The sequence below is a fragment of the Oncorhynchus kisutch genome, linkage group LG25 (assembly GCF_002021735.2).
Source record: "Oncorhynchus kisutch isolate 150728-3 linkage group LG25, Okis_V2, whole genome shotgun sequence".
Classification (NCBI taxonomy): domain Eukaryota; kingdom Metazoa; phylum Chordata; class Actinopteri; order Salmoniformes; family Salmonidae; genus Oncorhynchus; species Oncorhynchus kisutch.
Window position 1 is genome coordinate 9,709,975 of NC_034198.2, and position 72,089 is coordinate 9,782,063.

Below are 72,089 nucleotides of genomic sequence, written 5' to 3' on the forward strand. Positions count from 1 at the left end.
CAGACTAGCCCTACCTCCGTCTTATTTATGGGACCAGAAAGCTACACATGGAACAGTGAATGTCATTACACAGGAAGGGTAGAAAAAAAACCCATCTGACATTGAAATGAACTACATGTAACAGTTATGCTGGAAATGGGGAGTGATAGCTGTTTGTAATATGGACATTCCAGAGCTTGAGGTAATGCCGACCACCAGACCCTATTTCATTTTTCAGTCTGGTCTTTGGATCATGTTGTTCGTCCGTGGATACTGATACAAAGCCTTGTAAGTGTTGTATAGTTGTCCAACTTCTCTGTATCTCTGGCTGGGTACCCAGGCAGTAATGACGACCTGTAATCATTAGGATGGGGTGAAAGTTGGTTTGCTCCTGGGTGGGTCTTTGGAGTTTCTAACTATGACATGAGCGACTGGAATCACGCACTGTATGGTTCAGGATGGTTTGGCTCAGCAGGGTGTGTCGATGGGCTCAAATTATTGTGGGATCATGCACAACAAGTGTTTTACCACTCTTGGCATTGATACAGTACAGCAGGAGTTTATTGAACCTTTTGTTACAAGGTTTTTATGTAGGCTGGAGAAAATGGCAAAACATTTTATGGAAGAATGGAAATGTAAAAAGTCACATTGCCCTTGCTGCTTTCGTCTGTATTCAATCACGTTATCAGAGTTCCACCTTAGAGTAATTCATTTGTGTGTATTGGACGCTAAACTGTTGACAAAACAAAATCAGGTTAGATTGGAAGAATATATTTCTAAAACTACTCTGCTTTGACCAAACTGTAAAATATGATCAAGTGTATAATAAAATAATGTACTGCAGGCAATATAGACATTTGTCTTGAAAGACCTGTCCCTCAAAGGATGTTATTTATTTGGCAAAGAAAATGTCCTTGCAGTTTACAAAGGCTATTATTCACATTAGTTTAAAAGAGATTTTAGCCAGTGAGGTTGTTCCGAGTGATACGGACATCAGTGTATTGCTAACAGTACATCTTCCTTCACTGTCTCTGTCCCATACCTGTCTCGATCCCCTGCTCGCAGACACACGACTGCCCTCTGTGACAACATACCAACAGTTTGAGCTATCAAAAAATATCTAATTCGATAGCTCCATCGGAGACATTTCAAGCTAGCTGTGGAGTGAGCTTATGGTACCCTTCTAAACTCGCTAGACAGTGAGCGACGCTGGCAGCTGAGCCCAACATGGCACCAGAGAAACGGATGTCAACCAGCTAGCACATAACATTCTGAGAACCATATGTTTCTTAAAGCTTGGTGAGAATGTGGTTGTCCTATAGTCATTTTGCATACAACCTTCCCACAACTTCCTGGGAATGGTGCAGGATAGATGCTTGGCTTTGGAACATTCTCAGCACATTTAAGGATCTTAAGTGGAACAAAAAAAGGAACAAACATTTTTATTATTTTTATGTCATTAGTTTAAAATAACATTTACGAAAAGTTCAAACATGGTTACATTTAATTAAATTTTTGGTAATGTTCTAGGAATGTTTTCTAACTGGTTTGACATTGGTAACTGTTCTCAAATAGTTCAGAGAACATTAAGAACAAAGTTCTTCTGTGGGAATTTCAGTACTTCAGCATGGATATATTTGGCTGTTTTCACTGCATAACAATTAGAAGTTGTTCCTTTTCAGGTTTAGAAGAAGTGACTGCTAAATGCTAACTCCCATTTGTATAAGCTGGTAGCATAGCTAGCATACAGAAATTGGTGGTGATAGTCAAAATTATGTTTAACTGCAATACCTGTTAAGACTGGGTAAGGGAGGCGAAGTCAGGTGCAGGAGAGCAGAGTAGAGTAAACAGGCACACTTTTATTCCGTTCAACAATAGGCACAAAAATGACATAAGTGCCCAAAAACACGGAACATAAACTATAAAAGTATTGCGCATGAACATACACCATTTAACAATGAACAATTACACACAAAGACATGATGGGGAACAGAGGACTAAATACATGTATATTGATTGGGGAATGAAAATCAGGTGTGTATGGAACAAGACAAAACAAATGGACATATGAAAAATGGAGCAGCGATGGCTAGAAAGCCGGTGATATTGATTGGGGAATGAAAATCAGGTGTGTATGGAACAAGACAAAACAAATGGACATATGAAAAATGGAGCAGCGATGGCTAGAAAGCCGGTGACGTCGAACAAGGAGAGGAGCCAACTTCGGCGGAAGTCGTGACAATACCATTGATTGATGACATGAACATGTATTGGGGTTGACATCCATACAGGCATTATACTCTGATTTTTACCTCAACATAATGTGAAATACACATAGCCTAAATATAGTCTAATTCCGCTTGCGGGCAAAGAGGAGAATTTTGGGATCATTCCCCCAAGGCAGCTTTCCCCCACACGTTTCCATGGTATTTCCATTGTTTTGGTAGAGCTGCATAGACCTCTTTACCGCATCTATAAGGTTTTCTGCAGGTTTCTTCACGATTCAATTTAAAGTAATGTTCTCAGAATGTTGAGAGAACGGTAAGAAACAATGTTCTTCTGTGGGAATTTCAGTACTTCAGCATAACTTTTTCTGCAGGTTACCTCATGGTTCAATGTATAGTTGTAAGGGATTTCCTCCTCTTCTTCCGAAGAGGAGAGGCGAAAAGGATCGGAGGACCAATATGCGGTGTGGTAAGTGTCCATGGTTCTTTTAATAAGAAATAGTACACATGAACAACTGAATACAAAAACAATAAACCTGGAATGAACGAAACCCAAAACAGTACCGTGTGGTGAAAAACACAGACACGGAAACAAACACCCACAAACACACAGTGAAACCCAGGCTACCTAAGTATGATTCTCAATCAGAGACAACTAATGACACCTGCCTCTGATTGAGAACCATACTAGGCCGAAACATAGAAATCCCCAAATCATAGAAAAACAAACATATACTGCCCACCCCAACTCACGCCCTGACCATACTAAATAATGACAAAACAAAGGAAATAGAGGTCAGAACGTGACAATATTCATGTTCTCAAAACAGTAAGAAAACTTTCCATAATAACATGAAATTTGTAACGTTCAAAGAACATTCTAAGAATGTTATTTAAAAACATATGCAGTACATTCTGTTCTCAGCGTCGAACAACTCTCTATATTCTCTATCTTGTTACTTGTGTTCAGGTGTGTTGGCCTCGCTCTCTAATTGGCCACACCTGATCTTAATGCTTTTTAAAAATGTTTTATTTTTATTTTGGCACCATGCCACAATAATTAAAAAAAATGTGTTTGCATTTTAATTCCCATGTGTCCTATCTGTTCAAAACAGCTAACTTAAGCTAGCGGTGTTATTAAAAATGTTACTGAAACATTCAGTGAATGATTTAAGGAAGTTATCAAAAAACCTCCTGATAACCATAGCATTTAATTGAAAATATTCACAACAGTTAGAGAATGTTCACAGAACGTTATTTGATTAACTTCGAATAACCTATAATTTCCATTCTCAGAACTTTACCCAGGAAAACTTTCAGGGAACCCTAATAAAACATTCTCTGAACATCCCAACAACCTAAAAATGAACATTCCCAGAACAGGCAACATTTTCACCTCCGCTTTTACCAGTCAGGAAACCTATTGCTTTTTTTCCCAGCACGAATGTGAAACCAAAAACGGGCGTTCCCACAACTTCTAAGGAACCAAATGTGGTTGCTGGGAAGTGTGCTGCTATCAGCACATTGTATTTTCCTCCACTGTCCTTGTACCCATACCAGGCTTGAACCAGTGATCCTCTGCTCGCAGACACATGTGACCGCACTCCTTGATAACATACCAAAGCTATCAAAAAATATCTCATTAGATTGCTCCATCTGAGACCATTCAAGCTAGCTGTGTCATGAGCTTATGTTATTTCCTGCACAAGTCAATGACAGGCTAGCATTTCTATATGAGAAACCTATTGACCTTCTAGACTAGAACTAAGACTACGCACAGTAGCCTTGTGTGGGTTGCTAACACAGTTAATTAGCCATGCTCTCGGCCAGGGACGGATCCACAGACATCTGTTTGCAGGATCAGCTCTCTCTCTCTCTCTCTCTCTCTCCTTGGTGGAGGTATGAAATGGTCAGTTTGCCCCCTGTTCCTTCCTCTGGGTCAGATATGCATACTAGGGGAGTAATCGCAACATGCCACGGCAACAACACCAGATGATCTGAGGCCTCCCTTACACCTCCCTTACGCCTGTGAAAGAATGGAGTGTGGAGCGGGCTTAGGGAAAAAGGGAAGGATGGGAGGACGGGGGTGGGGAGAGATGGAGAGATGCAGAGGATTTCACAATAAAGATGGTGAAGAGTTAGGCTGCTCATTGACAGAATGGAAAAATCCTCTCCTCAGTTAAATGGTAGACTGTGAGTCATGACACGGAGCCCTCTCGCTCACAGAGCCATTTTATGAACAATTAGCCGTAGCTGTCAAAACACTACTGTAGTAATCCACCGCACCCAGGCCCAGCTTCCCTCAACTTGCCTGGCGCTGCTCTCATCCCCACCATGAATGCCTATGTGAGAAAAGAGGAAAGGGGAGACCTTGGCAACGTGTACCCATACATCCATCATACCATCGTCTGTCGAGCAGAATGTTGCCCAAAGAAACGAGCTGAATACACATCACTGAGCTTTTCAGAAGAACATGGAAACACTTAGCTTTGAAAAGCAAATATTCGTTTCATGGCACCGTAAGGCCTGACGGGCCCAATCAGAATGATGCATTTCACTCAACAAAACAGGGAGGAGTTTATGAATTTCACCTAGATGAGATTTTGGAAAAACCGTGTGGTACAACTCCTTAACTGCCCAAACCCATTCCATCGTTGACATTACAGCAGGGCTTGGAACAAGACTTAAGTGAATTACTTATACAATTCCAGAGGCTGTCTGTCATCTGATAAGGAGCTGGAGAGCTGAATTGATCCTGATCTTAAACTCTCCTAAGTCCAGCAGATCCTGAAGATATCTGGAGCCCAGTCTCTCCTGGGCCACACGGCTAGGAAGCAATTTCCACTGCAGTTTTACTGATTGCCTCGTGTTCCTCGAAGTGGGGTCAAGAACGAGTCTAATCAGAATAACTAACAGCATTAAAACAGCTTCCACATGGTACACAATCAGAGAAGTGTTTAGTGTGTGATTGAAATAAAATAATACTATGTTGAGAGAAAGAGAGGACTGGTGAATATATTGACCCCCCCCCCCCATTGAAGGAAGTAAACAAAGGCACCGGCTTGTCTATGTTACTGGACATAAAAGTGGACAACATAGTTTTTTATGGCATTATTGTTATGGTGGAATAAATGCTTAAAAAAAGATCACGGTTGACCTCGTTGAACTGGAGTCACAAGATTGTTGTGCAATGTCAGTGGACTGAACTGGTGTTTAGTTGTGTTTGTGGTTTCTGGAGATACCACTCTTGAGGTTAGCTAACCTTGGACCCCAACCAATAGACTGGCACAAAGTCAGCCTTGGAGTAAATAGACTGGCACCTTTCTGAGACGCTGGGGAACAAGGGAACTGGGGAACCAGGCTAAACCTACAGTATGTGTTGAGAGCTGAGGTAATGCTACAGAGACTTATTAAAGTCATGGACACAACATGTGTCGTCATATGCTCGCTCCAATCCAACAGATTTCTGTCAGGTTCAAAATCAGCTGACATGCCCATAAAAGTGATGAGAAGTGGGAGGGAGCGCCATGGATGTTGCCAGGCCATAAATCCATCGCCAACACAGTGGGGCTCAGAGAGGACTTCGAGGGAAATCATTTGATTCATACTGTTAACTGCTTCTCTGAGAAGTAGAACTATGAGGGAATTTGTTTGTTGGAAAATGTCTGCCTACTGAGGGCAGTAAATGTTTTTCCTCATGGGAGATATAATCCCTAACATACCATGACTACCACACACTCAAATACTTTGCTCCTGTTTCAAAACGTCCCACTAAAATGAATCGTTCTGTGTGCTTTAAATGAAGCAAGCATTAACAATCACTCCTCCTGTTTGATTATTTACTACTTATGCTAATTCTAACTGGCTTACTGAAAACCTGCATGAGACTCAAATGTGCTCGATGACCACTGTGTGTGTGTGTTCTCGCTTACGCATGTGGGTACTTGTACATGTGTGTCTTATAGTGTGTGTCACACGTGTGGTCATCGATGTCAAAATTGCAATGATAGTATCTCTGTCCATGACTCAATAAGTAAAAACAGTCAGGTTCATTCAAGCACCATCTGGACATGACACAGCGGTTGATAGGAACCTCTGAATGTCATTGAGTGAGAGACAGACATATTTCGGAGATTATGAAAGCAGGCAATTATTTCTAAGCCATCCCTTCCCTCTGGCCTGGGAGGGGTGGGGTTGGTCTTATGTCGTGCTTAACCCTGGTATAAGCTAAAAAAACTTGTCCTCTTTTCTTCCACATGGATGATATTCCATCCTTATATTTACCCAACTAGCACATTTGTTTCCTTGGAAGTTGTGGGAATGTAGGTTTTTGATTTCCCATTGGTTCTGGGAACAAAGTCATAAGTTTCCTGACCGGTAAAACTGTTATTTAAAAGTTATTTAAATGTTCTGAGAATGGAAGTCAATATTTCGCCTGTTCTGGGAAAGTACATTTTTAGGTTGCAGGGAGGTTTCTGAGAGGTTCCCTGAGAGTTTTCTTGTGAGGTTTTATTTACTTTTTGAGGATGGGAAATGATAGGTTATTCGAAGGTAATTAAATAACATTCGACAACATGTTTCAATAAAACTTTTAATAACACTGCTAGCTTAGTTTGGGTTACATGTTTTGGACACCAATCACAGACAGGACACATGGAAATTAATTTTCTTAGGCATTAATCATGTAAACATTAACATTAACATTATGCAAATGCTTTCCGTTTGAGTTATATTAGGTTTTATTTTCAATCTCTGCCTCTACCGCAACTGCTGTCTTGACCTCTGAATGCTCGGCTATGAAAAGCTAATTGACATTTACTCCTGAGGTGCAATATACCTGTTGCACCCTCTCTACAACCACTGTGATTATTATTTGACCCTGCTGGTCATCTATTAACATTTCAACATCTTGAAGAACAATCTAGCCTAAATGGCCATGTACTCTTATAATCACCACCGGAACAGGACTGGCCACCCCTCAGAGCCTGGTTCCTCTCTAGGTTTCTTCCTAGGTTCCTGCCATTTCAAGTGAGTTTTTCCTAGCCAACGTCTGCATTGCTTGCTTTTTGGGGGTTTTATGCTGGATTTCTGTATAAATACTGTGTGACATCGCACATTTATTTTTTATTGTGGCACAGCATCAGTGAGATTTCAACCTATGATCGTCTGTCCTCCATGGAATCAGTCCACTGTGCCACCCGGATGGAGCTAGCATGCCATGTTTTTTTGTTTGTTGCTCATACAAGGTCTCATACAATTTTTTTTCAAACATACCCCATTTCAAAGGAAACAAGCACTCAATAAGATCAGGTGTGGCCAATTAGCGGGCGCAGCCAACACACCTGAAAACAGAAGATAGAGGATAGAGAGAGTTTTTTTGACAGTGAAAATGGAATGAACGTTAATGTTTTCTTGTTTTTATGGAACATTTTCTTAATGTTCTGTGAACAGGACTTTAAATTGAACCTGTGGAAAACATGTTGAAGTACTGAAAATCCCACAGCAGAACATTGTTTCTTAATGTTCTCAGAACATTTTGAGAACATTACTTTTAATAGAACCATGAGAAAACCTGTAGGGAATATTATGCTGAAATACTGAAATTCCCACCCAATATGGTTCTGAGAGCGTTATGAGCTAGCTGGGTATCCTACACCATTTCCATAAGGTTCTGGTGGTCTTCTCTGCGGGACTGGCCGTCGGCATAGACTTCTCGTTTCCCGGCCAGCTCCAGGCCAGGTGTCCCTCTTGGCCACAAATGTAACACCTTCTCTGGTCCACGCTAACTACGGTCGCCGCCTCGAGGGTGACCTGGGTTCAGTAATAGGAGGCTGTCTTGAAGCCGGGTTCAAATAGCCATCTCACTTTGTACCACGCGTTGGTTCTGCCTTGACTTCAGCACTACTGGGCTCTAACCTGGTGATTTTCTAATAAAGCGACCAGGCACTTTGCGTCGGTAAGGAAGCTCCGGATACATATGTCCATTACCAGTTGATCTATTGCTGATGGCTTGTCCCCAGTGGTAAGCCAACCTCTAGTTAATCTAACCAGCTCGGCTATTTGAGGTCTTACAGGGGCGTAGCCATCATAGGCCCAGGAGTGGAACCGTTGGGCCCGGGTTGGTAGGTTGTGCCCATAATGGGCCAAGAAGGCCGTTTTCAGAGCAGCGTAGTCGTCGAAGCCCGCCACTGCCAAGTCCCTCTAGGCTTCTCCAGTCAGAAAGGGGGCCACTTTGCCAGCCTAGTCCTCCTTGGGCCATCAATCTCTCTCGCTCTCTGCGATGCGCTCAAAAACCTCTAGATACGCTTCCAAGTTAGCTTGGTGAGGACCTTTGCCTGGTTCCGTCTTTCGGTCCGGCCGAACCGTGGCTTGGCTAAGTTGTGTGACGGCCTCCTGAAGGGGCTCACCTCTCTAGCCCTCTGGAGCTGTCCAAGATCTGCTCTTACCATTGTAGCTCCCTGCAGGCCCCTGGGGTTGCCACAGGGGCAAAATGTGTTGAGCACATACAAACAACCACTTCCAACTGTTTATATTCTTAATAACCCCACCACTCAAATACACACACACACACACACGCACGCACGCACGCACGCACGCACGCACGCACGCACGCACGCACGCACACACACACACACACACACACACACACACACACACACACACACACACACACACACACACACAATAGCACTGCCCTCGATCGCATGGCGCTACAGAGGGTGGTGTGGACAGCCCAGTACATCGCTGAGACTGAGCTCTATGCCATCCAGGACCTCTCTATCAGGCGGTGTGAAAGGAAGGTCCAGAAAATCGCTAAAGACTCCAACCACCCAAGCCATAGACTGTTCTCTCCGCTTCCAAACGGCAAGCGATACCGGTGCAATAAGTCTGACACCAACCGGCTCCTGAACAGCGTCTATCCACATGCCATAAGACTGCTAAATAGCTAACTATATGGCTAACAAAATGGATATACGGATTATCTGAGTTGACCTTTGTATTTTATTCAGATTTTTGCTCTGTCTCTATGCAAACTCACAGGGCACTATTTACTACACACACTGATACTCCAACACACATACAAACACTCACTCCATCATTTGCTCACACCCACATAATATGCACATACTTGGCTTGGCACCAAAAACGTATACAGAAGCACAATTGAGAGCATTCTATCGAGCTGTATCACCGTCTGGTACGGCAACTGCACCACCCGCAACCCCAGGGATCTCCAGAGGGTGGTGCGGTCTGTCCAACGATCTGCCCTCCAGGACACCTACAGCACCCGATATCACAGGAAGGACAAAAAGATAATCAAGGACAACAACCACCCGAGCCACTGCCTGTTCACTCCGCTATCATCCAGAAGGCGAGGTCAGTACAGGTGCATTCAATCTGGGACAGAGTGACTGAAAAACAGCTTCTATCTCAAGGCCATCAGACTGTTAAATATCCATCACTAGCACATTAGAGACTGCTGCACTATATACATAGACTTGAAATCACTGGCCACTTTAATAATGAAACACTAGTCACTTTGCTAATGTTTACATATTTTGCATTACTCATCTCATATGTATATACTGTATTCTATTCTATACTATTGTATCTTAGGCTATGCTCTGACATTGCTTGTCTAAATGTTTATACATTCTTAATTCCATTCCTTTCCTATAGATTTGTGTGTATTGTTGTCGAAATTGTTAGATATTACTGCACTGTTGGTGCTGGAAACACAAGCATTTCGCTACACCCTGCAATAACATCAGCTAAAGACCTGTTTGTGACCAATAAAATGTGATTTGATTTTTACATTTATACTGACTCTACACACACCCACTCATACACAATCATTATATACTCTGCTACTACTGTGTTTATCATATATCCTGATGCCTAGTCACATTACCCCTATACATATCTACCTCGATCGATCCAGTATCCCTGCACATGGTAAATATTGTACTGGAACTAGTATGCTCACATACTTTATCGTGTTTTTATTGTTTTTATATTTCATTTGTTTTAGTTCTACCTTGTTATTTTTAGTATCACATTCTTATTGATTGGTGCATTGTTGGGGTTAGAGCATGCAAGAACTGTACTTGTGGATGTGACATAAAAACTTGAAATTTGAAACACACACACACACACGTACCTCCTTGAAATCCTAGGATGACATCACACATTGCGATAACTCAAAGGTTGTGACATCACATCTCACACATGTTTCGGTGGCCCTTACCTGCCCCCCCACCACATATTTATATATGAGACTCAACACATGCGCTCCACTTCTCTGGCATGTGTTTGTTGGTATAGAACAGAGATTGAGTGTGAGGGGTGCCTTTTTGACTTGGACACGTTGTAATCTTTAACAAAAACAAAGCGCGCCAGGGGCCAGCACCCAACACCCAGCTCAGAACGCCTGCCCAAACAAAATCATATTTTCATTTGGCTTTCTCGGCTTCGATTCCGAGTCCAATTAGCCACAGTCAAGCAGACTGCTCTCCCAAGAGCGTTCTCCCAGTGCCTTTGTTGCTGTGGTTGTTTGGAAATGTTTATTGGCCGCTCTGTTTCCTTCCCTTCTCTACCTCCTATTATCCTCTCCTCACATATGGTCGGCCCCGGCCTCACTCCTTATTCTTGCCTGCTGGCCGAGGCTTACATGGCTAATTGCGGGCCTGTGACCCATATTGTGCTACCGTCCATCTCAGAAGATGTGTGTCAATCTTCCCCATTCTCCTCTCCTCAGCCCTGGTGGAGGGAAGGCATGTGTAGCCCTACCCTCATCCTGGCTCCTACCAGTCCCATGCCCGGGTAGAAACGCTTACATACAATTGAAGTCGGAAGTGTACATACACCTTAGCCAAATACATTGAAACTCCGTTTTTCATCATTCCAGACATTTAATCCTTGTAAAATCCCATTTTATATGGGATTGAGGTCCGGGCTTTGTGATGGCCACTCCATAACCTTGACTTTGTTGTTCTTAAGGCAGTTTGCCACAACTTTGGAAGTATGCTTGGGGTCATTGTCCATTTGGAAGAGCCATTTGCGACTAAGCTTTAACTTCCTGACTGATGTCTTGAGATGTTGCTTCAATATATCCACATAATTGTCCCTCCTGCAGCAAAGCACCCCCACAACATGATGCTGCCACCCCCGTGCTTAGCGGTTGGGATGGTGTTCTTCGGCTTGCAAGCCTCCCCCTTTTTCCTCCAAACATAATGATGGTCATTATGGCCAAACAGTTATATTTTTGTTTCATCAGACCAGAGGATATTTCTCCAAATAGTACGATCTTTGTCCCCATGTGCAGTTGCAAACCGTAGACTGGAATTTTTATGGCGGTTTTGGAGCAATGGCTTCTTTCTTGCTGAACGTCCTTTCAGGTTATGTCGATGTAGGACTCGTTATACTGTGGATATACATATCTCTAGGAGACACAGCGCGTCTCCTTCCTGAGCGGTATGACGGCTGCGTGGTCCCATGGTGTTTATACTTGCGTACTATTGTTTGTACAGATGAACGTGGTACATTCAGGCATTTGGAAATTGCTCCCAAGGACGAACCAGACTTGTGGAGGTCTACAATTTTTTTTCTGAGGTCTTGGCTGATTTCTTTTGATTTCCCCATGATGTCAAGCAAAGAGGCACTGAGTTTGAAGGTAGGCCTTGAATTACATCCACAATTACACCTCCAATTGACTCAAATTATGTCAATTAGCCATTCAGAAGCTTCTAAAGCCATGACATCATTTTCTGGAATTTTCCAAGCTGTTTAAAGGCACAGTCAACTTAGTGTATGTAAACTTCTGACCCACTGGAATTGTGATACAGTGAATTATAAGAGAAATAATCTGTCGGTAAACAATTGTTGGAAAAATGACTTGTGTCATGAACAAAGTAGATGTCCAACCGACTTGCCAAAACTATAGTTTGTTAACAAGAAATTTGTGGAGTGGTTGAAAAATGAGTTTTAATGACGCCAACCTAAGTGAATGTAAACTACCGACTTCAACTGTATGTTAGCATGTTGACGCTAATGTGGGAGGACATCTCCCGGCTCGCCTCTGCTCTCCTCTCCCCTGACCCTGGCTTCCCCTTCCCCGCTGAACATTAGTCTCTCAGCCCTCTTCTGAAACCCTATCCTCCTTCTCCAGCAACTAGCTAAGGAGGATACAAAAAATGCGTCAGACTGGTTGCTTTCCACGTTCCAGATCTGTGCCAAGCTGGTCCTCTGGTTTCGATTTCTTTTAAGCTATTAGCACTCATGACCTGAGAAGGGTGTGGTCAGTTGAACACAAACATCCCTCTCTAAATACATCTGTCATATTCCATATGTGTCTGACTTGGGGAATAATATCTGCTCCTGGAGCACTTTGACTTGGGGAATAATATCTGCTCCTGGAGCACTTTGACTTGGGGAATAATATCTGCTCCTCGAGCACTTTGACTTGGGGAATAATATCTGCTCCTGGAGCACTTTGACTTGGGACACAGAGGTGAAATTACGGGGGCATAATAGTATCATACGTTTATATAATCCTTGAAAACGGTCAGAATATCATGTATTGCATTAGCAATGTTCTCTGCTCAGTAAATATATCCCTTTTTGGGAAATTACTTGGAAGGCCGCGAGGTTGTTAGGCTATTGCAAAGGAAGCCGACCAGGGGAATTGTAATATGCCAAAGATTGTTTTTGAGGATTGCTTGCCCTTAGCTTGATTTGAATAAGCCAACATTGTTCACATGCTAGGTTCACATGCTAGGTCTCCTCAACTTAATTTCCGTTCATGTATTACTAGTTCAGCAGAAGAGAGTCGTTTACTCTTGTAATACAGACAACACTGGCAGACATGCGTATTAGTCAAACATCTTTATATGGTGAAATACAATCTACTTAATTTGCTCTCTGGCAAGACATCAGTTTAGTCTGTGTTGGCAGTTGCTAAGCCATTCAAGTGGTTACCAATCTTTAAAAAACATTCTGGCACAAGCTAAACAATAATGCTGTGCACACTGTTGAAATGGGATATTTTACCATTCCATTATGCACTTAACAAAAATATAAACACAACATGTAAAGTGTTTCATGAGCTGAAATAAAATATCCCAGAAATGTTCCATACGCACAAAAAGCTTATTTCTCTCAAGTGTTCTGCAGAAATTTGTTTACATCGATGTTTGTGAGCATTTCTACTTTGCCAAGATAATCCAACCAATTGAAAGGTGTGGCATATCAAGAAGCTGATTAAACAGGATGATCATTACACAGGTGTACCTTGTGCTAGGGACAATAAAAGGCCACTCTAAATTGTGCAGTTTTGTCACACAACACAATGCCAAAGATGTCTCACAACGTGTATCCACGCCAGCCCAGGACCTCCACATCCGGCTTCTTCAGCTGTGGGATTGTCTGAGACCAGCCATCCGGACAGTTGATGAAACTATGTCAGAAACAGTCTCAGTAAAATTCATCTGTGTGCTCGTTGTCCTTACCAGGGTCTAGATCTGACTCCAGTTTGGCATCATAATTGACTTCATTGGGCAAATGAGTGCCCATGGTGGCGGTGGGGTAATGGTATGGGCAGCCATAAGCTACAGACAAAGAAGACATGGATCGACATGTACGACAGCGTGTTCCAGGTCCCGCCAATATCCAGCAACTTTGCACAGCCATTGACGAGGAGTGGGACAACATTCCACAGGCCACAACCACAGCTTGATCAACTCTATGTGAAGGAGAGGTGTCACACTGCATGAGGCAAATGGTAGTCACACCAGATACTGACTGGTTTTCTGATCCACGCCCCTACCTTTTTTTTAAGGCATCTGTGACCAAAATATGCTCAGCTGTATTCCCAGTCATGTGAAATACATAGATTACTTCAATTGACTGATTTCCTTATATGAACTGTAATTCAGTAAAATCTTTGAAATGGTTGCGTTTGTATTTTATATTTTAGCTGATGAGCGTAGTAGTGTGTTTAGAGCACAAGTCCAGAAAGCACTTTTGTTAGGCAACATAGCCTAACAAAAAGTGATTAGCCTGAGAAATTGGCAGCTGAAAGAAGGGCTTAATGCAACATCTCGTCAGAGGAATCGTTAAAAGTTCATTTGAATTATACAACATTTCTACGTTTCTATGTATATATCAGTTATTTCGCTAAGTTTGGGAGGTGGGAATCAATGGTTATAAAAACCTGTCAGTTCTATAAATATTCACCATACCAGTACATGCCATGAAACGATCAGGAACCGTCTGTGAATCCAATAAAGTTGATTTGTGGGGACCAAATCTGAGGCTTTTGCACTCTCTCTTTTAATAGCCAAGGCCCCCATAGACTTTCTGCACCTGGTGCTGAGAACCTCAACGGTGGCCCTCGTATTGGGCGTAGTTAAGTTGCTTTAGAGTAGACATATGACGTGCCCAAGGGAAACTGATCGTGTCTGACCTGCCGTACACCCTCGTGTTCCCTAGGCTACCGAGGTCGACGCTAGGTAATTGTGGAGTAATGGCCTGTATAAACGCAGTAACACGGGCAGATGCTTTTGTCAGCATCAATCTATTAAGGTACCACTCATGTACTGCACTTAAGTACCTGTTCTTGAATTACTGGGAAACTTAGTCGGGTGCCAGTAGTTTGAGCTAAAAAGCATGGCATATCTGCTCTCTTGGATAGGGCTTGATTATGGCCGAATATCAATTGTTAGTCATTGGCAAGGGTAATGACAAGCACCCACTTACAAATAGCTTCCACTCGGTTCTCTGTTTTGTATTTACTACAGTTTAACATTATTTGGTCTTCTAAAGTGCTGTAGTATAATAGGTGCCAGTTTTATCATTCAGAATTACGTTGGTCCATAAAACTCATCATAAACACCTAATTTGGTGCATTGGAGTGCCTGGATCCAGTAGGTGTTGGTAGTTGTCTGAGAGTCCAAGTTTTCAGTGAATAAATTAGGACCTTGAGGGAGGCGAGAAAACAGGCTGAATGACGGGTTCTATGGCTCGTATCCACCTCTATGAACAAAGCAATGTTGCTGTTGTGACTGAGCCTCTAACGTCTCATGTGTGAATTCCTTTGTGCAAATTCTTCTTCCTCTCCTTTTGTGAGCCGGGCCAGACATTCCAAAGAGCTACAAAACCTCAACTTCCTAATTACCGATATGTGTTTTCATTGAGAGGTACGCTTATAGCGTGCAGGTACAGAGAAAGGAGAGAACAACCTTGACAAAGCAAGCCCATTCAGAGAAGAATGATAACAAACACAGTTCTTTCAAATATATCTGCCTTTACTTGATTCGTGTACTGTACAGCATTTCATTATTATCTGACAGTCACTATTATTCTAAATGACAATAATGGCTATCATTTACTACAAAAAGTTGCATAAATAATTTACATGTGGAAATTAAAAATAAATATGCAGTTCATTTCTTTGAGTCTGCAAGGTTTTTTTTCCTCCCCAACTGCTTTTAGCCAAAAGACCAGACAGGAACAATATGTACAATCAAGCTATACATGACAACTCAAACTTATATGACAAAATCCTTTCCAGTTGCTATTTCAAACACACAATTGAACAAGAAGGAAACACTGTCAGTACAGTTTAGAAAACTGAAAATCAGGAAGCGATATGAGAGAATGGAACAATGGAATGTGGACAATAAGTGGAAACGTTATGAGTATTCTTCATGAAATACAGGCCGTAGTACTGAAAGGGTTGAAAAAAGGGAATGGGTTGTCAGCATGGGCAGACTGGGCATCCACAACCTTTTCCTGTCTGTCTTTCTGTCTATTTCTGTCCGTCAGCATCCTGCAGGATATCAACAGCCAATATCAAACAATTCAGATTGAGATTCAGTTTTTTATCTATCTTTCCTCTCAGTGCTATTCAGAGAATGAGTCACTCTAGGTTCACAATGAATAGAATAGGGACATGACTAGTTGGTCGCCAATGTTATTTGCTGCTAACAAAATAGTTCCAGTCAGTGTGGGTTTAGTGGAGAATGTTGTGCCAGAGGGTAACAACAGGCACAATTACTGGAGCCGCCTCCACACGTGGACCTTTTGTGTGTGTGTGATTCCTGCAAACAGGAACCAGCCATGTCTAGCGGAAATTCTAAACACAGGAATGGGCTCATTTAGTCATTAAGATGAGTCACAGGAATGCCTAGTTGCCTGTTTGACCGAAGGGACCCTGGTCTTGGACTGCTGACACAGCCATTTCCCCTCTCTCACTCTCCCTCTGCCTCTCTCACAGGGGCTCTAGGGCCACTGGGCCAGGGGCCCTAACTGACAGCTCCTGTAAGGCTGCTACGGAGCGAGAGCCCTGGGAGACTCCTGGTGAGTGAGGTGCTGCCCGGGCTGTCATGTGACTGCGTGGTCTGGGGTCAAGGCCAGGGCCTCTCAGGCCTGTCAGCAGCCCACTTCCAGAGCCTGAAGCCCCAGGGCTACCAGGTGCTGCTACGGTACAGTACACACAGCCATGGAAAATATGGATTAGAACCAGTTACAGCATAGAGACACCTTTCAACCCTATAGGCCTATCAAGCAGTGTAGCCTGCCCGCTGGATGTTTTCACAGGTGGATTTTGAGTTTAGGTGCACCTCTTGCTGTGGCTAAGGTAGATTCTACTTGTGCCTGAGTCAGAGGCCGTTATCTATGAACTGGAGTGTGTAATGATAATCTACACTCCAATCCGAGCAGTGTTCCAACTTTCCTGACCAGGCATAGTCTGTTGACTCATTTGGTCATGCAAATCAAAGGTTCTGAAATATGTTTGAAAATAGGCTGCAAAATCTATAGTGCCTGTCTGGTGAGAAAAACACATGTCAAGCCAGTCCAACAAACAGCTTAACAAATCCCTTTTTGTTGAAATGTCTCTTCCTCTCCCTCTTCCAATGAAGGAGCCATGTTGGGTTGTGTGTAACATGTGCGTGTGTATGAGTGAGCGTGCTACTTTGGTCTCTGCATTTGTACGGAAGAAGGAAAGGAATCCTCAGTAGGAGTTGCTGACCAGCGTCGGGGTGTTGCTCTTGCTCTGACTCCCAGGAGGCCGGGTGCGTTTCTTGTTGCGTCGGGGCTCGGGCAAAGAGGAGGCCTCTTTGGCCTCTGACTGGTTGTGGTGGCGGCTATAGCGCTTGCACTTGCAGGAGGTGACCACGCGGATTTTGTAAGTCCGGCTGTTGCCGTTGGGGCACTGCAGCTGCACCCGCTGGGTTCGGGAGTGGGCCGGGATGCAGCGGTAGTCGGAAGCGCTGCTCCGCCACCATTTGCCGCGCACGATGGAGTTGGGTAGGAGGTGGGCGGGCATGCACTGACCCGAGCACACCAGCTCCTTGACGGGCTTGGCACTGCGGCAGGAGCCATCAGTGATGTAACGGGTGGAGCGCAGCTCTCTGCAGCTCAGCTCCGAGGCACCTGGGGTGAAGAGGAGGATATCAAGGTTACACAATCTGTGGCATCCCTCCAAAAAAACCAAACACTTTGAAGTTGGACCGACTCAAGGGAAACAATCTTCCATTTAACTGTTCAAGAGCAGAGAGCTTGAGAGTTGTGTCTCTGTGAGACGTGCTGAATATGTCAATGACAAAAGTATGTGTGTGTCAGTGTCAAAAGTACAATTCCCACTGTGCGTATAATGTTATTTGTTTATTCTAAGAACTTGGTTTAATTGCATGCGTGGAGCTGGGCTGGGAAATGGAATATGAGTCTCAATTTAATTAATCGGAAATGTTCATAAACTCTTCCTTCCGTTTCACCATTCAGAAAAACATAACATTTAGAATTTCTTAACGCAGAGAGTACTTTTTATAAAAAAAATGTAATGGTAATTAAATAAATGCAATGTTGATATACAAATCCAATTCAAAACCAATGTTGTACCCATGTTTGGTTAAGGGCTCAGTATAAGGGGGGAAAATAAGTTGCAACTGAACACTAACGTTGATGCATGATCTGATAATGACTGTTGCCTGACAATGAGGTTGGATGTGGAATTCCAGCTGGCAGCAATCAGCTGATAGTAAATCCAGACCAGAATGCTATTAAACAGCTCAATCAAACATAATGGAGATTTAAATCGGAAACAAAAGCTGGCATACACAAAACAGGCCCTCCGGAAAAAGGATGTGAAGATTGGAAACTTTCTCTAAATGCTTGTTGTCATTCCTAAATACAACATTTGACAATTGGAAATGAGACGAATGAACCAAACGATTTGAGAAAGCATATTCAGTGCATAATTGGTCATTCAATATGTTGGCCATGGCCTTTTTAACAGCCCTATGCAAGAGTTATTGTCCTCTTTTTTCTTTTTTACATGTGGCGTGTAGAATGGCAGAGGACATGTCGGTTTAAGAAATTATACACTCTGAGATGCATCTGTTTTCTTCTGTGGCTTTTCTATTGCAAAAAGGCAATAAAAAAGGATTCATGGAAGGATGACTTTTTTCTCCCCTCAGAGAACCTGATCTGGTGTTATTTTGTGGCTCGGCTGGTCGGGAGGCCACAGCATAAGGGCTCTCCCCTGTTCTCAGGTCTCTCCCAGTGTGCTGACTGCTGGGCCTAGGGACCAGGGATGGACTGTCATGTAGGGGAGCCAGACAGAGGTCACCCTCTCTGCCTCAATGACCCCACTGGGACCATAGGAAGAATCATGGGAAGATATGGTACTCCCAGAGGAAGGCAGATAGGCCTATGAGAAAGACCCCTAATCGCATATGATATGACCCAATAGATGATTATTTCTCTCTCTCGGTTGATGGATGTTGATCAGTATAAGAGGAGATTTAAAAAGATGCGTGTTCTTCCAACCCCCACCGCAAAGCTACAGGTGTAGGATCTTAATCTGATTGCCCTGGTGCAAAGAAATGTTATATGTACAGTGTATTTGAGGTTTAAAAAGCATTCTGAAGTTTATCATTTCCACTTTGACATTTCTGACTTGATTTCCCCTTACGAAGAATATATCAAGACCTACAAAAATGTTCATGAATTATAATCTACATAATGAATGGCATTTCCTGTTGGTGCAGGTTCATTTCCCTTCTGTAGCAAACGGTCTCAAATTAATATCCTGCAGATGTATCTGTTGTTTATCGATTTCAAGTATTATGTTAAATGTATCTCATCCATCATTACAGTATTTTATATCCTAATCACAACATTTGTCATTTGTACTCTATGTACGACTCTTTTAGATTTGAAATGACATGATTAGATTCGGGGAAAACTTGGAAAGAACGACATTGCCTTGTCTCATGGATTTAAGATGCACAATCAGAGATATTTCCTCTGTAAAAAAATCTGCATGACTACAGCATAACCTGTACTGGCCACAGGTGGGACTCAATTATCTATCACAGTGTTGCAATATCCAAATACCTTGAAGAAATCCCCTAAGAGCAGAAACTCTATTTTCTATTTGGACACATGATTTTGCAATTAAATAGTTATGGCATAGGCAGAACAGAACTAATTTGTTGTATAAAAGAGAGGGGAATAGCACCAAGGATAGAGTGAAAAACCCTGATCTCTCATAAGTGCAGCTCTTCAGATCGTGTGAGGATGAAACCACGGGCATATTATGTGTCTGTGACATATTGCCCTATCAGCCTTGGCATAGCATTCATCTAACCGCAATCCGGCTTGCTCCATTGAACAGTACAGCTGTTCCAGTCTAATGCATCAGCAGGGAAAGCTGCAATTTAAAACAGCCACTGAAGGTTGAGGCATTACTCATGATATTGCTATTAACTATTCTACATACAGAAAGTAGCACTTCTCGGCACGTTCATAAATGAAACATTATTGGATATTCTGGGTGGTCTTATGTAATGATTTACATAAACCACACAGGTGAGGTTTCATTATTCTCCAGAGACTATAGGCTACATTGATATTTTATGATTAAAAGGACGTGTGTGGTCTTGCACATTGACAGAAACAAATTAACCCGTGCCTAAAGGATGAGACGCTATGCTGGGAAATATGTGTGTGGGGAAATGAGCAGTTCGCTCCCTTTGAACAGTGCTGACGGTCCAAAAGCTCAGTGCTTGAGAAATAATGCCTTATCTATCTCACATGCGTAACATTACAGATTCTTAGATATTGTTGAAACGTTTACCACAAATTGAAAACTCAATTTTTTTCACTAAATGACTGCGCACATTATGCACGAGAGCATATTGTGCATTCATGTCCATGAGATATTAGCACTATTCCACGAAGTTTATTTTAAACTCCTCGATTTGATACAAGTATCCTACGAATAAATCTAACTATGTGTTAGAGTAAAATTCGAAGGAAATATTTTCTTAGATTGATTAAGCAATATCCCAACGTATTCAATTAAATTGATGAAAGATGATCCATACAGATAAATCGTTTCTCTATACCAATCTCACATTGTAGGCTACGAGTGTTTCACAAATAAAGCAAGTCATTGTTACAAGTATTCATAATGCGCCTTGAATATGGACATCCTATATTCCTTCTAGCTATGTCGGCTACCAGATAACGTAAAAATAAATACTCACTATAGGAGGCTGTGTTTGCTGATGATCTCCTTCCCCCGTGTTTTGGTCGATTCATTGTATTATTGTTATTATTAGAAGCCAGTGGTATTGGTTCCTCGGGAGGCTGTATGCTTTCAGTATATTCTGGTACGATCTCTGTAGCATCGTTTTTTAGCACCCTCCATCCTTGCACGAAGGTACAACATCCCTGTAGCAGCAGCAGCACGGTGCTGGAGACAAGGAGCGCGAGAGACACCTGCATGCTTATCGATCTGCGGAGCTGGAATAAACTATGGGTAACATGCGCTCTGTGGCAAGTTGACCAATTCCACCCATACAAGAAACTTTGACGCTATTTAAGTACCCCAGCGTTCGTCAAAACTGACAATTAAGTGCTTACACGAAGTGGGAGGGGTCCTGCCCCAGGCAAATTCATTGAAACTGGAGAGGTGCGTGTGTGCGCGCCAAGAGAGGTGCGTGCGGGTTGGGGTTCGTTGGTTTGAGGGAGACAGCGCATCTAGTTCCAGTATTGCCGCATGTTTCCTTCGTGATTCATGCAATATGTACGTGTCTCTAAAATATTCCATTTGTTTTGATGTGGTTTTGTTTGGAGTGATACAGGGCGCAGTCTCGATGACCATTGAGTGATGTTTCATGGCAAGGCTGGTTCCTTCTCCATCATAGACAATGTGTTTGATAGCTGGCGCAATTTTGTGTTGTAAAAAAAATATGCAAAATTGTGAAATTCGTACACGTTGACAGATCGCAGCAGTCTATTTGCAATATTACTTGTTTGTTTTAGAGTATTTATTTTATTGTTGTTTATTGTATGCTCGTGTATCTGCTTTTGAGTTCGACTATTGACTAACTTCAAACATTTATTACAGTCATAGACTACTAAAAAAGTATCTATAGAAATGTAACACCATTCATCATCAAACAATCTCATTCATTCATTTTCATTTTTTTTTTTATTAACTGAGAATGACACATGGAGTCCCATCCTGGTTTCAATAAGATAATTATAATGGAAAAAATGGACCCAGAAAATTCTTGTCATCCTTGAAAATCACAGCCTTTGGATTTGCAGAGGTGTCATGCCCATATGGGGCACAAGGGCACCTGCTGCATGATATTTTGTTTGTTTATGTAATTAAAAATAATATTAATAATAATTAATAATATATTTATTCATTTTTATTTTTTTAATACATTTTTCAGATGTTAAATTATTTACTTAACTTCATTTTTAAGACCACATTTTATCATAATGATTTATATATATATATAATAAAATATCTGTCAGTGGTGTTTTGCAGACTACCTGGACCAGGCAAAGAGTAACCCCCTATTCTCCCTAGTAAATGGTTCTTTCCAAGATGCACCATGGATCAAAGATATGTTAAGGAGGACACTCTAATGCTTGCAGACAGTATCATCAGTGGAAGAGGAGAGAGTGACACACACACACACAATTTGATTTGATGTTAGCTGCGGGTGATAGAGTGGGGGTATGCTTGTAAATTAATTTGATCAAGCTACATTACATGACCAAAAGTATATGGACACCTGCTCGTCGAACATCTCATTCCAACATCTTGGGTATTAATATGGAGTTGCTCCCCCTTTTGCTGCTATAACAGCATCCACCAAACTTTACAGTTGGCACTATGCATTGGGAAAGGTAGCGTTCTCCTGGCATCTGCCAAACCCAGATTTGTCCGTCAGACTGCCAGATGGTAAAGCGTGATTCATCACTCTAGAGAATGCGTTTTCACTGGCAGCAAGCTTTACTCCAGCCGACGCTAGGTATTGCGTATGGTGATCTTAGGCTTGTGTGCGGCTGCTCGGCCTTAGAAACCCATTTCAAGAAGCTCCAGACGAACAGTTCTTGTGCTGATGTTGCTTCCAGAGGCAGTTTGGAACTCGGTAGTGAGTGTTGCAACCGAGGACGGACAATTTTTCCACATTACGCACTTCAGCACTCACCAGTACCGTTCTGCGAGCTTGTGTGGGCTACCACTTTGCGACTGAGCCATTGTTGTCCTAGACGTTTCCACTTCACAATAACAGCACATACAGTTGACCGGGACAGCTCTAGCAGGGCAGAAATTTGACGAACAGACTTTTTGGAATGTGGTATCTTATGACAGTACCAAGTTAAAAGTCATCAGTAAGACCATTCTACTGCCAATGTTTGTCTATGGAGATTGCATGGCTTTGTGCTCGATTTTATACACCTGTCAGCAATGGGTAATTTGAAGGGCTGTCCACATGCTTTGTGTATACTGTATAGTGTATGTAGCCTATTAATTCCTTCTTTAAGAATAAATACAGCAAAAATGTTGTTGTTTTTCTGTAATACTCAACCTGGTCTCAGAGCATTATGTATTATTTCATATGTAAATTCGAGACACGTTTGGCATGGTATCTATCAATTTGTGGATGTCCATCACCCATTTCGTATGATATGTTACGAATTACAATCGCATTATATGTTACACATTCTTTAAATGTACAAAATGTTTAAAATTTGAAAAGTGTACAATATATTACAAATTTGCAAAAACATATATGTTACGAATTCTAGCTGGGTGGCTAGGTGGCTAACGTTAGCTAGGCTAGGGGTTATGGTTAAAGTAGGTGTACATTTATGAGTCAGGTTAAAGGGTTAAGGTTAGGGGATGGGTTAGCTAAAAGGGTTGAGGTTAGGGTTAGGTGAAGGGTTAGCTAACATGCTAAGTAGTTGTAATGTAGCTCAAATGTAGTAGTAGTTGAAAAGTTGCTAATGAGTTAAAATGCTAAAGTTGTCTATGATGAGATTCAAACTCGTAACCTTTGGGTTGCTAGACTATTGCGTTATATGCCCACCCATCCAACCTGACCAAGTAACCATCTGTCTTATGTAACCATACCAAACATAATATATCATACTAAATGGAGTGTCTCGGATGTACAGTATGTATAGAATAATATAAAATGCTTAGAGACCAGGTTATAATACTAGCCACCTGGCAATTTTTGTTAAGTTTTCTTTAGCTAGCCAGCTAGATCGGTTCCCAATCTCCCAACCTCATAACTCGCTACCAAGCCATTTCAGGCTATCAATCAAGCTAGTGTAGTTTGTCTTACTATCTTAGCTGGCATGCCTGCTTTCGAAAGTACTAAAATTGCTTTAATTCTTGAGTTATACTATGTGGCAGTTGTACTAAACTCCTAAGGCAGAATAATGGGTGCATGACGACCCTGATTGGAGTCGGAGGCTCAATTGTACAAATACTGCCCTCTTGAGGGACAATAAACAAATAAACTGTTCAGAGGAAGCAGATAGGATTATTACTGCCCTCTGATCAAACTGAAATGTTCTCCTATTGGAGTCATTTTAAGAACACAGCAGACATGCACAGACAGGCCAACCAGGGTGTGTTGCATGAAAAATTATACTTTTACACATATTCATAAAATAGTACTGTTCATGACACATTGTCTCCTCTCTTACTCATTTTGGGAACTGAGCAATGGTCATAATGAGATGTTTGATGGTTTCCTTCTAGCTTCAGGCCTATTGAAACCCTAAATCAGGGTTGGAATAAAGGGAGCCATCCAACCGGCTTCAAAACCATGCCAATAACGATCAAGGATGAAGATGATTCATTATTGTTGAAATGCTCCTTTCAGGGGCCACAACAAACAAACAGCCTAAAACCTGTCAAAAAGAGAGATTATCGTTGTTGATGAACTTCTAACTTTGGCACAGTGATTTAGTGGACTGGACACCACTCTCCAGAAGACTCTGTCCATGTGTTTCCATGTCTTCCCTTCTGTCGTCACGCTGGTGAAGAACGGTCCCGTGTTCACCCCAGAGCCAACTCTGATTACTACCTTGCCTCAGTCCCTGCCGCTCACAGTCCTCATTTAGATCTCTCTGGCTTTCTGAATAGAACACCCGGGCTCCAGTGCTTTTTTACTGGTTTATCGATAGCAGCCGAGGACCTGAATAACAATCAGATGCTCTCCAGATTGTGGGCTGCCAGCAGCGAGAAAGGATGGGTGGATATTTTATAGGAGACGAACAAACCATGTTGGAGCCACATAAACAAAACATTTAGCTGCTCAGGACTCAACCTGGTCTCATAGACTAGACATAACATAGTAAATGTAAATCCAGGACACTCAAATTAGTATGCTATGTTTGGTATGGTTACATAAGACAGAAGGTTACTTAAGGCAAAAAAACGAAAGTAGGGTGGTTGGTCGGGGTGGACGTATAAGGTTGCGAGTTTGAATCTCATCACAGACAACTTTAGCATTTTAGCTAATTAGCAACTTTTCAACTATTTACTACTTTTCAGCTACTTTTCAACTACTTAGCATGTTACTCAACCCTTCCTCTAACCCTAACCTTAACCCTTTTAGCTAACCCTAACTTTAACCCTCTAACTTAAATTAAAGGGTTAAGTTTAGGAGTTAACTCCTAATCTTAACCAACCGTAACCCCTAACTAACGTTAGCCACCTAGCTAACGTTAGCCACCTAGCTGAAATTCGTAACATATAGTACATTTGCAAATTCGCAACATATAATATGAATTGTCATTCGTAACATACCATACGAAATGGGTGATGGACATCCACAAATTAATGCATACCATATGAAACGTATCACATCATACTAAGTGTCTCGGATTTGGATACAGATTAATACGAAATGCTATGAAACCAGGTTGCAGCAGCCAGGACTGGAGGACTGGGTGTTAGGAAACAGTGATTCAAGATGCTAACTACTTGACCACACATGTTTGAAAAATATGTTTATTTCAGATGCAGTATAATGGGTGAAAATAGTTGTAAATGGTGCGTGAAATCGTAAATGTCTGTTTTGCAATTCATTTTGCCCAAATTCTTAATTGTTTACATTTTTCGTCATTGTTTAAGTCAGTCAACAACGTGTCGTCTGTAGTTCTGCAGAGTATCAACAAAGCTCTCATATCTGGCATCTTCCCCTAAATACACCCTGCTGGCGTGATATCTATCTTAATAGTTTCCATTGGAGAAGGTCATATAGAGTGCAAAATGGAAAGGACATCAAATGCAGGCAAACATGTTGATGGAACAATATACTGTATACTGTATCACCATGCATTCATGTCCCTCTGTTCACATAATATGGCAACTGCATAGGACTGTACTTGAGGACGGGAGTGTCCAAGCAACTCAAAAGACAAGAAGAGTGCACTAAATCTACTCAATTTAATGAAGGGACCCTGATAACCACAAATTGAAAGAGATATTGTAGGAATCTGTCTATAGTTGGGGACTCCCTAGTGGTGCAGCAGTCTAAGGCACTGCATCTCAGTGCTAGAGGCATCACTACAGACACCCTGGTTCGAATCCAGGCTGTATCACAACCAGCTGTGATTAGGAGTCCCATAGGGTGGCGTGCTATTGGCTCAGCGTCGTCCGGGTTTGGCCTGTATAGGCCATCATTGAAAATGAGAATTTGTTCTTAACTGACTTGCCTAGTGAAATATATTTGTCATTTTTTTTCAGTTGCTTTGGAGAGGAGATATTGGATACATGGAAACATTTAACAATGTGTATTAGCTAAGCTACTTGGGGAAAGGTTATCAATCCCTGCATGTTTAAAAGCAATGCATTATTGGCAGGTGTTCTGCACTGTATCACAGTGTATATTTTACAGGGCAGGAATGCTTTGCTTTGCTTTCAAACAGTCCAGGCACTTGATTTATTATCCATTCATATAAACACAATTCATTCTAAACTGCTTCTGCACATTGTCACACAATGAAAAAGATTGATCAACATACATTATAATGTTGCACTCTCCACAAAACAGAACACAGGACATTTTCTATCTAGGAAATGCTTTATGATTAACATTTTCACCCTGCCTCTATAGCTGAAGCTAAACTAATTGTGTGAAAATCCTCTGCTATTTCAACGGCGAAGCTAGAATATCAACCATTTGTCATGACAGGAATTGTTGAGCTTTACGCCACCCATCCCATTTACTCGCGACGCATGACGCATGTGACAAGGACTACAGACTATCAAGGACTACAAGGCAAATCCAGCTGTGTGGTGCCCACCGAAGCCTCCCTCCCAGACGAGTTTAACACATTCTATGCTCACCTCGAGGCAGACAATACCAAGCCATCCAGGAAGACTCTCGCTGCTCTGGGCGACTAGGTGCTTTCGCTCTCCTAGGCTGACGTGAGGAAAACTCTCAAAAGCCGCTGGCCCAGATGGCATCCCTGGCTGCGTCCTCAGAGTGTATGCTGACCAGCTGTCGGGCGTCTTCAGACATCTTCATCCTGTCCCAGGCTGTAGTCCCCACTTGCTTCAAGGAGACCACCATCATCCCATTGCCCAAGAAAACCAAGGTGCCCAAATGACTATCGCCCCATCAAACTCACCTTGGTCATCATAAAGTGCTTCGAGAGGCTGGTTGTGGTCTACATCAAGGCCAACATGCCAGGCACACTGGACCCACTCCAATTTGCCTACCACTGTGGACCAACAGATCCACAGAAGATCCAATTTTCATCGCTATTCACACGGACGTAACACATCTAGACAAGAGGAACACCTGTGAGAATCCTGTTCATTGACTACAGCAGCATTCAACACTATTGTTCCCTCCAAGCTCTTCATCAAGCTCAGAGGCTTGTGTCTGGACACCACCCTCTGCAACTGGATCCTGGACTTCCTGACTGGCAGACCACAGGCTATGAGGATTGGCAACAACACCCCCTCCACAGTGACTCTTAACACAGGGGTGTGTCCTCAGGCCTCTTCTGTACTCCCTGTTCACCAATGACTGCGTGGCTTTGCACGACACCAGCTCCACCATAAAGTTTGCAGACAAAACCACGGTTGTAGGCCTGATAACCAACAACGATGAGCCAGCCTATAGGGAGGAGGTAAGTGAACTGGCATTGTGGTGCCAGTTCACTTACCTCTCCCTCAACATCAGCAAAACAAAAGAGTTGGTTGTTGACTTCAGGAAGCAGAGGAGGGAACATGGCCCAATCCACATCAACGGGACTGGAGTAGAGAGTCAGCAGTTTTATGTTCCTTGGCGTCCATATCACAGAGGACTTGACATGGTCGAACATCCACACCACTCTTATCAAGAGGGTGCATCACCGACTCTACTTCCTAAGGTGGCTGAAGTAATCTGGCATGCCACCCCGGGTCCTTTCCAAATAATACCGCAGCACCATCGAGAGCGTCCTTACCGGTTGCATCACGGCCTGGTATGGGAATTGCTTCGTCGATGACTGCAAGGCCCTCCAGTGGGTGGTGAAGATGGACCAGTACATCACTGGGACCGTGCTCCCATCCATCCAGGACATTTATTCAAAATGTTGCCTGAGGAAGGCCTGCAGCATCATCAAGGTGCCCACACACCCTAGCCACGAAGTGTTCACTCCCTTACTGTCGGGCAGTTTGTATCGGAGCATGAGGTCTGATAACAACAGGCTCAAAGATAGTTTCTATTTACAAGCATTAGACTGTTCAACACTTTAACTGGACAGACCACCTGCTCTGATTCTCCACACCTTAGCAAACACACACACGTGTGTTGTGTATCTCTCAGCTCTATCCTCTACTAGGCCTAAAACCTAATGCTGCATATTCTCGTAGGTAGACGGTAGTCTCATTCTATGCCCTGGCAAACAAGGCTAAGTGGACACCAGCAGGAGCACATAACATTCTTTATCTCTTGTCCCAATGCTTTCCAAACTGAGCCTTCATCTAAATCTGCTCCGTACACCAAAGCAGGCATGAGCCATGTGGTGGGAACTGTGGGAACCTCGACTGCGGCTTGACTGGGGAGCCTGAACCATGTGCTAACCAGTTGCGCTACCCAGCATGCCGCTCACCATGCCGCCTGCCGCAGGTGCTATTCTTAGCTGCCAAAGTAATTACCCTACAAATCAAATTATTCACTGCCAACGTGAAGGCTTTCTCTGGAGCGTTTTACAAGAAGCTCTAACATAGCGGTAGATTACGAGGCAAGGGAACAAAATTCTAGCTTCTTTCTCCTCTCCTTGACTGACCTCTCACCAAATACACATGGCTGACGCCAGGAGAAGAAATCTCTGATGGGATATTTTGGAGGAGAGCAGGGGGTTTTGCACACAACATTAGTGGTTATGAAAACCAAACGTTATGGTCCTTTTCCCAAAAAACATCCAATATCAACTGTCTGTCCACCCTCCCTTTCTTTTCTCCGCAGGCCGGCATGTTTCTGCTGATTGTCTTTGGTCGCTGCTCCACTTTGTTATAATCCAGATTGCTACTTTTGAAATGCTTTTATCAAATGGGGGCCAGGATTGCCAACAGAGATTCAACAGAGCATTGTTTCCCATACCTTAAAATTACCTCTTAATTGGTTTGGCATTGTCAGTCTTCTCTGTGACCTAGGTTTGCCATTTGATGTTCAATGTCGATGCTATTCATTAGATTGGAAACCTTGTAGGTTTACAAGACTGTATTATACATTGGCCATAAATTATGTGCACAGCATTTATTTAACCTCTTAGAATGGGGAAGCTCCAACAGGGCTGCCTGCATGTGAAGCCCGATTGGGCCAGGAGGAGAGGTCTGCTTGTGGGATTGTGGCCATATGGTTTGTTAATGGAGCCCTCTCTCGCTGTCTCTGTGTGTGTGTCCATATAGTGGTATGGCTGTGGAGGTCACACTCACACCACATACATGAACAGAGATCCTGAATTTCTACACTAACACGATTCAGGGCATTTTGATATGGAACCTGGTCCAATGTATGATGTAGTGGTATATCCTGGGTATTTCTTATCCTACCAAATATTCCCTGACTGTGTTTTTTTAAAGCTTTTGATATTCCTTGCCCGCGTCAACCTGTCAGGAAACATGGTATACGCCCAAACCCAACTTGAGAAAACATAAGTACGAGCAGCATGGCCCACCCAAATCTAAACTATAGGAAGCTTGATACATATTGATGAATGAGAACCCAGAGAAAGGCAACACATTCCAATGGAGTGTGATAATCTCCCAGAATACCGAGTGAGGTGTTCTAATTAGCCATGAAAGTATAAACAACCTTCAGCTGCTGAACAGACAAGAATTGACATCCACACACTGGGTGTAAAAACATTCTTAGAGCCGTTCAGGACTAACAAAACGAGGTACGAAACGTGAAAATAATCTCCAGCTCTGGCATCTAATGCAATAAAGACCAATTATAAGCAGAAATAAAGGGGTCATGCCACAGATTGTCCCATAAAGGTAGCTGTTGAGCGTCGCAGATAAATAGCCATTCCCTTTGGCCACCCAGCCTGCTAGCTTCCAGGAAACACTACCCATCTCCCAAAACTCGAACACTGCCTATCCATTGCTGACAGTAGTGTGAAAACAAACCTGTTGTGGAGAGAAACAGATGAACCCTAAATTCCTAAGTTAGATGGTATATCCCTGTGTTTACCTCCACACTTGGGGGTTTTCATTCAGCAATGTGGGCATTCATGGGTTGGCTATGTGATAATAGAGATTGATAAGGTAGATATGGTCATGGTAAAATAGTACATGAATAAATAAATAAAAATGTCTCCTTGTTCATGCTATGAATATTGATACTGTATTTCTTGCAAGAATTTTGCCTGTTGCCACGTAGTTCTGGGTGGTCTTTTTCCACAGCCAGTGGCAATAATAGGGTGCAAATACAGGCCGTATTTATTTTATATACCCTGAAGTATATTTGGTCATTTTCTTTCAGATGTACAGTGTATGGTGCTAACAAAATGTTCCTGTCAAGCTACAGTACCTTTGAATCCAGGTTATGTTATGTGGGTGGTACACAGTCACACAAAGCCATCCAGAGTAAATGAAAAAAAGTACCACTCAATTTCACGTTGCACAATTGATATCCAAAACACATGCTATTTAAGGCTAACCTTGGCAGGAGGACATATAAGCCCTATGTGGAGCGTCACCAATATCACCCCAGTTTCCTGTTATGACTTGTTATTACTATACCTTAGCAAGCGTTTCATGCGGATGTTAGGCCTGTGGATAATTTGACCACATTATGTTTCACATTCCGCAATATTAATAATAATTGAGATGATTCTTTTTTACATTCAAAATCACTCAGGCAAGGGAAATATAGTTCTCTTTCTAATAAAGATAAACATATGTTTCAGGATGTTGTGTATCCCTGGAAATAATCAGAATTCAAGTCAACTTTACAGTTTTGAAAAGTCCAGAAAAAGTGTCCAGAAAAAGTGGCACAACTTACCGCTGGTATGGGGCAACTGGAGCCGCTGGACAGGGTAAGTTAAGCCACCGACAAATATCTGTACTGAATGAAATATTACCACTACCTTCTTTTAAAAATCATGTTATTTTCTCCCGAACACAATTCAACACTATCACTTGTTTGTCTTTTAATAATTGTATGCATCTTTTAACACCTTGTATGCATCTTTTAACACCTCACAAACACTTTGTACTTTATTAAACAATTTTAACAAAGTCCAAGCCCTGCTGTTACCTCATATCCCAGCGATAATACCTTGCATTACACCTACAGTACAAGAATGCACTTTCCTGCTAGGTTTAGGACATCATATTGAAGTTTACAGAGACCCCCCCCGACAGTCTCCAGTATCTATTCTAGGGAGGCTAGGGTCAGTCTGTCTTATCTGGTGTCCTTGTGTGAATCTAAGTATGCTCCCTCTAATTCTCCCTCCCCGAGCCCTAGAATCATGCCTTAGGACTACATGGCCTGAATCCTGCCTGTCCCCAGTCCATCTGGTCGTGCTGCTGCTACAGTTTCAAATGTTCAACTGACTGCAGCTAGGGAACCTGACCTGTTCACCAGACGCGCTACCTTGGCTCGACTTACCCATTTGGAACAACTTACCACACCCTCCCCTACAGGTAACAAGGTGATTCACATCACAAAATAATACAATTAAAGTATAAACAAATAAACAAAGACAGGAGGATGGAGAAAGAAAAAAAGATAGCTAATTATACATTGAAATCATACATTAATAGTATATTTTTTCAAAGTGTGTTCAGCGGGGATTTAAAAAGAGGCACTGAACCTGCAAGTCTGATCTCATCTGGCAGATCATTTCAAAGTCTAGGGGCCCTAATGGCAAATGCCCGGTCTCCTTTTGTTTTCAACCTACACTTTGGATTGGCAAACAGTGTCCAGGCAGAGGATCTCAGGCTGTCCTATAGTGAGGGAGATAAAGGGAGATAAAATATCTGCGATACAGGATGAGGATAAAACCAACAATGAACTGGTCCCTTATTAAATAAATCCATCATTATTACTGTCTGACACTATTATTACTATTACTCTGCATGTTTCCCAACTCAAATCAAATGAAAACCTTCGGAAAGAATAACAGACATTCCGCAGCAGGCAAGCTGGAGTTATACACTCCCCATCGCTTTCCCTCAAAGGTCAGAAAAATGAAAATGTTTTTTTTTTTGTGCGTGGTGGGGGGGGGCATAAAATATGTTATGCTCTCACCGCCAACTCTTAAAGGGATGGGTAGTTCTAAAGAGCTTGGCGGCCATCTTGTGTCAAGCATGACATGACAGTTTCTTCTTTCTCCTTAATAAACATCAGAAAGGCGTGCTTGGCTCGGCTCCACAGCACTGTAAAACAACAGAGCAGGAGGAGATGAAAAAAGCAACACCACCACGGGCACAGGCGCTTGGAAGAGGATCTGAGGGCCATCCATTCCAAACCCCATTCTATCTGATATTTCCCAATAATTAGCGCTGCGCCACAGATGTTCCCCCTCTTCCCTCCCTCTATTCCACCTCACCGCCCTGTTTTTTTTTGTGAAATGAGCGCGGTGGAGTATTAGGACAAGGAGTTAAGGGGCGCATCATGTGCTTTTAATTTGATAAAGTCATTAAAAAGAGGACAAAGATGAAAGCGGAAAGGCCTACATTAAAAAGACATGTAAAAGAATTGCAAAATAACCTACAATATCGCTGCAGAGATGGAATTCAGATCCGAGCCGCTCGATGTTGGACGAACCCAAACATATTGATTTCACCCAGAACGCAGAGTTAATTTTGAACTTAAAAATTTGCCTTCTGGTATTTTGATATCATAAACCCTGAGGGGAAAGGGATAAATTAGTCGACTAGCATTATTAAACCGATAATATCTGCTTTACATATGACTAGTACACTACATCACTGAAGCATCTCCTTCCGAAGCGAATAAATATTCACATAAAATTTGAGTGCTAGTTTCAACACATGCTGGATTATGCACTGTGTTGTCGCTGATGTAATGACAGCTCTGTAAGAGAGAATGGTTCTGTTGACATCACTCAGATTACAGGAAGACAAGTCTCTCTCTTCCAGCATTCTGACACATCCTCAGAGTATCTGACTGTTTCCCTAATATAGCGAAGGAATGAGGCCATTCTCACTTCCAACTGTGCTACATATCCCTTAGCAAGACGTCCACCTTGAATCCTCTGCCATCCCCACAACACAGCATAGACACTTCCTATCGGAGAATACCACTAGCTGCAGATAGCTGAAGTAAATTATACACGTCATCATGCTAAGCCTAGCTCGATTATTGATGAGATTCCGGATACAGCGATCCTGGATTAACACTGAGCCGCAGCGATCTAGGGACCCATAGCCTGCTACATCCAACACATAATCCTTCCACTTTACCTCTGCTCCCCCGCCCGCTTCTCCGGCAGAGGCCCTGGATATGACAAAGCAGGGAGGAGACCCCTGGATCTCGGGTGCCCCTGGGGAGCTGGGCTACAGCTGGGCTACAGTAATTGCAAAGTGCAAGGGGCCGTGGTGAGAGCGGGGAGTTAATGCAGAATCAGTATCGGGCCTTTCCAATAGTCCTCGTGGACACATGCTGTTTGAGAGGGTCCATCCCCGAGCCAGGTGTGTGCCACTTCAAAGTTGTAAAACCTAAAAGAGCATTTAGATCAAATCAGGGAGACGTGGCTGCTGGTTCGATGTGTGAAAAGGAGAGAGAGTGTGAGAGAGAGAGAGAGAGAGAGCAAGAGATAGATTTCAACAGGGCTCTCCAGAGGAGTGTGTCTCCATCTAATGGTCAGGTGATACAATGCCATTCAGGAGATAGAATACAGAGAGGATGTGACATTGGATTAGTGTCACCCATAGACTTAGTTAGACGACTAATCTTTGTATTTGTCCCATTATGGCGTCTTTGAGAGCACGGGCAGTGTCATTGAGGCCATCTCCATCCTTCCTTAACCCATCCGAAGTCCCACCCAGTTGAATGGTGGAAAGTCTCAATTGCACTGTCCACGCAAAATGTTTTGTTTTTTCCAAGTAAAGATCTCTATCCATCTCTATGGTGTCACCTCACCCACCAGCCTTATCTGACGCTTGCCTGACGACTCACCATGAATTTAATTCCGCTGCTCTATTGATTGCTACATACATTCAATCTGAAACTTCCATCCTTGAAGTCGTTTGCATGACCTCAAAATAAGGGGCATTGTACAAAACAAATTCATCAGCGGTTGGATTGCCTAATTAACAAAACTAACCAATCAGAATATCAAAGATGGCAACGTCATCATGTAGGCTGGCTCTGGCTCAACCCATCTGTTTCTGGGACCAATCAGAACTGTCAGAATGAGTTCTCATTCTAGAAATCGTCGGGGAGGGAGGAGAATCCAGACTCATCGTGGAAAAGAAACATCAGTTGGCCGGAGCGATGTGGAGGGGGGTAGCCAGGTAAATCTGACGTGACCAATGTGGGGAGCTGTGTTTGTGTCACCTTTGAGGATTTGATTGACAGGGAGATGATCACAAAAGGACTCCCCAATAGAAATCTGTATCGCAGCTGTTGCAACGGTGAAATACAGCCCAATGTTTTCAATGCCAGTCAAAAGTTCATTGTGCTGAAGCGTGGAGTGCAGACTGAGCGAGTACAGTAATGCATTATGGTAGTATTTCTCCTGTCAAATGTGTCAGAGATAGAAGGCTGACAAGTATCACTACATTACTGCAGATAGACAGGTTTAGAGTGAGCCCACTGGGCACAAACTGGCTGAATCAATGGTTTTTTTTCAACATATTTGGTCAATGTATTTTGTCAACATATTGTAGAAGTAGAAAATAGATTTGTTTTGAAAAAAGTAATCAACTGTTGTTTTGAGGGTGAAATTTCATCCACATGATTATGTCATCATGGAAACCAAATTTCAACATTGACAAACCTTTTCAAAAAATATGTTGAATTTGTACCTTTGATACGACGGCACATCTTCAACATCGTCCACTATCCCCAAAAAATGTAAATAGGTTGGGCAGCAACTCCTACTGGAGAAATTGATCTATCTATAGCTTTCATTTAGTCTCCCATCCGAGTTTTTTACCAAGCCCGGCTATGATATTTGCCACTGACTATTACCAATGTGCTATCGTGAGAATGATTGAGAGATCTCCACTTAAATATGAAATAGACCCACTGTTGCTATCAAAGTCATTCCAAATGGTAGGTTTAACAGAACAAATTAAATGTGACCCTAGTTTATCACGCAGGCCTATATAGAATGTGCAAAGTCATCAATGGCTATTGTTTCAATTCAACCCAGAATTCAATAATAGAGACACTACAAATAGGCCTAGGGTTTCAAGCTCTGGTTGATTTCAAATGTGATGATATTTAGTGATATTGAATTGTGTTTGGTTGTCAACGCAAGCAAATATAAACATTTGAAGGAGATGCATCTTCTGCTTGGATAGTTCCATCTGAGCCACTGACTTATAGGATGTGTTCATACAGTCAAATTGGAGTGCCAGAGTGCGCTCTGGGCGTTTCGCAAATTCAGATTGTCCGTTCGTAAATGGACAGCGTTTCGCTCTCTCTGAGCGTTCAGAGCGCAGACTGCACGTCTGGCGGAGGGTGTAGGGTTGATCCAAGCGTTCTGACCCCACAACAGCAGTCAAGCACTCAAGCTAACTGGCTACAGTTGGCTAGCTTGCTAGCTACTTCAAGACACAAATGAGTGAACACCTCACTCTGACTGTTTTACTCACTCTAGCAAAGGTGCAGAATCTCGAACGGCATTGATCATTTGCACCATGTACTTTTAATGTAATCTCAACTGCAATCCATGGTCATTTGGTTCTGCTTTTAGATGTTAACACAGCACAGTGATAACACATTCTAAATATCGGACATTCTATTCCCATTTGAACTTGGCTGTGCTTTTAAATGGTTGAAAGCTTCGTGATATACATTTGGGTGACAACTAAACCAAAAATGTGACTTTGTTTTTCTATTGGAATTTGGTTGTGCTTTTAGATGGTTGGCTTTTTATCTATGAGACAAGGCGGTGTGCTGCCCAGCGGGAAGAATCCGCATTCTGTTTTAAGGCTAAAGGCATAAAATATTCTGAAGTAGCTCTCAGGTAAGCACTTCTTTCAACATTCTCTCATGTCCTCCAAAATCTCATATCACTTGATTTGAACAGTATTTTCACATGGCCTTCAAGTTTGTATTGCTTGAAGTCTCTGTTCAGGCCAGGCAGGCCTTTGACCGTGGATGGTCGTGGCCTTCTCTTCTGTGTACATTTGTGATTTGGGACTATTGTGTGCTCGGTTTTTCCTAAATGCATTCTTCTCCTCTGTGGTAATCAACGGCCCATCAAGACAAAGGAAGGGATAGATTGCAGCATAAGATAGCTCCAGTAATAGAATCTTGTCATGCGAACAACACATGTGTCCTTCTCATGCATGGATCTACTTGGATGCGCTCTACCAGGAAATCGTGGAATTATGAGAGTATTTTCCCAATGATGTTCTACCATGTTTACAGGGTAATTGATGGGGCCAATGTCAAACACAACAAAGCAAAACATGAAAGAGAGACATGGAATATCTAAATATGCGCTGTAACTGTCACAGATCAAGCTAAATGACAGAGATTAGTTTGGAGAAAACAATATGGTAACACTACTTGACACCTAGTGTCAGAACAGTCATGTCATAACAGCTGACAAACCGGTCAGAACACTGTCATGACACATATTTGCATGTGACATAGATCACTTTATTTTATGGCTGATTATGGACAGTCAAAAACCCACCTTTCCTTTTGTTTAAGTTTCTTAAATCCATTGTGAATTCTGTAGTCATGTTTGGTTGTTAAATCATATTCTTAATAACTTGCAGAAAACGCACTTTATGACACTGACAGGAAGTATTGGGACCATCCTATGCCACTTCACTTTGACTAATAAAATACTATATAAAAACATATAAGACAGATAGGCCTATCATGTACATGCCCTTATTTCAGTCATTAGTCAAAAAGGAGGGGCTCGTCCTGCTCCTGAAGTCATTCCAATCAGCAACGGAGCATTGGGGTAGGTGCATGTCTGACACTGTGCGCAATTACAATTATCATTTAATAAAGGTCAAAAATCAGAAAACGTTATACAACATAAAAATCACTGTTGACATGTAGGTTATGGTGGAATAGAATGGAATGTTTTGCCTCGTCTGGTAGGTTGTTTGTTGACACTTATGGAGTCATAACCAGCCATAAATATACGCCAAAAAGGTCATGATCATATCATGATCATATGACAAGTTGTCAGCTGTGACGGTGTCATAACACTAAGTGTCAAGTAAAGTGTCAAAAATACTGTATCATACACACCAGCTGAATTTTTTTTTTTTACATCCACCAAAACAAAAAGGTTAACATCTTAGCCATTTATTGTTCAACATAACACTTTAAAAACAGGTCAGAAAAATAACATAGCAATTCAAAAATCAAGTGCACTTCAACCAGCAGTCATCTCCATCTGCAAAGGTGCTGTCCTTCCAAACAGTGTGAAGAAAGCACATCTTCAGTGTAAGGCTTTTGGGTGGGATTCGGTGTCATTACCGTCATGATGCATTTCCTGTGATGAGTTTCCTGCTCCTTCTCCAGGCAGTGCCCACTAACCGCTAGTATGAAAAGGAAATTAACCCAACAAACCAATACTACACGAATGTAACATTGTGAGAACGTGAGAGGATAACTGGGGTGTGGAAGCCAGGCAGTGTGGGGGTCATTTGTGCCAAATCTCCAACTACTCCATAATGCCTGAACGGAATGAAGGGGGCACTGATGTCACCGATGGCAACATGGAGTAGGAAAAAGTCAAGTGACATTTGAAACCCAAGGTAAATCAGTTTGGGCTGGAAACATAAAAAGACCTTCAGTGAAAGTGGTGACTTAGAGAGGCTGGGTGCTGGAATATGAAGTGTTTAAGAATAATAAAAACAGCAGCATTTATTAGTACAGAGAAATAACTAGAAACAGCATACTGGTACACAATGATATATTACTATAGGGCTGATTAAATACCTTTTGTGATTGTAAAATACAGTGACTCACAATCGCCAGCGCGCAATTACTGTAACTTAGATCTCTCATATTGTAATATACAGTAGAGTAATATCACATTCTTAACACATCACAAAACCATAAGCACAGAGATGTTACATTAATCTTTCAATTGTATATTATATTCAAGAGTGAATATACAGCAAATAAATAACATTTAATGCCACACGTTATTCAAAACAGACAAGAAAAATAGTCCCAGGTCAGTCCATGTTTCACAATACGTACAACTGTATAATAGACAGAAAACCAGGACTAATGATAATTTGCACAAAAAAAAAAGTCAGCTTAATGACATTCAATAACTGAATAAATTGTGCAAAAACCACTGGAATCATTTTAAACAGCAGGGGGCAGTGTTTATCCTTCAACACTAACAGAAGGGTGTGTTTGACGCTGACCTATGGAGCTGGTTCAACGTATTTTACAACCCCTTGTTAATAACTTGCAGTTATAAAGTTAACTATTTTACCTAATTTGTGGTAAAAATGGGTAGTCAATCTGTAAACTGTAGGCAGGCAGTTAATGCTGAATTATTTTTATTTTTTACCCTCATCTTAGACCAATAACCAGAAATTCTCCCAATGGGTTGAATAACTGAACCTTTAAAAATGGTAATCAATACGGTTTGGGGAAAAAAAATGGTAGGCTCTACAATAGACACTATTAGATGTGTCTATTGTAGTGCCTATCGTTGTTCAGTAGGAAAACAGACGTATGGACCTGATAGAAAGAGGCCTATTAGAACAAGATCGACAACACTCCTTTCACGTTACCAGGCCAGTCATTTACATTGTAACCAGCTTCTGTAGGTTGCTTGGAACAGAACATCTTGGCACACTGTATGTTTGTGTTGATGGAAAAAAAGGGTCTCAGTAACTACAGTAGGTTAGGTTGTATAAATCCTAGGTCTTCAGATCATACAGGAATGTTAGACATGTCTGGACTATCACTGTTTTAAAATGGATTCCTTAGGGAAAAACAAAAAGTTTGCGGTGTTGGCGTGATGGTGGTTATGAATGGTAGTGTGTGATGCGTGAATGATGGTTGGTGTTACGAGGCAACTTGGGGTCAGAGCATGCATCAGAGTTAGAGAACATCCTATTAGTTAGCACCATGGAGTCACAGAATCGATACTAATCAAAATAGATCTACAAAATCACTCCATCTTATATCCTCAACAAAACAGATAGAAAAATGCATGAAAGCATCTTTTAAAATACAGATATTGGAATAAGGGAAATGTAGAGGAGTTAGCGGTGGGAGGCTTGAATGATCTAACATTGGACAGAAACTACAGTGCCTTGCGAAAGTATTCGGCCCCCTTGAACTTTGCGACCTTTTGCCACATTTCAGGCTTCAAACAAAGATATAAAACTGTATTTTTTTTGTGAAGAATCAACAACAAGTGGGACACAATCATGAAGTGGAACGACATTTATTGGATATTAAACTTTTTTAACAAATCAAAAACTGAAAAATTGGGCGTGCAAAATTATTCAGCCCCCTTAAGTTAATACTTTGTAGCGCCACCTTTTGCTGCGATTACAGCTGTAAGTCGCTTGGGGTATGTCTCTATCAGTTTTGCACATCGAGAGACTGACATTTTTTCCCATTCCTCCTTGCAAAACAGCTCGAGCTCAGTGAGGTTGGATGGAGAGCATTTGTGAACAGCAGTTTTCAGTTCATTCCACAGATTCTCGATTGGATTCAGGTCTGGACTTTGACTTGGCCATTCTAACACCTGGATATGTTTATCTTTGAACCATTCCATTGTAGATTTTGCTTTGTTTTGGATCATTGTCTTGTTGGAAGACAAATCTCCGTCCCAGTCTCAGGTCTTTTGCAGACTCCATCAGGTTTTCTTCCAGAATGGTCCTGTATTTGGCTCCATCCATCTTCCCTTCAATTTTAACCATCTTCCCTGTCCCTGCTGAAGAAAAGCAGGCCCAAACCATGATGCTGCCACCACCATGTTTGACAGTGGGGATGATGTGGTCAGGGTGATGAGCTGTGTTGCTTTTACGCCAAACATAACGTTTTGCATTGTTGCCAAAAAGTTCAATTTTGGTTTCATCTGACCAGAGCACCTTCTTCCACATGTTTGGTGTGTCTCCCAGGTGGCTTGTGGCAAACTTTAAACAACACTTTTTATGGATATCTTTAAGAAATGGCTTTCTTCTTGCCACTCTTCCATAAAGGCCAGATTTGTGCAATATACGACTGATTGTTGTCCTATGGACAGAGTCTCCCACCTCAGCTGTAGATCTCTGCAGTTCATCCAGAGTGATCATGGGCCTCTTGGCTGCATCTCTGATCAGTCTTCTCCTTGTATGAGCTGAAAGTTTAGAGGGACGGCCAGGTCTTGGTAGATTTGCAGTGGTCTGATACTCCTTCCATTTCAATATTATCGCTTGCACAGTGCTCCTTGGGATGTTTAAAGTTTGGGAAATCTTTTTGTATCCAAATCCGGCTTTAAACTTCTTCACAACAGTATCTCGGACCTGCCTGGTGTGTTCCTTGTTCTTCATGATGCTCTTCTGAGACTATCACAGTGCAGGTGCATTTATACGGAGACTTGATTTGACACACAGGTGGATTGTATTCATCATCATTAGTCATTTAGGTCAACATTGGATCATTCAGAGATCCTCACTGAACTTCTGGAGAGAGTTTGCTGCACTGAAAGTAAAGGGGCTGAATAATTTTGCACGCCCAATTTTTCAGTTTTTGATTTGTTAAAAAAGTTTGAAATATCCAATAAATGTTGTTCCACTTCATGATTGTGTCCCACTTGTTGTTGATTCTTCAAAAAAAATACAGTTTTATATCTTTATGTTTGAAGCCTGAAATGTGGCAAAAGGTCGCAAAGTTCAAGGGGGCTGAATACTTTCGCAAGGCACTGTAAATCGTATAGTGTGTGGCAGGCTTACAATGATGGCAACAACAAAAAAGCGACATTTGAGAGTGCGCTGACCCTGGTGCTAGAGGGGGTACGCAGCTGGAGGTTGAACGTTTGAAGGGGTACAGGACTATAAAAAGTTTGGGAACCACTGGACTAGACCAAACATTCCAGACTGGTCAGGGATCATTTTGTTGGTATGATGACATCATTGTAGTCAGACAGCCCTGGCAGTGGGATACTATGCAAATATTGTGCTATAATCTATTATTTGTACCTCAGAGCTCCAAAAGTGGCACACAGGGAGAGCTGTCCAGTGGTCTAAACCTATGGTCTAGGGAATGCTTCATTGGTCAGGTCAAAACCTCACTAGGATAACTTTGGGGCTGTATGTACTAGCAGTGGCATGTATGTTATTGGAATATAGAGAGAGAAGATGGGTGACAGAATATACGTTAAAGCACTGAGCCATGGTTAGAAGGCTTCCATCTCTCCTCTGCCTAACATAACTCCCCCGCTGTTGGGACAGATGTACCCAAGGATACCAGCAAAGAGGACAGAGGACAGCAGCGTGACAGATACAGTTTGTGTCAGAGAGTTAGTGTGTGTGACTGTACATGCATGCATGTAGTGCCGTGAAAACCCCTTTTTGATTTACAAAACGTTTGCCTATTTTTGATACAGAACATTATCAGATCTTCAAAACCTAATACGTGAGTATACTAATAAATTATTTAAAAAAAAAATTTAAATGGTTGTTTTTAAAAATTCCCTTACACTCAATAACTGGTTGTGCCACCTATAGCGTATGTGCGCAACCAAATGCTTTCTGTAGTTGTTGATCAGTCTCTCACATCGCTGTGGAGGAATTTTGACCCACTCTTGCATGCAGAACTGCTTTAACTCAGAGACATTTGGGAGTTCAAGCATGAATTGCTCATTTCAAGTCCTGTCACGTCGTCTCAAATTGGGATTAGGTGTGGACGTTGACTAGGCCATTCATTCCTAAAGTTTAGATGTCGCTTTTTAGACACTTTGTGCGTTTTGGATCATGGTCTTGCTGCTTGACCCAGCTGTTCTTCAGCTTACAGTGGCTGGCCTGACATAGAAATCATGGTTCCCTCTATTTAAAAAAAAGGCAAGTCGTCCAGGTCCTGAGGCAGCAAAGCATCCCTAAACCATCACATTACCACCGCCACGCTTCACCCATTGGCATGAGGTTCTACAGGAGAACGTCAGGTCATCCGTCTGTTAAAGCTACGCCAGAAGTTAATGGGTATATGTAGGAGGAATGGACATGGTAGGGTCAATGGAGGTTGGATAAGAGCCAGGAGCTTGGAATGTTACTAAGTGAGGGAAAAGGCAATCGCATGGTTGCGGTCACTGATAAGGGTGGCTAGCTGTGGATTAGAGAGGGAAAATGGGGGCCCGAGGTCAGGTCACATGAAGTGAGAAGGAACCGTTTATTACCCAGATCACTTACTTTCCCGCCCAACAACGATGTTTAGGGAAAAGGAGACTCCGTCCTAAAGCGGAGGATAGAAATACTTGTGCTGGAGGAAACACTACAGTCTTATGCAGCTGTATGACCCAGTGGGTGAATAAACTTGGTTTGAGCTTTACTAGTCATCTGTGAGCTTTACTCTATTGTAGAGCCTAACAGCTGGCGCTGCAAGCAGGGTCAACCACGATTTACAGTCTAAATAGAGAGTCCGAATCAGTGAAACAGGAGCCGGCACCAAAAACAAGGTAGGCACAGTTCCTATACCCGTTTTCACTCATTCTGACATCTTGTGGAGATGAGTCGTAGGCTGAACCAATTATAGGAGTCGGACCTAGAAAGCCTGAGCTTATTCAGTAGTCCCATTGTATCACGACCGATCGTAGATTTAGGATATTTGGTAAGTCACGGAAGGTAAGCCCGAGCAGGCTAGTACCTGCAGAGGGTAAGTCCTAGGAGGAAAGGGGGCAATTACTTTTCCCCCCAAACAGGGGCATTGGGTGTTGTATAACTTTGTTCACTCCGGTTCCCTTTATCTAATCTTAGGTTGAAGCTCTGCTAACATTCCGTATAAAAAAATAATAAACAAAAGTTGAGAAAATTAGAAAGGGGGCAAATACTTTCACAGCACTATATGTATATGCATGCATGTTACAGGTTGTGGATGTACGTGTGTGCATGTGTGTCTGAGTGATGTGTTGCTGGCCGGGGTGGATTGAGTCCGGTTGGCTCTTATGGAAGCACAGGCCTTTCGAAGGCGTTAAGTCACGCTCTCTTATTTGGTCTTCAACTTGGCCACCTTGACTGGCATCACCTCATTCAATTTGCCCTCTTTCGCCAGCGTCTCGTTGAGTTGACACAGCTGGCGCAGAAAGCCGTCGTTGGGGCCGATCGCTCTCTTGAGCCTCACTGTGGCGACCGCCACCCGGGCGTCCAGCTTGTGGCGCAGCATGAGGTAAGCGATGACAATGGTGGGCGAGCGGCTGTAGCCCTCTCGGCAGTGGACATACACCTTCCCTGATGGACAGAGACAGACACTTAGGGCTACGTCCCAATTATCTTTAAGCAACTCCTTTCCTTCATGAACACTGACGGTTGAGAGGACTGGATAGGGTTTCACTATACTGCTCACAACCATCAAATCCTGTCAGATCTGTGGTCTTAAAAGGAATACAAACAAAAAAAGGAGCGCATTTAAGGCATTAGGATTCTGACGAAGATGGCGACTGAAGTAAAAGGAAAGAGAGGGAAGACTGAGGTACAGTGTTGACAGGTGAGAGAACAGATGCTCCAAATATAACCTTGCCTGGCGAAGCATCTCAGCCAGCGAGATGCGAATCTAGGGCCTGACCCACACGTTCGTGTGTGTTGAGGATGATACGCATAGCCTACATATCCAGGTGCGCACACTGATCTGATGAGGCTATGGGAAGTGGTTAGGTGCAGGGAAGATGGTTGACATTGACTTGTCTGCCGCAGAGGTCAGGCCATAGATTTGCATCTAATATATATATATATAGTGCGGGGAAAAAGTATTTAGTCAGCCACCAATTGTGAAAGTTCTCCCACTTAAAAATATGAGAGAGGCCTGTAATTTATCATTATAGGTACACTTCAACTATGACAGACAAAATGAGAAGAAAAAAATCCAGAAAAATCACATTGTAGGATTTTTTATGAATTTGCAAATTATGGTGGAAAATAATTATTTGGTCACCTACAAACAAGCAAGATTTCTGGCTCGCACAGACCTGTAACTTCTTCTTTAAGAGGCTCCTCTGTCCTCCACTCGTTACCTGTATTAATGGCACCTGTTTGAACTTGTTATCAGTATAAAAAAGACACCTGTCCACAACCTCAAACAGTCACACTCCAAACTCCACTATGGCCAAGACCAAAGAGCTGTCAAAGGACACCAGAAACAAAATTGTTGACCTGCACCAGGCTGGGAAGCAGCTTGGTTTGAAGAAATCAACTGTGGGAGCAATTATTAGGAAATGGAAGACATACAAGACCACTGATAATCTTCCTTGATCTGGGGCTCCACGCAAGATCTCACCCTGTGGGGTCAAAATGATCACAAGAACGGTGAGCAAAAATCCCAGAACCACACGGGGGGACCTAGTGAATGACCTGCAGAGAGCTGGGACCAAAGTAACAAAGCCTACCATCAGTAACACACTACGCCACCAGGGACTCAAATCCTGCAGTGCCAGATGTGTCCCCCTGCTTAAGCCAGTACATGTCCAGGCCCGTGTGAAGTTTGCTAGAGAGCATTTGGATGATCCAGAAGAAGATTGGGAGAATGTCATATGGTCAGATGAAACCAAAATAGAACATTTTGGTAAAAACTCAACTCATCGTGTTTGGAGGACAAAGAATGCTGAGTTGCATCCAAAGAACACCATACCTACTGTGAAGCATGGGGGTGGAAACATCATGCTTTGGGGCTGTTTTTCTGCAAAGGGACCAGGACGACTGATCCGTGTAAAGGAAAGAATGAACCGGGCCATGTATCATGAGATTTTGAGTGAAAACCTCCATCAGCAAGGGCATTGAAGATGAAACGTGGCTGGGTCTTTCAGCATGACAATGATCCCAAACACACCGCCCGGGCAATGAAGGAGTGGCTTCATAAGAAGCATTTCAAGGTCCTGGAGTGGCCTAGCCAGTCTCCAGATCTCAACCCAATAGAAAATCTTTGGAGGGAGTTGAAAGTCCGTGTTGCCCAGCAACAGCCCCAAAACGTCACTGCTCTAGAGGAGATCTGCATGGAGGAATGGGCCAAAATACCAGCAACAGTGTGTGAAAACCTCGTGAAGACTTACAGAAAACGTTTGACCTCTGTTATATTCCCTTTGTTGGCAATGACAAAGTATTGAGAAGTATTTGGTCAATAACAAAAGTTTATTTTCCACCATAATTTGAAAATAAATTTAAAATCCTACAATGTGATTTTCTAGATTTTTTTCCCTCATTTTGTCTGTCATAGTTGTAGTGTACGTATGGTGAAAATTACAGGCCTCTCATCTTTTTAAGTGGGAGAACTTGCACAATTGGTGGCTGACTAAATACTTTTTTGCCCCACTGTGTGTGTGTGTGTGTGTGTATGTATATAAAAATAAAACACACGCTCAGTCAATAGAACATGCAACCTGGCTGGCAACACACACTCGTCCACTTGAGCAGCCCGGCTGACGAGTCACATGCTCCAACGCTGACATTTCCACAGCTCTGCACGGTGGTCACAAAATGTCACTGATCAAGCCTCGGTGGGTTACATCAGGACACTTTACCCATCAGGAAGGGGCTGGTGTTACGGCATCGTTTGTCTCGTTGGAAAGATGTGTCTACCACCTCTTTCTCTTCCACCTCCTCTACTGTCGTACACTGATTTACTGGGGTGTCGACGCAGCTGCCGCCTAATTGGCTGAGAATTAAGATGAGTTATAATTGTGCCGCTGTGTCAGCTTCCATTAAATCCACGCCACAAAACAGTGTTCAGGGCTTCAATGAAATGGGCCCCCAGGGTATGTCAACACACCAGTAACATTTGGGAGAGGAGAAAGGAGCCAGAGATGTGGTCAGCGATAGATGGCTGTTCTTGTTCTTTCCGTCTACAGATGGCTGTTATGAATTAGAGAGTTTTGGTTGAAGTGATGGGACTCCTTTGATCTCTTCTTGTTTGCTTCCATGATAGATTTCCATTTGTTTTGTGTTGGTGCTCCGATACAAATCTGACATTTCAAAGAGTACGTCTTAAAGTACTACCAAACGCAATCAATGTGCTGTTCAACGCAATGTGTTTCACTGTCCTGGTACTGTACATCAAATGGTCCTCTTTAAGAACCATCTTGTAAGCGTGTTTTACTTTTGGAACACAGAGGAAAGGAAAAATAACTTGTGGCAAAGTGGTGTCAGTTTACTCTCTATGGAAAAATGTGTGGGGTTTGGTACAACAGCAGAATGTTCCAATTTAACTGACCGAAACATCAGCTGATACAGCAATGTGGAATAGGACTAGCCTGAGAAACAGTTTACAGGAGTATCCATCTCCACTTTGTTAAGCCGGAGGACTGATGACGTACACAGATTAAACAAAACATTAGGAACACCTTCCTAATATTGATGTGCACTCCCCATTACCCTCGGAACAGACTCAATTTGTCTGGGCATGGACTCTACGAGGTGTCAAAGGCGTTCCACAGGGATGCTGGTCCATGTTGACTGCAATTACTTCCCAGAGTTGTCAAAATTGGCTGGATGTCTTTTGGGTGGTGGACCATTCTTGACACTCACGGGAAACTGTCGAGAATGAAAAACCCAGCACCGTGGCAGTTATAGACACAAACCGGCACGCCTCGCAACTACCATCATACCCCAGTCAAAAGCACTTAAAATATTTTTCTTGCCCATTCACCCTATGAATGGCACACAACACAATCCATGTCTCAATTGTCGAGGCTTAAACATCCTGTAACCTCCCCTTCATCTACACTGATTCAAGTGGATTTAACAAGTGACACTTTGTATACTCTGTGTCTATTCCATCATTAAACGTGTTAGATCCTGTGCCCTGAAGGACAGTTGCTGTTACTCCTCTTCTCATAACTTGGACTTGGAGAAACAAAGGTCTGTTTACAGTTTTTTACCAAGGGGAACAAACTATTGATAGCAGAGGATATTACAACCTCAAAAAGCACAAGAAAGAGGACTGACACCCATCATCTCAGATGAGGAATCCAATAAAATGGTCAAAAGCCACTCACGAACCCCTCAACCAACCAGTACCAGTTCTCCATGTTTGACAAGTAGTATGGAGCTGCTGCATGGAGTATTGCAGCTTCATCCTTTGTAATGCATTTCCTGTGAATCTGGTGATGTTTTTTCCTCTGTTCAGAGAAATTGGCCATTTGAAGTCACATGCATTATTTACCATAACATTTGTGAGAAAGTACCAAGCTTTGCCCACTAGATGCCACTTACGGAGTACCACTATCCAGTTTTTCAAAGCATAGTGGTTGCATCATGTTATGGGTATGCTTGTAATCATTAAGGACTGGGGAAATTTTCCACACAAAATCCTTGAGGAAAACCTGCCTTAATCTCCCAGCGTCTGGTGAAAAGCAGACTAATTCACCTTTTAGCAGGACAATAACAGAACACACAAGGCCAAATCTACATTGAAGTTGATTACCAAAAAGACAGTGAATGTTCCCGAGTAGCTGAGTTACAGTTTTGACTTAAAAAAAAAATTTAAATCTTGAAAATCTATGGCAATACTTGAAAAATGTTTGTCTAACAATGATCAACAACAAACTTGGAATTTTGAAAATATTGTGTAATCCAGGTTTGCAAAGCTCTTAGACTTACCCAGAAAGACTCACAGCTGCAATCGCTGCAAAAGATTATTATTAGGGATGCACGGTATAATCGGAAGATATTAGCTAACAATGCCAACATCGGTATCGGCCAAACGTCTAGTTTAACGCCGATGTTAAAAACCGATGTCAGGCCTCCCAGGTGGCGCAGTGGTTAAGGGCGCTGTACTGCAGCGCCAGCTGTGCCATCAGAGACTCTGGGTTCGCGCCCAGGCTCTGTCGTAACCGGCCGCGACCGGGAGGTCCGTGGGGCGACGCACAATTGGCCTAGCGTCGTCCGGGTTAGGGAGGGCTTGGCCGGTAGGGATGTCCTTGTCTCATCACGCACCAGCGACTCCTGTGGTGGGCCGGGCGCAGTGCGCGCTAACCAAGGTTGCCAGGTGCACGGTGTTTCCCCCGACACATTGGTGCGGCTGGCTTCCGGGTTGGATGCGCGCTGTGTTAAGAAGCAGTGCGGCTTGGTTGGGTTGTGTATCGGAGGACGCATGCCTTTCAACCGTCGTCTCTCCCGAGCCCGTACGGGAGTTGTAGCGATGAGACAAAATAGTAGCTACTAAAAACAATTGGATACCACGAAATTGGGGAGAAAAAGGGGGTAATATATATATTTTTTAAACGATGTCAAAGCTACCTATATAACGTAGGTACACGACGTAATGACGCCACGTAAAATGTTACGCTACACGTGTAACACAGCATTCCTAACCTAGCCCACAATGTCTGCTGTGTGGATCGAGCAGTCAACAAGTCAAGCAGTCATTTGAAAGAGTAAGAACATTTCAGCGAGACAACTCAAAGGTGAAATCCATTAAAGCCAAGATAGAACTCATCGCCCTTGACAATCATCCGCTTGTCATGGGTGATGTTGGCTTTCGCCGACTGGTCGGGCACCGGTGCGCTATTTTTCAGATGTAGCCCTACCGGAGTTACACAGTAATAGCGCCACTGCGATCAGCTTCACAACATACATACTATGGAACGCCGTTTGGGTCTTTGCGTGTCATAAAAGATACAGTAGCACTGTACAAAAAAAGTCAGCAAACAGAGATGCAGTTTATTAGACCACTGCGTCCGTATGGGTGTTAACTATTTAACTGTACTAGAATGCTTAGAAGGTCGCAAAAATTGTAAATATCAGTTATCGGTATTGGGTTTTTTTTGGCAAGGAAAATATCGGTATCAGCCAAAAATGTCATATCGGTGCATCACTAGTTATTATACAGTATTGAACACTTATGTAAATTAGATCTGTATTTAACTTTCAATACATTTGCAAAAAAACATAAAACATGTTCCCAATTTGTCATTATGGGGTACTGTGTGTAGACAGGTGAGATGTATTTAATACAGCCTGAATTCAGCCTGTAACAACAAAATGTGGCATAAGTCAAGGGGTATGAATACTTTGAAGGCACTGTATAAGAGGCAGTTGCCACTATTTTATCGTATAGAAATCAGGTATTTGCTTATAAACTACATGGTGAAATGGTTTAAATAGACAATAATCACCTATGAATAAGGTAAAAGAGAACCCAGAGTGGGCAGACTCACCTTTGCCATTGTTGTGTGCCAGAGCCTTCTCAATAAAGTCTGCCCCCTCCTCAAAAAAGTTACTGAGGTTGAACTGCGGCTTGTCATTGGCCTGGATGCCATGGTAGGTGATGCCCGAGCCAGCGTAAAAATCTGCATTGGTGTTGACGTGCATAAAGGAGTTGCCTTCCGCCGCATTCAGGATGTGGGTCACGCCCAGCTTCTGCAGACGCATCAGATTCTGGCCCACGAACCTGTGCGATAGAAATAGATAATTCTATGGTTTATGAGGTAGACGTCAGACATTGATTAAGCACGGGGCAGAACTGAGTGCATTGCTTTGGAACACTTCAATAAAGTTATATTGAAGACTTCCATAAATCACTCTTATCAGCTTTGTTGAGTTGCTACTCAAGGGGTAGATACAGCAAATAAGCAAATGCTAGACCTACTTTACAGTGGCTGTCAAAGTAAAAACACACCGTACATGGTTCAACAATACCAGGTTCTAGCAGTTCTGACAAAGTTGTCCCAGACATGCTATTCAAGCAATTGTCATAACACCGTCTCAAAGCCACTCCTGCTGGTCACCCTAAATGTTCTGAGTAGCCAATGCACTCTCAGAGCATCATTGTGAAAATGTGATGTGTTGGATGCACTTCCTGCTTGTCGATTATCACACCAAACCTAGGCTACTCCATCTTGCCCAGTCTTAAACCTACACTGTATATACACAAAAGTATGTGGACAGCCCTTCAAATTAGAGGTGACGGCCATTTCAGCCACACCCGTAATCAAGCACACAGCCATGCAATTTCCATAGACAAATATTGGCAGTAAAATGGCCTTACTGAAGAGCTCTGTGACTTTCAACGTGGCACCGTCATAGGATGCCACCTTGCCAACAAGTCAGTATGTCAAATTTCTGCGCTAACAGAGTTGCCCCGGTGAACTATTAGTGCTGTTATTGTGAAGTGGAAATGTCAGCTTGTTGAGAAAGAAATAGCCCAAACAGACTCTGGGGCGATAGAGCCCAACAGGTAATTTCATACGAATAGGCTACATACATATATTTTTTTTATAGCAATGAATCCTTTTCTTCTGCCTGACAATTGGCCGGTTGGAAAATCTATTTAATTCGCTTTTCAACAACAGAAATTATGGCCAAAAGCACGCTATTACCGACTAATGGAAACACTGGTCTGCATGGCACTGGGCTCTGAACACTCCCGTCCCCTGGGGGACCACTAACATAGACAGTGGATATGTCTGCCTAAAAGTGGCTCCACCAAACTTTACTATGGGGGATAGTAAATAGAGCATAAGGTTTGAATTCTATTGCCAAAATTAGATGGCCTAATTAGCCTACACAGAAATACTATCATTCAAAATAGGCTGCTAAAGCATGATTTGGCCAGAAGTTGATTAGCTTCTCTAGCCTTTAGAAATATATTTTTTTATTGTATTGCCTACATTCGGAAAGGCAGAGCACGCTGCAAATACAAAATAGATACTTGCTGAGTTGCAACTGTCAGCGAAAAGTAGAGGCCTAGCCAGGAATATCACAATATTATTATTATATATTTTTTTTAAATAGCAGGAAACATTGTTTGGAAATTGTTTGTCATGTAGACTGAAGGGGAGTATCTTTGCTATAAGGCCATGGTATCTTTTGTCGGTGTGCGCAACAAATCACCTACGATGGGGGGGGGGGGGGGGGGGGGGGGGGGGCTCGTTGATAAGCTCCATTACTGCAGGTATTTAAAAAAAAGTTATTGTTTTGAAGAAATTTAAAAATAAAAAAAATATCACATTTACTGAAGTATTCAGATCCTTTACTCACTACTTTGTTGAAGCACCATTGACAATGATTACAGCCTCAAGTCTTATTGGTTATGATGCTACGAGCTAGGCACACCTGTATTTGGGGAATTTCTCCCATTATTCTCTGCAGATCCTGTCAAGCACTGTCAGGCTGAATGGGGAGCATAGTTGCACAGCTATTTCAGGTTTCTCCAGAGATGTTCGATCGGGTTCAAGTCCAGGCTCTTGTCCCGAAGCCACTCCTGCGTCATCCTGTTAGAAGGTGAATCTTTGCCCCAGTCTGAGGTCCTGAGAGCTCTGGAGCAGGTTTTCAAAAGCATGATGCTGCCACCACCATGCATCACCATAGGGATGGTGTCAGGTTTCCTCCAGACATGACACTTGCCTTTCAGGCCAAAGAGTTCAATCTTGGTCATCAGACCAGAGAATCTAGTTTCTCATGGTCTGAAAATCATTCAGGTGCCTGTTGGCAAACTCCAAGCGGGCCATCATGTGCTCTTTAGTGAAGAGTGGCTTCCATCTGGTCACTACCATAAAAGGTCTGATTGGTAGAGTGCTGCAGATGTGGTTGTACTTCTGGAAGGTTCTCCCATCTCCACAGAGGAACTCTGGAGCTCTGTCAGAGTGACCATCGGGTTATTGGTCACCTCACTAACCAAGGCCCTTCTCCCCAGATTGCTCAGTTTGGCCAGGCGGCCAGCTCTAGAAGGAGTCTTGGTGGTTCCAAACTTTTTCCACTTAAGAATGTTGGAGGCCAATGTGTTCTTGGGGACCTTCAGCGCTGCAGACATTTTTCGGTACCCTTCCCCAGATCTGTGCCTCGACTAATCCTGTCTCGGAGCGCTTTCATTGAATGCAGGTCCCGTTTACTGTATTTAATATGATCTGGGGGCTTTATCCCATCCCAGAGTGCTCTGCAGTTGGATGAGCATATCATCAGGCTCCAGGCAGAGGTGTGTAGAGGCTGAGTGACCCTGGATGGTTCCCCTGGGACAGAGGGTGAACATGCCTGCACTGCCTCCCACTGCAGGGCTAACTAATAAAGAGCCAGTCTGCCACCATCTTAGTTTATGACTAGGGGATGAGGTTGCCCATCTGTCTGGCCTGTTTGCAGGCCAAGGCTACTCTGAGGTGATGGAGCGATGGCTTGAGTACATGAGGCTCAGCCGCTCAGATCTGCTCACATAACCCGATATAGCTACCCTTCGCGCTCCTCCCTTTCTCTCCTGCGTCTACCCTTCTCCATCTCACGGCCATCTACTTTGCTCTCTCACTATTCCCTCAGAGGCTCAGTCTATTCTCGCGAATCCAGTAACATTTCTCTTGTAACGACAAAGCCTATGTGTAAAGGGTTGAGGATGAATGTGTAACTTTGAGCATGTGTACAGTACATGTTTCAGAGGATGTGCCTGTAAGCACCGAAGTGTACAAATAAAGCATCTACGCGTCTGAATGTGTCGTACACCAGTGCCTACCCAAGTGTATGCATACCCACTTATGTCTGTATGTGTGCGCGCATATAGGTGCATGCACAGGCTGAACTCAGTGCATGGCTAATGCCTTCACGCCCTCCATTTACCTGCCCTGTCCTCCACTCAGACTTCCTCTGTGCAGCTCCAGACCATGCATTATTAAAACAAGCCCTTACAAAGTGTGCCGTCAACCAGGGGCTGCCCAGCACTTTTATATTAAAGACTGAGCGGGTGTCGATAAAAGCATTTTAGTCCACCTTCCATTGACTTTTGGCTCCATGGATGGTGTCATTTGAGAGCGACTCGCGCCTCAAGTTTGTGTAATGAGCTTGTCTTGAATCCAGTCACTGAGATGCGCAGTGAACGTATCATTCAGGGAGTGTTCCACCATGATAGCAGCCAGGACAAACATACAGTAAGTTTAGACATGTCTGACGCATACTGCCCTAATTTCTGTAAGAATAATTATATTAATCTCCCCTACAGTTATTAAAAGAAACAGATCATTACTATTCATCAGGGAAGTAGTAGCACTTCCTAAAGCCTAGCTGAAGATAGTAGAGCGGGAGGTTTGAAACTATTGTATTACAAAAGGTACAGGTGGGGGACCAAAAAACAGGATCACCTGGATGAAAGAAAGACAACAAGATGACAATTCCCCCACCCAAAAAGTGCATGAGTAGTCTCCCAATAGTCATCTTCGTGTCCCTCATTTCTTTACATTTTTTTTAGGTCCACCACTTCTAGGTCTTCTGTCCCAGATATCCCTCAACCTCGATCTTATTCTTCTCTCTGCATCAACAACTACCTGTCCACTCCAAACGTCTTGGAAAGAGTACAGAGGTTTCTAATCTTGGTAAAGGCACCATGGCTAGATGCATAATATGCTTAACTGTAGTTGTGTGTTTTAAATCAACTTAAAAATCTAAAACAAAACGATTTATGCTGATGATTATTGGGGATAAACACACTATTCCCATGTGTTTCAATACGAACCGGGCATGATAGGAGTATACTGGGCTTAACTGGAAGCGATTTATGGTGAAAAAAAACACACAATAGCAAAGTTTACTCTTAAATATTTGGAAACCAATGGTTTGGGGTATAAATATAAACAATAGACAAAAATATTATGCAACATTAGTATTGATCAATATTACATTGTGCATAGAGGGAGTGCTTTGTGCTACTGTACCCTTTAAGGCCACCTGAGATGGTGCATTCGGAAAGTACTCAGACCCCTCGACTTTCCACGTTTCGTAACATTACAGCCTCTTTCTAAAAGGATTAAATCGTTTATTTTCCTTATCTACACACAATCCCATAATGACAATGCAAAAACAAGTTTAGGAATTTGGCAGCGATTACAACCTTGACAAACATGGATTTGGGCAGTTTCGCCAACACTCCACCAAAGGGATGGACTATTAGACCATGAGAAACAAGATTCTCTGGTCCGATTAATATTTTATGTTTTTGAATAATAAGTTCTAGATTTGCTTTATGAGTAGTGCGTGACCCTAGGGGGGGGCAACACATACATTCTAAGTAATTTCAAATTAAATTTCATAGGCCTAATGCACAGTTCTGACGCCATCTGCCTGGTGGCCAACCTGCTGCTCCCCTCTCTAGTTCGTTATAAAAGATGTGAGTGTTTGTGTTCTCAGAAGTACACCAACTAATGAGTCTCCTCCATTCCAAAAATACTGAATCTTAGAGTTGATTACTAACGGAAGATATATTTTACACTAAATATTTTATACTACATTTATACTAAATATATTGGTAAGTCACGGTATTTAACACACTAAAGTGCTTTGTGTGCAGGCAGGCTGCGCAGAGGCAGATCCGAGCCATTTTGATTGACAGTTCTGGTTGCCTAGTTGACATTAGTCTCGCTTCAGAAGCGTCATTCCTTGACAGCCAAGTAAAATGCCTATTCCAATGGCGCATTTAAAAAGACGTAGTGCAGGCTATCCTTCCAGACAAACATGCCGTATCCAAGGAGCTTTCAAGGATGACTGTGGTAGATGACTTCATTGCCCGGCCCTAGAGGTCGTTTTAAAAACGACACCACTAGTGCGTGTCCATTGTTTTGATTGAACAGCAGCCAGCTACTCATCAGCTTGAGCTATGGTAGCAACAGCTCTAGCTGACCTACAGTATATCACAGACCATGTGAAGCCACTAGTCTCCGGAGTGGACAGTGGTGTGAGTGGATCTTAAATCGATAAGCAGTCCATACATCTTAATTGTACCTACGCCTTAACTCTGCACTGGAGGATGACGCTTCACAATATGCAAGGTCATATTAAACGTTATTTTAATTGTGTAAACCAATAATAAAACTGAGTGAAATATTCCATCTAATTTCCTGTAAGAACAAATGAGATGCACATATATACTGTGCCGTCTCAAATATCTAATGGGTCTACATTACACATTTTAAAAACAAGGCAAAAACAGCCTTTTGCACAGACACCTCACCCCCTTAACCCAGGGGTGTCAAAATCAGTGTCGGCAGGTTTTTCCCTTTCAATTAAGCCCTAGCCAACCAGGTGTCGGGAGTTAATTACTAATTAGCGACCAGAATCAAAAAAAAAGGGAGGATCGAAAACCAGACACTTGGCCATCCCTGGAACGAGTTTGACACGTGCCCTAGAGCATGTCTTCTTCCTCTAAGTTTATACAATAGTCAGGACGTCTCGTCAACGTGTTAGCTGGCTCTTGGCCCTGGAGATTGGCATATTCAAAATGATTTTGTTGTAACAGAGGGAATGTGCTTGCTTTCTGTCCTACTCACCCTCTTGCTGCTCTCTAGGCAATGACTGGAGCCAAGTGATGATATCATTATACAGGTTGTGGCCAAAAGTTGAGAATGACACAAGTATTCCTTTTCAAAGTCTACTGCCTCAGTTTGTATGATGGCAATTTGCATATACTCCAGAATGTTATGAAGAGTGTTCAGATGAATTGCAATTAATTGCAAATTCCCTCTTTGCCATACAAATGAACTGAAACTCCAAAAAACATTTCCACTGCATTTCAGCCCTGCCACAAAAGGACCAGCTGACATGTCAGTGATTCTCTCGTTAACACAGGTGTGAGTGTTGACGAAGACAAGGCTGGAGATCACTCTGTCATGCTGATTGAGTTTGAATAACAGACTGGAAGCTTCAAAAGGAGGGTGGTGCTTGAAATCATTGTTCTTCCTCTGTCAACCATGCTTACCTGCAAGGAAACACATGGCATCATCATTGCTTTGTACATAAAGGGCTTCACAGGCAAGGATATTGCTGCCAGTAAGATTGCACCTAAATCAACCATTTATCGGATCATCAAGAATTTCAAGGAGAGCGGTTCAATTGTTGTGAAGGCTTCAGGGCACCCAAGAAAGTCCAGCAAGCGCCAGGACCGTCTCCTAAAGTTGATTCAGCTGCGGGATCGGGGCACCACCAGTACAGAGCTTGCTCAGGAATGGAAGCAGGCAGGTGTGAGTGCATCTGCACGCACAGTGAGGCGAAGACTTTTGGACGATGGCCTGGTGGCAGCAAAGACACTTCTTTCCAGGAAAAACATCAGGGACAGACTGATATTCTGTAAAAGGTACAGGGATTGGACTGCTGAGGACTGGGGTAAAGTCATTTCCTCTGATGAATCCCCTTTCCGATTGTTTGGGGCATCTGGAAAAAAGCTTGTCCGGAGAAGACAAGGTGAGCGCTACCATCAGTCCTGTGTCATGCCAACAGTAAAGCATCCTGAGCCATTCATGTGTGGGGCTGCTTCTCAGCCAAGGGAGTGGGCTCACTCACAATTTTGCCTAAGAACACATCCTCAGAGAGCAACTTCCCCCAACCATCCAGGAACAGTTTGGTGATGAACAATGCCTTTTCCAGCATGATGGAGCACCTTGCCATAAGGCAAAAGTGATAACTAAGTGGCTCAGGGAACAAAACATCAATATTTTGGGTACATGGCCAGGAAACTCCCCAGATCTTAATCCCATTGAGAACTTGTGGTCAATCATCGAGAGGCAGGTGGACAAACAAAAACCCACAAATTCTGACAAACTCCAAGCATCGATTATGCAAGAATGGGCTGCCATCAGTCAGGATCTGGCCCAGAAGTTAATTGACAGCATGCCAGGGCGGATTGCAGAGGTCTTGAAAAAGGGTCAACACTGCAAATAGAGACTCTTTGCATCAACTTCATGTAATTGTCAATAAAAGCCTTTGACACTTATGAAATGCTTGTAATTATACTTCAGTGTTACTATGGAATACTGAAGTATAATTACATCTGTCAAAAATATCTAAAGACACTGAAGCAGCAAACTTTGTGAAAATTAATATTTGTGTCATTCTCAATTTTTGGCCACAACTGTGCAATAGAGACTTCCTTCTACAGCATGGGCTTCCTGTACATGGCCCTTTATATATATGGGTAAAGGGAAAGTAAAGTTATACAATCTACTAGATTGACGTATTCTATATAATAACATATACATTTTTTGTTAATGCACATGTACTCAATGTGGATTTTTTTCACCCAATACATGCATACCTTATATGCATTGAGAATTGTAATGTGTGTGTGTGTGTATATATATATATATATATAAAAATGTACACCTTACTCTGTGTCTAGACTAGGTATATGCTGTGTTTGTGAGCTGGACTTTGCATTTACATTGGGACCCCCACACCTCCTGCATACACAATCAGCATAAAGAACTGACCTAAGTGGAATGGCAGGCTATAAATTGTAGGGAGTCGGCACATACATCGCCTTTAGTACCCAGTCAACCAACCACAATGGATTTAAAGCCCGCGGAATACCATGACAGACTGGTCTAACCCTCCATCCCCCTTTGTGTGTGTGTGTGTGTGTGTGTGTGTGTGTGTGTGTGTGTGTGTGTGTGTGTGTGTGTGTGTGTGTGTGTGTGTGTGTGTGTGTGTGTGTGTGTAAAAGGTAAGTGAGACAAAGGGAGGTGAGTAAGGGGGTGATGCCAATGAAAAAGTGTCTCAATATCGTCAAACAATATGGAATTGTTTCATTTAATAAAAATAGGGCTTCGTATCGCCCTTGAAATACAAACACGAACGTTCAAGAGTGTGCATGAGTCTGTAGAAAATTCACAATTTCCTTCAGAGCAAGAGAGCAACCTCCTCCCTAGATCCTGACTCAGTTCCATTACATATAAGAGTCATCGGACGAAGGCGTCTTCTGTAGGGGGAAGTAATTGTTAAGAGCCGCGATGCTCGGTCTGAACTTTAAACACATATCGCTTGAGGTACGGTTTTGAAAGCATAAGGACTTTTTCATACCTGCAAGAAATTATTTTCAAAAAACAAAAAGGTTCAATTGATACACCTTTATAGGGTTAGGGTTCCCACACGGCCATGTTACAGCATTTAAGGAAATCAGAGAGAAGACAGCTAATAAGCACAAGTAGTTCACTCTATCTGCTTCTCTGAAATGGAAGACATTTTCACTGGTCAAATTATCAGTGATGTGATTAAAGTACTGGGATTTGTGTTTCTAGAACCGTACCGCATCCGAGTCACATTTGGATGGAGTATTTGGCTGTTTGGCTTTGAGCCAATTCACCCTTAAAAGCTGCAATAAGTAACTTTTTGGGCAACTGACCAAATTCACATAGAATGGTGTGTTATTGATCTGTCACTCATTGAAAGCAAGTCTAAGAAGCAGATCTGTTCTGTGCACCATTTCTATGCTTCCCATTCTTACCTTTTGTTTACTTTAGGTTTTGTACACCAGATTCACACAGCTGTAAATACAATACTTTGGGTTATGGAAAATATATTACACTGAGGTTTAGATGGTACAATGATTCTCTAGACAATTGTTGCTTGTTCTGTCACAAACTGAAATTAGGCTAACTTAGAATTTTTGCAACCAGGAAATGGCAGTGATTTCTGCATATTGCATCTTTAAAAACAACATGTAAGATTCTTGGTCTAAGGAGTAACTTTAGACTCCTTTAACCCAATATTGGGCTACCTCCTCCCATGCTCGTGGCAAATATTATGAAGAGATTGCATTCGCCTATGGCATAAAATACATTACTTGACAAGGTTAGTTCAATCCAATTGAATCCGGAGACACCTTGTCTTGACGATGTGTTTGGAATGGTTTGATTTGGAAAATATTCGTTTACAATTAGGGTTTTAATTGTTGGTGATGTAATTGTATACTAGGGCTTTCCAACCCAGTTCCTGGATAGTTACTGTTCTGTAGGTTCACTCCAAACCTAATATTGCGCACCTAATTCTAATAATTAGCTCGTTAACAATAATTTAAATTACAACCTCGGGTTGGTGCCCAAACCTACACCAAGTGGAGCTCACCAGGAACAGGGTTGGAGAGTCCTGTTCTATACATGTTACACATTAGAAATTGTTCGGCACAACTAACGAACACATTCCTCAGAATTCGCTAAAATAAAAATAACTTACGCGTTACCAACGTATATTCTAGGGAAGACCTCGTTGAAATGCTGTGTTGGTAAACTGTAAAATCCGCTGCTGTTTGACAAAAGCTCGTTCAGTTGTTGCACGGTAACCGCGTCCCCTGGCACCGAGACTTCAGCTGGTGGTGGTTGCTGCTTTGCCGGGCTCGATTTTTTCATGGTTCCAGGCTCTCTCTCCGAACTGGCGAACATACACGTGTCAGACTCTTGAGTCGTGTCAATTTATGATTTTGCAGAATTTTATTCTCCGTTAAGTCATGTTGTGTAACCTACACGGTGTCTGAAACGTACGCTCTCTTCGTTCGCAGACACACCCCTACTCGCCCACAGCGGGTCAGACACTCGGGATAGGAATTGGTTGACAACACAAGAGTGGCTACCGGAAAATAAGGCAGAGAGGGCACCATTAAAGGGAAAGTAAACCCATTTTTACATGTTGCCTTATTTTTCTTCTTTCTGTGCTAGTTGATTCTCCGCCAAATATATATTTTTTATATATTTAGTATTTTTATATATTTAATTACAGAGAAAATTGGTATGTCACATTTTGGCGAGTCATCACTTGCCATTGAATGGAATATGCAAATATGTCTAAAGCATCTTAAAACCCTTTTTTCTTTCTTTTTTCTTAAAGAAAATGTCAACACTCCATACCAACTCATATTACATCATAGCTTGTACTAATCAAAGAGTGGAAGACATGTCTCTAAAATGTAGGCGCTTTGGTCTCCTCACTATGACGATCGTGACAGAAGGTCCCTCAAAATTCTTTGTGTGTTCGATATCATGGCTTCCAGACTGTTCTGGATCTGGCTGTAGTTGTGGCTTTTGGCCACTTTATGCATATTGGAGTTGCAATGTTATCATTCCATCAAATGCCGTCATCTCTCTCTTCCTCTCTTTCTCGCAAGCATGTGTGCATTGAGCGCACACACACTTTCACATATGGGCCCGATTCTGTTGAAGTTCTATATGTATCCAGAGAGGAGCAGCTAATGGATTTACTAACCGAGGAAGTTATTTCGGGTAGGGACGGAACTTATATTTGGCAGAAGTAATCAGGCCTGGGTAGGGCCTGAACGTCATGGGCATGGGTAGGGCTTGGGCTTAACATTATTGCCTGTGCAGGGCTCTATACATGTGGTGTGTGTGTGACCATGTTTAACTATACTTGTCCCCACAAGAATAGTAAACAAACCAAAATTTGACCTACTGGGGACATTTTGTTAGTCACTTCATGGTCAAATGCTATTTCTAGGGGGATTAGGCTTAAGGTTAGAATTAGTATTAGGGTTAGGAGCTGTGGTTAAGTTTTGGGGTAAGGGTTAGGTTAAGGAAAATAGGATTTGGAATGGATTTAGTGTCCCCACAAGGTTAGTTATACAAATCAAATTGTATTTGTCACTTGCGCCAAATATAACAGGTGTAGACCTTGATTGCTTACTTACAAGCCCTTAACCAACAATTCCCATTCAAGAAGTTGAGAAAATATTTACTAAATAAATATAAAAATAAAGTAACACAAGAAAATTACATGACAATAACTAGGCTATATTACAGGGGGTACCGGTACCGAGTCAATGTGCGGGGGTACAGGTTAGTCGAGGTAACTATTGATTATGCATAGATAATAAGCAGCGAGTAGCAGCAGTGTAAAAACAAAGGGAGGTAGTGTCAATGTAAATAGTCCAGGTGGCCATTTGATTAATTGTTCAGCAGACTTATGGCTTGGGGGTAGAGGCTGTTAAGGAGCCTTTTGGACCTAGACTTGTCGCTCCGGTATCACTTGCCGTGCGGTAGCAGAGAGAACAGTCTATGACTTGGGTGACTAGAGTCTTTGACCATTTTTTGTGCCTTCCTCTGACACCGTCTAGTATAGAGGTCAGGAAGCTTGGCCAGAGTGATGTACTGGGCCATACACATTACCCTCTGTAGTGCCTTACGGCCAGATGCCAAGCAGTTGCCATACCAGGCGGTGATGCAACCCATCAGGATGCTCTCGATGGTGCAGCTGTAGAACTTTTTGAGGATCTGAGGACCTATGCCAAATCTTTTCAGTCTCCTGAGGGGGATTAGGTTTTGTTGTGCCCTCTTCACTACTGTCTTGGTGTGCTTCGACCATGTTAGTTTGTTGGTGATGTGGACACCAAGGCACTTGAAGCTCTCAACCTGCTCCACTGCAGCCCCGTCAATGAGAATGAGGGCGTGCTTGGTCTCTGATCTCCTCCCTCCTATAGGCTGTATCATCGTTGTCGGTGACCAGGCCTACCACTGTTGTGTATTCAGCAAATGTAATGATGGTGTTGGAGTCGTGCCTGGCCGTGCAGTCATAAGTGAACAGGGAGTACAGGAGGTGACTGAGCACGCCCCCCTGAGGGGCCCCTGTGTTTCTAATTGAAAGAATGTGGAAACCATTTTGATTCAACCAGTGTGTGCCCAGTGGGTAGACTGTTGTCTCTGCTACCGCACAGCAAGCGGTACCAGTGCATCAAGTCTGGAACCAAAAGGACCCTGAACAGCTTCTACCCCCAAGACTTCTAAACAAGACTGCTAAATAGATGATCAAATGGCTGGTTGCATCACCATCTGGTATGACAACTGCTCGGCCTCCAGCACTACAGATGGTAGTGCAAACGGCCCAATACATCACTGGGGCCAAGCATCCAGGACCGCTATACAAGGCGGTGTCAGAGGAAGACCTAAAACTTGTCAGAGTCCAGCCACCCTAGTCATAGACTGTTCACTCTGCTACCACACAGCAAGCGGTACCGGAGTGCCAAGTCTAGGTCCAAGAGGCTTCTAAGCAGCTTCTACCCCCAAGCCATAAGACTCCTGAACATCTAGTCAAAAGGCTACCCACACCATTTGCAGTGACCTCCCTAACAACCCCTCTCACCCCCTTTTTACACCACTGGTACTCTCTGTTGTCATCTATGCATAGTCACTTTAATAACTCTACCTACAGTTGAAGTCGGAAGTTTACATACAGCTTTGCCAAATACATTTAAACTCAGTTTTTCTGACATTGAGTAAAAATTCCCTGTTGTAGGTCAATTAGGATCACAACTTTAGTTTAAGAATGTGAAATTTCAGAATAACAGTAGAGAGAAGGATTTATTTCAGCTTTTATTTCTTTCATCACATTCCCATTCCTCCTGACAGAGCTGGTGTAACTGATTCAGGTTTGTAGGCATCCTTGCTCGCACACGCTTTTCAGTTCTGCCAACAAGTTTTCTATGGGATTGAGGTCAGGGCTTTGTGATGGCCATTCCAATACCTTGACTTTGTTGTGCTTAAGCCATTTTGCCACAACTTTGGAAGTATGCTTGGGGTCATTGTCCATTTGGAAGACCCATTTGCGACCAAGCTTTAACTGATGTCTTGAGATGTTGCTTCAATATATCCACATCATTTTCTATTTTGTGAAGTGCCCCAGTCCCTCCTGCAGCAAAGCACTCCCACAACATGATGCTTGCCACCCCTGTGCTTCACGGTTGAGATGGTGTTCTTCAGCTTGCAAGCATCCCCCTTTTTCCTCCATGACATAAAAATGGTCATTATGGCCAAACAGTTCTATTTTTGTTTCATCAGACCAGAGGACATATCTCCAAAAAGTCTGATCTTTGTCCCCATGTGCAGTTAGAAACCGTAGTCTGGCTTTTTTATGGCGGTTTTGGAGCAGTGGCTTCTTCCTTGCCTTTCAGGTTATGTCGATATAGGAATCGTTTTACTGTGGATATAGATAATAGGTCCTTTGCTGTTGTTCTGGGATTGATTTACACTTTTCGCACCAAAGCACGTTCATCTCTAGGAGACAGAACACGTCTCCTTCCTGAGCGGTATGGTGGCTGTGTGGTCCCATAGTGTTTATACTTGCGTACTATTGTTTGTACAGATGAACATGGTGCCTTCAGGCGTTTGGAATTTGCTCCCAAGGATGAACCATCTTTTCTGAGGTCTTGGTTCATTTCTTTTGATTTTCCCATGATGTCAAGCAAAGAGGCACTGAGTTTGAAGGTAGGCATTGAAATATATCCACAGGTACACCTCCAAATGACTCAAATTATGTCAATTAGCCTAACAGAAGTTTCTAAAGCCATGACATAATCTTCTGAAATTTTCCAAGCTGTTTAAAGGCACAGTCAACTTAGGGTATGTAAACTTCTGACCCACTGGAATTGTGATACAATTAATTCTAAGTTAAATAATCTGTCTGTAAACAATTGTTGGAAAAATTACTAGTGTCATGCACAAAGTAGATGTCCTAACTGACTTGCCAAAACTATAGTTTGTTTACAATACATTTGTGGAGTGGTTGAAAAACGAGTTTTAATGACTCTGACCTAAGTGTATGTAAACTTCCGACTTCAACTATACTACCTCAAATAACCGGTGTCCCCGCACATTGACTCTGTATCGGTACCCCCCTCTATATAGTCTCACTATTGTTATTTCACTACTACTCTTTAATTACTTGTTACTTTTATCTCTTATTCTTATCTGTATTTTTTGTTTTTTAACTGCATTGTTGGATACACCTGTTGTATTCGGCACATGTGACTAATAAAATGTGGTTTGATTGGAATAAAGGTGTGTTCCCAGTTGGTATGGCTTGGGTGGATGGAGTCTTTGACACTTTTTTGGGCCTTCCTCTAACACGGCCCTGGTATAGAGGTGCAAGGAGCTCGGCCCCAGTGATGTACTGGGCTGTACTCACCACCCTCTGAGATACAAGAGTATCTGTTGTAAGGCATATAGTAAATGTGGTACAGGTGAGTCTAAAACTGTTTTTGTGTACACTCCAAACTAAATTCTCATCACTTCAGGCCCAGACATTGACGAACCAGTAGGGGTCACTCTCCCCTATGCAAAAGAACAAAAACAACAACCCAAAATACAGTACCACTTCATTCTGGAGACCATAGATACTGTACAATCATCCAGACGCTCGGTGCTGTACTCTATCATTATATGCATCCTCTTTATATGTTTATCCGGTTGTCATGCATATAAGTATGGGGTGATTGTTTTGCCTATCCCCCATTCATATCAAAATCAGTGCATCCCAATGAATAAGAAACCATTGCCTTTCCCTTTGTCACAGTGGTCCATCATTTCATCTTGCTTCTCAACAATACCTAATTCCAAAGGGAAGGCCCAATAATGGTGATCCATGATTAATATACAACCATCAGCCTGTATAGGAAGCTTGATCACACATGACTATAGAATTAGCTTACTGCTATGAATGCTTTGAAACTACGTAAGGTTATGTATAATAGTACACATTTTGCAAAGCATGTGTAAAATGCATGATGAAAGTACCCCTCCTGTGTGTGTGTGTGTGTGTGTGTATGCTACTCTGTTTGAAGGGTCTGCTCACCATTTTGTTTTCTGCCCCCTGACCAACAGACCCATTGTGTCTGTCGTCTGTTGGTTAGGTGGCAAAAAACGATTGACCTTTTCTTGTTCAGACACAGGTGTACGTTTTTTTTATTCGGTCAAAGATTGGTTTACTCTTTCATTTTTTTTTTATTGTTCAAGACATATCAAAGAATTTTACAGATAGGTCACCAGTCATTTCAAAAGAAAAAGTGGTTCCTTCATTGTAAAGCCTTTGTAACAGCTGTCGTCGGTGGAAGAAGGTGAGGACCAAGGTGCAGCGTGGTAAGTGTTCATGGTATTTAATAATACTCAAACTGAACAAAAACAACAAAGAAACAACTGAAACAGTTCTGTCTGGTGCAAACACACAAAGACTGAAAACAACCACCCACAAAACACAATTGAAAACAGGCTACCTAAATATGGTTATCAATCAGGGACAATGAATCAGCTGCCTCTGATTGAGAACCATACCAGGCCAAACACAGAAATAGAAAATCATAGAAAAACTAACATAGACAACCCGAACTAAGGTCAGAACGTGACAGCCTTATATAACGGCGCACAAAAATAGAAAAAGAGGGGGAAAACGGTTGAATCAACACAGCATGCGTATCGTGTAAATAGGATGGGGACGATCAGAGAGTGACGTCACAGCAACGGGAGATGACGGTCTACTATTATTCAGACCATTCAAAATGTCGCATGCAGAAACCTGCTGGGACCTGCTCGTGCCTTTGCCAGTGGTTCATACCAGTTCACCACAAGTGGCTCCTAGAATCATAAAGAGTAATCAATGGTGTGTTGTACTACATACGCAGGAGGGATATTGGCCTCCAGTTATTGACTTTTGTTTCTATAAGAGAGGAATTATTCTGGTTGTTAATGTCCACCCACACGACTGAGAGTCGAATGAGGATCATATTGCTCCTAGCCTTATTCCCTGCACTAAAGCTAAATTATTAACATTACAAGTCCAGGCAATTTTTTTTAAATTTAATACCATCTATATTAGTCAGACATCGCATATTGAGTTAACTGCTTCTCTTTTATAGGGTAGATTTTCATTGTTTTATAATATGGAACACAGTTTTTGTGTCATATATAGGCTAATATCTAGCTAGTGCCTGAAAGGATAAGATGACTCAATTTGGGCATTTGACATTGACATTTGGATGGAGTTACAACGTTCGCTAGGCAACAAAGTACATAAATGGCATCAGCAAACCGGCTTGTTTGTGGAAAGGGTTTCTAGCATTTTCGGCAATGCGATTTACTACCCCTTTGTCAACGTGGCTGAACAATGGCCCTGTTTTCCACCCCTGACTAGTTCTAATGTTATTTCAACCATCAGGTGATTATCACAGCAGCCCAGTGTTGCCAAGTAGTCTCTGTTTGTGAGTAATCAAATATTGACCCCAGCAAAAGTGAAAGTGGGAGTGTGGGTAGTAACAAGGCAAACTCTTTATCTAAGCTGACAATGGGTTGCTGTCAACTCCTAGGATAGGGGAGTGGATTTAAATAATGTCATGCAGGCATACAGTCAAAGGTTTGGACACACATATTCATTCAAGGGTTTTTCTTTATTTTTACTATTTTCTACATTGTAGAATAATAATGAAGACATCAAAACTATGAAATAACACATATGGAATCATGTAGTAACCATAAAAGTGTTAAACAAATCTAAATTTGATTTTAGATTCTTCAAAGTAGCCACCCTTTGCCTTGATGACAGCTTTTCACACTCTTGGCAGACTCTCAACCAGCTTCACCTGGAATGCTTTTCCAACAGTCTTGAAGGAGTTCCCACATATGCTGAGCACTTGTTAGTTGCTTTTACTTCACTCTGCGGTCCAACTCATCCCAAACCATCTCAATTGGGTTGAGGTCGGGTGATTGTGGAGGCCAGGTCATCTGATGCAGCACTCCATCACTCTCCTTCTTGGTCAAATAGCCCTTACACAGCCTAGAGGTGTGTTGGGTCATTGTCCTGTAGAAAAACAAATGATAGTCCCACTAAGCGCAAACCAAATGGGATGGCGTATCACAGCAGAATGCTATGGTAGCCATGCTGGTTAAGTGTGCCTTGAATTCTAAATAAATCACAGACAGTTTCACCAGCAAAGCACCCTCACACATCACACCTCCTCCTCCATGCTTCACGGTGGGAACCACACATCATCAATTCACCTATTCTGCGTCTTACAAAGACACGATGGTCTCAAATTTGAACTCATCAGACCAAAGAACAGATTTCCACCAAATTAATGTCCATTGCTTGTGCTTCTTGGCCCAAGCAAGTCTCTTCTTATTATTGGTGTCCTTTAGTAGTGGTTTCTTTTGAGATGTGTCTGTTACTTGAACTCTGTGAAGCATTTATTTGGGCTGTAATCTGAGGTTCAGTTGACTCTAATGAATTTATCCTCAACTGTCCATTGATTGAGAGGGGTTGGGTTAAATATGAAAGACACACTTCAATTGAAGGCATTCAGTTGTACAACTGACTAGGTATCCCCTTTTTCCTTTCCCTTTCCATTAACATTTTTCTTTGCTTTTATAAGAGCCTAATGCTTGTTGTTCTATTTGTTGTATGTCTACTTGTGCAACAGAGTGGTGTAAAAGGCATTGCATGGTGTCCCCCTAGCTTTTCTAACTCCCATAGCATTTTATCTTGGACAAAGTGATTGTCACATCCAAAATAATTCATAGGATTTAATGACGTTTTCACTCTTTCCATGTAAGTTCCATTGCGATTGCCAGTCATTCTGAAAATAAGCCGGCCATGATCCACTGGACTTACATTTGAACACTGGACCGACTAGGAGCAAAGCTGCAATACGTTGTTTTGTTTCCCTTTTTCATTCGTGATCTCCATCTGTGACCTCTAGGCATTCCTTTCACAGTACCTCTGGTCTATGCAGTAGGATTGGGTGTGTTAAATATAGGCCATCACACCATCGCTGTGACTAAGAATAAGACTGGAGTGGGTCAAAGGGAAAGAGAGACAGCTAGACAGCTAGCTCAGACAAGGGTTCTGAGTGCGTGTGGCTTAATGGTTTTAAAGAAAGATTAGGCTACCTGGCCAAAACACCACACCACCACACACCTCAGAACCACCCACATCATCAACAGCAGCCCCAGGGCCAGGCAGGCGTCTCAGACCGACTCAAGGAGGTTTACTACCATAGCCCTATTTTGGAATGGTTCAGTGCCAGTTCTATCTATAGCTCAGCAAGTTAATCACAAGCAGGATTGGCAAGATGTATCAAAACGGGAGCCTGAACAGAAAGTGGATCACTGAGCCTGGTGTGATTTTCTGCTAATTCCGTCCATAACACTGTGCAATGGGGCTGATGTGCCAAGTCTGACCATAACTATCAGTAGGTCTATCTGAAGCAGGGCTCTGGTGTGGTGACACATATTCAATGCTAACAGCCGCTCTTGGGCCAGAAGCGACATGAATGGGTCACACTTTTGGCGGATTGGCGAAAATATTCATATAAACCCTCTCATCCTAGGCAATTGGAAGAAAATACGCAAAAAAAAAATGGACTGAGGATTTGGTGTCTTGAGATTAAGGCTCAGTTCAGATTCAATTCTGTTTACCAGGGAAAGATCAGGAGACGAAGTCTCAGGGCCTGTCATTTCCTGGAGGGTTGTAGCCACTGCAAAGTAGTAAAGTACAAAGTAAATTACTACAAGACGTGCAATGTAGCCTATTCTTAGTTGAGAGAAAATAACCAATTAACCAAAGAAGCTGTCCTTCACTGCATAGAACAAATGATGAATGCATACTTCTATACTCGATTATGTAATATTCCTCATAGCCAATATCAGTCAACCATGTACATTCATTATGTGAAGCCTACTCTCAGCCCAGCAGTGGTTCTACACCAGCCATTCAATGAGGGCCCTCGTTCTGTAGAAACTCTGTTCTGTTTGCTCAGGTACCTGCTCCTCTCCCTCTGTGCCTTTGTGCCTCTGTGCCTGTGTGTACGTGTGTGTGTGCATGTGTGTGCGTGCATGTATGTGTGTTTGTGTGTGCGTGTGTGCATGTGAGTGTGTGTGTGTGTGCATGTGTGTGCGTGCATGTATGTGTGTGTGTGCGTGTGTGCATACTGTAACCTTGAGAGAACACATGCTCGGAGTGTCCGGGAGCGCATGTGCTATCTTTAGCTTTTGTAGATGGTTTTCTACTGGCCTCTTCCTCCTCTACTCCTCCTGCTCCATCTCTTCTCCCTTTAGCCCACATCACTCACTCACTGCAAACAAGACTGAACTGTTACTGGGCAGATTAGCAGAAAAAAACCCACTTATGTGGGAAAACACGTGCCACATGTTTGTTTTTGATGCAGAGTGAAATAAACGTCACTCACACTCGCTGGCCTTGATTCCTGCCAGCCGGCATCTGTCAGGCCTGGGCAGAGGATATACTGTACACTGAAGTATCCACTGGCTCTGCACATGCTGAATACATTTGTTTCACACGAGCAGTGGTGAGGGTGTGGAATGCAGAATGCTGGGACTTCTATATCTTCTGGCTGATAGTATGCTGTGTGATGCCAAAGGGATTGCCTGCAAGAGCTTTATCCTACAGCCTGAATATATTTGCTGTAACTATACATAGACTAGAATAATGCCTGTGATTTAGCTTACTGGCTCACTGTGGGCGACATGGTTACTTTGCCCTTTTGTGACTATTCCATTGGTTCTTGTATGCAAGACAAGTTGAATCAAGGTCTTTGAAGAACATTTTTGACCCTTGTCTAGTCCATGAATAGCTTGCTCACTCATATCGATCTGTGTAATATGTCTGTGCGGGTGTACCAATTGAGGGTATAACCGGGTCAGGCACTCCAGCCACGTTTTAGAGCGAGGTGTAACAGAGCCAGGGTTACACTGTTAGGTCAGATGCCATGAAGCCTTATCATTGGTAGGCTGCAACTAAATGGCTTCCTTTCAGGCATCTACTGAGGTCTCTGGGGCACGTGATGCAAGAATAATCTGAGGTGCAGATGTACAATCTTAATTTGATCACTCCTGCACGGCATGAAATCCAAACATGTATTGTGTTCAAAGTTTTTTTTAAAGCTTCTAAAGTTGGTCATTTTAACTTTAAAATGTCCGTCTTGATTTGCCCTAACTAAAACAAAATGTTCATGAATTATAATCCACATAACAATTCATATTTCCTGTTGCTGCAGGATTATGTTCCTGCTGTAGCAAGCTGGTTCAAATTACGATACAGCATCTGTATATGGGTAAGCTGATTAATTTCCCATGTCCCCCTTTCTCGGTTCATACCTGACTGTATGATATACAGTAAATACAGTATTTCAGATGGTTATCAGAATGTGTGTTACGAGAGTTACAAGAGTTTACGAGAGTTTACCCAGTGGGCACAGATGTCAGTTCAACATCTATTTTTTATTTACATTCTGTTGAATTGTCAACTAATGTGAATTCAACATGAAATCAACTAAAACATTCACCATGTCATTGGATTTAGGTTATAAATTCCCCTACGTTGATGACATTTTGAAAATTCAATCAGTTTCCCACGTTGATTCAACGTCATCACATAGATTTTTTGTTGTTGTTGAAATGATGTGGAAGCAACGTTGATTCAACCATTTTTTCCCCAGTGGGTAGCATGACATTCCCCTGAGCTACATAACTTTTTTTTCATGTAATGTATAGACTTTGACATCCATTTGGATATAACTAGTCACAAAGAGCAAAGCACGATATCCATTCCTGATGTGGGAATGACCCAATAACTATTTTGTCCCTTGTTTAAAGGTCCCGCACAGTCACCCTATTTCCCAAGTAAAAATAGCCATTGAATGACCAAAACACATCCCTCGTGGTATTTTTACGCTATTAAAATGCTCAGACTTGAAGAAATGTTCCCTTTTCTCTCATCTCTAACTATCAGGAAGCCTAAAAGAACAGGCTAAGTGGGAGGGGAGCTTATATTCATGAGCTCACCTTGACTGACAGCTCTTTGAAACACCTTGTGGTCATTGCCAGGTAACAAGGTAAACAATGGGCCATGTCATTCCAATCTTAAATAGAATGCCTCAACCCATTTTGTCAGCAAAATGCTCTCATGGTCAACAGAGCTGATCATGGACCGTTGGAAGAACAGCAATACACAATTGATTATCTATTGTTTTGTAACTACTTACAGAATACAGTTCACTGACACACTTCTTCACACTAATTAGTAAAGCCTGAGTTACCTTGGAAGCTTAGACATTTATTTTATTGAACCTTTATTTAACTAGGCAAGTCAGTTAAGAACAAATTCCTATTTACAATGAAGGCCTAACCCGGCCAAACCCTAACCCGTCACTGGGTCAATTGTATGCCGCCCCATGGGACTCCCAATCACAGCCGGTTGTAATACAGCCTGGAATCGAACCAGGATCTGTAGTGACACCTCTAGCACTGAGATGCAGTGCCTTAGACCCGCTGTGCCACTCGGGAGCCCACAAAATATATATAGCTTCCCCACATAAGGGAATGTACATGAAAACAGCATGCAATAAGTGTACTGGACAATGTATTGGTGCCTCTGCATTAGCATTGTAAATAACAGTATGATCTGAATTTGATGTATCGATCAACATGAACATTCATGTTAAATAAAGGTGAGAAATAATGGGGAGACATCATTTGGCATAATAATTAGATCCATAAACCTAATCTAGGCCGGACCCACTGATTCGTACAATTTGTAGTACTCATCTCCCATCCGAATGCTTGAATAAAACGATACAAAGTAACAAAATGTGATATCATATCACATAAAAGTGAATTGCTTAGGCTTTAGGAAATGCAACCAACTACAAAGATTGATGGGGAGGGGAGCGAGAGAGGAGCGGGACCCGTGTAACCCGGTTCAATCAAGTAGGCTTCAGTCACCCACTTGGCTTCAGTCATCTCCAAGATTGAAGTGGGAGACAAATCCAGCTATGGCCTCCTCCTTGTCAGGCCTCTCACACCGGGCAGACAGGGGTCCTGGGAAGGACCGCGCACACAGCTTCCCCACATACAGCCGTGGCTCAAGGGGGATCTCGTTGAAGAGGAGATCCAGGACCCTGTCTACGTAGCATGTAATGTTTTTGAAAAGGGAAATGTTTGTTAAAGGGGTAGAACATTTTATTTCATTTTATTTACTGTTCTGAGTTATGATGCTATCAATTTGTAGTGATCTACAATGTGTTTTTCTGGTGTTTCATAAGTACTAAATTTGAAATATGCAATATTTGATTGCAATACATACTTGTTTGTATGTGAAACTCCTCAATGTTTGTACTTGACATTTTTGTGTACTTGAAATGCTCACTTGATGCATATTTGAAATGAATAACTATGACTTAATTTTGTATCACC

General features: G+C 42.5%; 1 protein-coding gene across 1 annotated transcript; it reads right to left on the reverse strand.

Moving 5' to 3' along the window:
• Positions 1-15,577: 15,577 nt before the first annotated feature.
• On the reverse strand, positions 15,578-59,638 carry LOC109870583 (sclerostin domain-containing protein 1). Its single transcript, XM_031805104.1, has 3 exons — positions 59,287-59,638; positions 49,533-49,765; positions 15,578-17,639 (listed from the first exon to the last, which is right to left on the reverse strand). Exons 1-3 carry the CDS (start codon positions 59,490-59,492, stop codon positions 17,218-17,220), a joined length of 861 nt encoding a protein of 286 aa, XP_031660964.1. The 5' UTR covers positions 59,493-59,638; the 3' UTR covers positions 15,578-17,217.
• Between the last annotated feature and the right edge of the window lie 12,451 nt (positions 59,639-72,089).

What these genes read in the sequence shown, in the direction of transcription:
- LOC109870583 (XM_031805104.1), bottom strand. Translation starts at nt 59,492, where the DNA reads ATGTTCGCCAGTTCGGAGAGAGAGCCTGGAACCATGAAAAAATCGAGC. An exon ending in AGAATATACGTTGGTAACGC is followed by an intron (nt 49,766 to 59,286) that starts GTAAGTTATTTT and finishes TCTATCGCACAG; the next exon opens with GTTCGTGGGCCAGAATCTGA. An exon ending in GGCACACAACAATGGCAAAG is followed by an intron (nt 17,640 to 49,532) that starts GTGAGTCTGCCC and finishes TCTTCACCCCAG; the next exon opens with GTGCCTCGGAGCTGAGCTGC.